Source organism: Phyllobates terribilis, unplaced genomic scaffold (assembly GCF_046119375.1).
Source record: "Phyllobates terribilis strain yellow unplaced genomic scaffold, ASM4611937v1 Scaffold_4607__1_contigs__length_58978, whole genome shotgun sequence".
Taxonomy (NCBI): domain Eukaryota; kingdom Metazoa; phylum Chordata; class Amphibia; order Anura; family Dendrobatidae; genus Phyllobates; species Phyllobates terribilis.
The window spans coordinates 1-58,979 of NW_027367357.1; the positions used below are offsets into that span (position 1 = coordinate 1).

At 43.4% G+C, this 58,979-nt stretch overlaps 1 protein-coding gene across 1 annotated transcript; it reads left to right on the plus strand.

Annotated features, from left to right (window-relative positions):
* The first annotated feature begins 7,330 nt into the window (after positions 1 to 7,330).
* LOC141249481 (uncharacterized) lies at positions 7,331 to 42,912 on the plus strand. The gene is made up of 5 exons (XM_073669630.1): positions 7,331 to 7,462; positions 9,760 to 10,053; positions 39,586 to 39,828; positions 40,151 to 40,170; positions 40,805 to 42,912. The coding sequence occupies exons 2-5, from the start codon at positions 9,762 to 9,764 to the stop codon at positions 40,886 to 40,888; spliced, it is 639 nt and encodes a 212-aa protein (XP_073525731.1). The 5' UTR covers positions 7,331 to 7,462; positions 9,760 to 9,761; the 3' UTR covers positions 40,889 to 42,912.
* The last annotated feature ends 16,067 nt before the right edge of the window (positions 42,913 to 58,979 follow it).

Here is a 58,979-nt window from a genome sequence, read left to right on the forward strand (position 1 = left end):
ATATAACCCTCAGTCTGAGCTCCATGAGGTCAGCGCTCCTCTCCTGACATCCTCTGTGCTGCTGGAGACTCTGCTCCTTACACTATATAACCCTCAGTCTGATCTCCATGTGGTCAGCGCTCCTCTCCTGACATCCTCTTGTGCTGCTGAGACTCTGCTCCTTACACTATATAATCCTCAGTCTGATCTCCATGTGGTCAGCGCTCCTCTCCTGACATCCTCTGTGCTGCTGGAGACTCTGCTCCTTACACTATATAATCCTCAGTCTGATCTCCATGTGGTCAGCTCCCTCTCCTGACATCCTCTGTGCTGCTGGAGACTCTGCTCCTTACACTATATAACCCTCAGTCTGATCTCCATGTGGTCAGCGCTCCTCTCCTGACATCCTCTGTGCTGCTGGAGACTCCGGCTCCTTACACTATATAACCCTCAGTCTGATCTCCATGTGGTCAGCTCTCCTCTCCTGACATCCTCTGTGCTGCTGGACACTCTGCTCCTTACACTATATAACCCTCAGTCTGATCTCCATGTGGTCAGCGCTCCTCTCCTGACATCCTCTGTGCTGCTGGAGACTCTGCTCCTTACACTATATAACCCTCAGTCTGATCTCCATGTGGTCAGCTCTCCTCTCCTGACATCCTCTGTGCTGCTGGAGACTCTGCTCCTTACACTATATAACCCTCAGTCTGATCTCCATGTGGTCAGCTCTCCTCTCCTGACATCCTCTGTGCTGCTGGAGACTCTGCTCCTTACACTATATAACCCTCAGTCTGATCTCCATGTGGTCAGCTCTCCTCTCCTGACATCCTCTGTGCTGCTGGAGACTCTGCTCCTTACACTATATAACCCTCAGTCTGATCTCCATGTGGCCAGTGCTCCTCTCCTGACATCCTCTGTGCTGCTGGAGACTCTGCTCCTTACACTATATAACCCTCAGTCTGATCTCCATGTGGTCAGCGCTCCTCTCCTGACATCCTCTGTGCTGCTGGAGACTCTGCTCCTTACACTATATAACCCTCAGTCTGATCTCCATGTGGTCAGCGCTCCTCTCCTGACATCCTCTGTGCTGCTGGAGACTCTGCTCCTTACACTATATAACCCTCAGTCTGATCTCCATGTGGTCAGTGCTCCTCTCCTGACATCCTCTGTGCTGCTGGACACTCTGCTCCTTACACTATATAACCCTCAGTCTGATCTCCATGTGGTCAGCGCTCCTCTCCTGACATCCTCTGTGCTGCTGGAGCACTCTGCTCCTTACACTATATAACCCTCAGTCTGATCTCCATGTGGTCAGCGCTCCTCTCCTGACATCCTCTGTGCTGCTGGAGACTCCTGCTCCTTACACTATATAACCCTCAGTCTGATCTCCATGTGGTCAGCGCTCCTCTCCTGACATCCTCTGTGCTGCTGGAGACTCTGCTCCTTACACTATATAACCCTCAGTCTGATCTCCATGTGGTCCAGCGCTCCTCTCCTGACATCCTCTGTGCTGCTGGACACTCTGCTCCTTACACTATATAACCCTCAGTCTGATCTCCATGTGGTCAGTGCTCCTCTCCTGACATCCTCTGTGCTGCTGGAGACTCTGCTCCTTACACTATATAACCCTCAGTCTGATCTCCATGTGGTCAGCGCTCCTCTCCTGACATCCTCTGTGCTGCTGGAGACTCTGCTCCTTACACTATATAACCCTCAGTCTGATCTCCATGTGGTCAGCGCTCCTCTCCTGACATCCTCTGTGCTGCTGGAGACTCTGCTCCTTACACTATATAACCCTCAGTCTGATCTCCATGTGGTCAGTGCTCCTCTCCTGACATCCTCTGTGCTGCTGGAGACTCTGCTCCTTACACTATATAACCCTCAGTCTGATCTCCATGTGGTCAGTGCTCCTCTCCTGACATCCTCTGTGCTGCTGGAGACTCTGCTCCTTACACTATATAACCCTCAGTCTGATCTCCATGTGGTCAGCGCTCCTCTCCTGACATCCTCTGTGCTGCTGGAGACTCTGCTCCTTACACTATATAACCCTCAGTCTGATCTCCATGTGGTCAGCGCTCCTCTCCTGACATCCTCTGTGCTGCTGGAGACTCTGCTCCTTACACTATAACCCTCAGTCTGATCTCCATGTGGTCAGCGCTCCTCTCCTGACATCCTCTGTGCTGCTGGAGACTCTGTTCCTTACACTATATAACCCTCAGTCTGATCTCCATGTGGTCAGCGCTCCTCTCCTGACATCCTCTGTGCTGCTGGAGACTCTGCTCCTTACACTATATAACCCTCAGTCTGATCTCCATGTGGTCAGCGCTCCTCTCCTGACATCCTCTGTGCTGCTGGAGACTCTGCTCCTTACACTATATAACCCTCAGTCTGATCTCCATGTGGTCAGCTCTCCTCTCCTGACATCCTCTGTGCTGCTGGAGACTCTGCTCCTTACACTATATAACCCTCAGTCTGATCTCCATGTGGTCAGCGCTCCTCTCCTGACATCCTCTGTGCTGCTGGAGACTCTGCTCCTTACACTATATACCCTCAGTCTGATCTCCATGTGGTCAGCTCTCCTCTCCTGACATCCTCTGTGCTGCTGGAGACTCTGCTCCTTACACTATATAACCCTCAGTCTGATCTCCATGTGGTCAGCTCTCCTCTCCTGACATCCTCTGTGCTGCTGGAGACTCTGCTCCTTACACTATATACCCTCAGTCTGATCTCCATGTGGCCAGTGCTCTCTCCTGACATCCTCTGTGCTGCTGGAGACTCTGCTCCTTACACTATATAACCCTCAGTCTGATCTCCATGTGGTCAGCGCTCCTCTCCTGACATCCTCTGTGGCTGCTGGAGACTCTGCTCCTTACACTATATAACCCTCAGTCTGATCTCCATGTGGTCAGCGCTCCTCTCCTGACATCCTCTGTGCTGCTGGAGACTGCTCCTTACACTATATAACCTCAGTCTGATCTCCATGTGGTCAGCTCTCCTCTCCTGACATCCTCTGTGCTGCTGGAGACTCTGCTCCTTACACTATATAACCCTCAGTCTGATCTCCATGTGGCCAGTGCTCCTCTCCTGACATCCTCTGTGCTGCTGGAGACTCTGCTCCTTACACTATATAACCCTCAGTCTGATCTCCATGTGGTCAGTGCTCCTCTCCTGACATCCTCTGTGCTGCTGGAGACTCTGCTCCTTACACTATATAACCCTCAGTCTGATCTCCATGTGGTCAGCGCTCCTCTCCTGACATCCTCTGTGCTGCTGGAGACTCTGCTCCTTACACTATATAACCCTCAGTCTGATCTCCATGTGGTCAGCTCTCCTCTCCTGACATCCTCTGTGCTGCTGGAGACTCTGCTCCTTACACTATATAACCCTCAGTCTGATCTCCATGTGGTCAGCTCTCCTCTCCTGACATCCTCTGTGCTGCTGGAGACTCTGCTCCTTACACTATATAACCCTCAGTATGATCTCCATGTGGTCAGTGCTCCTCTCCTGACATCCTCTGTGCTGCTGGAGACTCTGCTCCTTACACTATATAACGCTCAGTCTGATCTCCATGTGGTCAGCGCTCCTCTCCTGACATCCTCTGTGCTGCTGGAGACTCGGCTCCTTACACTATATAACCCTCAGTCTGATCTCCATGTGGTCAGTGCTCCTCTCCTGACATCCTCTGTGCTGCTGGAGACTCTGCTCCTTACACTATATAACCCTCAGTCTGATCTCCATGTGGTCAGCGCTCCTCTCCTGACATCCTCTGTGCTGCTGGAGACTCTGTTCCTTACACTATATAACCCTCAGTCTGATCTCCATGTGGTCAGCTCTCCTCTCCTGACATCCTCTGTGCTGCTGGAGACTCTGCTCCTTACACTATATAACCCTCAGTCTGATCTCCATGTGGTCAGTGCTCCTCTCCTGACATCCTCTGTGCTGCTGGAGACTCTGCTCCTTACACTATATAACCCTCAGTCTGATCTCCATGTGGTCAGCTCTCCTCTCCTGACATCCTCTGTGCTGCTGGAGACTCTGCTCCTTACACTATATAACCCTCAGTCTGATCTCCATGTGGTCAGCTCTCCTCTCCTGACATCCTCTGTGCTGCTGGAGACTCTGCTCCTTACACTATATAACCCTCAGTCTGATCTCCATGTGGTCAGCGCTCCTCTCCTGACATCCTCTGTGCTGCTGGAGACTCTGTTCCTTACACTATATAACCCTCAGTCTGATCTCCATGTGGTCAGTGCTCCTCTCCTGACATCCTCTGTGCTGCTGGACACTCTGCTCCTTACACTATATAACCCTCAGTCTGATCTCCATGTGGTCAGTGCTCCTCTCCTGACATCCTCTGTGCTGCTGGAGACTCTGCACCTTACACTATATAACCCTCAGTCTGATCTCCATGTGGTCAGCTCTCCTCTCCTGACATCCTCTGTGCTGCTGGACACTCTGCTCCTTACACTATATAACCCTCAGTCTGATCTCCATGTGGTCAGCTCTCCTCTCCTGACATCCTCTGTGCTGCTGGAGACTCTGCTCCTTACACTATATAACCCTCAGTCTGATCTCCATGTGGTCAGCGCTCCTCTCCTGACATCCTCTGTGCTGCTGGAGACTCTGCTCCTTACACTATATAACCCTCAGTCTGATCTCCATGTGGTCAGCGCTCCTCTCCTGACATCCTCTGTGCTGCTGGAGACTCTGTTCCTTACACTATATAACCCTCAGTCTGATCTCCATGTGGTCAGCTCTCCTCTCCTGACATCCTCTGTGCTGCTGGAGACTCTGCTCCTTACACTATATAACCCTCAGTCTGATCTCCATGTGGTCAGCGCTCCTCTCCTGACATCCTCTGTGCTGCTGGAGACTCTGCTCCTTACACTATATAACCCTCAGTCTGATCTCCATGTGGTCAGCTCTCCTCTCCTGACATCCTCTGTGCTGCTGGAGACTCTGCTCCTTACACTATATAACCCTCAGTCTGATCTCCATGTGGTCAGCTCTCCTCTCCTGACATCCTCTGTGCTGCTGGAGACTCTGCTCCTTACACTATATAACCCTCAGTCTGATCTCCATGTGGTCAGCGCTCCTCTCCTGACATCCTCTGTGCTGCTGGACACTCTGCTCCTTACACTATATAACCCTCAGTCTGATCTCCATGTGGTCAGTGCTCCTCTCCTGACATCCTCTGTGCTGCTGTAGACTCTGCTCCTTACACTATATAACCCTCAGTCTGATCTCCATGTGGTCAGCGCTCCTCTCCTGACATCCTCTGTGCTGCTGGAGACTCTGCTCCTTACACTATATAACCCTCAGTCTGATCTCCATGTGGTCAGCGCTCCTCTCCTGACATCCTCTGTGCTGCTGGAGACTCTGCTCCTTACACTATATAACCCTCAGTCTGATCTCCATGTGGTCAGCTCTCCTCTCCTGACATCCTCTGTGCTGCTGGAGACTCTGCTCCTTACACTATATAACCCTCAGTCTGATCTCCATGTGGTCAGCTCTCCTCTCCTGACATCCTCTGTGCTGCTGGAGACTCTGCTCCTTACACTATATAACCCTCAGTCTGATCTCCATGTGGTCAGTGCTCCTCTCCTGACATCCTCTGTGCTGCTGGAGACGCTGCTCCTTACACTATATAACCCTCAGTCTGATCTCCATGTGGTCAGCTCTCCTCTCCTGACATCCTCTGTGCTGCTGGAGACTCTGCTCCTTACACTATATAACCCTCAGTCTGATCTCCATGTGGTCAGTGCTCCTCTCCTGACATCCTCTGTGCTGCTGGAGACGCTGCTCCTTACACTATATAACCCTCAGTCTGATCTCCATGTGGTCAGCTCTCCTCTCCTGACATCCTCTGTGCTGCTGGAGACTCTGTTCCTTACACTATATAACCCTCAGTCTGATCTCCATGTGGTCAGTGCTCCTCTCCTGACATCCTCTGTGCTGCTGGAGACGCTGCTCCTTACACTATATAACCCTCAGTCTGATCTCCATGTGGTCAGCTCTCCTCTCCTGACATCCTCTGTGCTGCTGGAGACTCTGTTCCTTACACTATATAACCCTCAGTCTGATCTCCATGTGGTCAGCGCTCCTCTCCTGACATCCTCTGTGCTGCTGGAGACTCTGCTCCTTACACTATATAACCCTCAGTCTGATCTCCATGTGGTCAGTGCTCCTCTCCTGACATCCTCTGTGCTGCTGGAGACTCCGCTCCTTACACTATATAACCCTCAGTCTGATCTCCATGTGGTCAGCGCTCCTCTCCTGACATCCTCTGTGCTGCTGGAGACTCTGCTCCTTACACTATATAACCCTCAGTCTGATCTCCATGTGGTCAGCGCTCCTCTCCTGACATCCTCTGTGCTGCTGGAGACTCTGCTCCTTACACTATATAACCCTCAGTCTGATCTCCATGTGGTCAGTGCTCCTCTCCTGACATCCTCTGTGCTGCTGGAGACTCTGCTCCTTACACTATATAACCCTCAGTCTGATCTCCATGTGGTCAGTGCTCCTCTCCTGACATCCTCTGTGCTGCTGGAGACTCTGCGCCTTACACTATATAACCCTCAGTCTGATCTCCATGTGGTCAGCGCTCCTCTCCTGACATCCTCTGTGCTGCTGGAGACTCTGCTCCTTACACTATATAACCCTCAGTCTGATCTCCATGTGGTCAGTGCTCCTCTCCTGACATCCTCTGTGCTGCTGGAGACTCTGCTCCTTACACTATATAACCCTCAGTCTGATCTCCATGTGGTCAGCGCTCCTCTCCTGACATCCTCTGTGCTGCTGGAGACTCTGCACCTTACACTATATAACCCTCAGTCTGATCTCCATGTGGTCAGCGCTCCTCTCCTGACATCCTCTGTGCTGCTGGAGACTCTGCTCCTTACACTATATAACCCTCAGTCTGATCTCCATGTGGTCAGCGCTCCTCTCCTGACATCCTCTGTGCTGCTGGACACTCTGCTCCTTACACTATATAACCCTCAGTCTGATCTCCATGTGGTCAGCGCTCCTCTCCTGACATCCTCTGTGCTGCTGGAGACTCTGCTCCTTACACTATATAACCCTCAGTCTGATCTCCATGTGGTCAGCTCTCCTCTCCTGACATCCTCTGTGCTGCTGGACACTCTGCTCCTTACACTATATAACCCTCAGTCTGATCTCCATGTGGTCAGCGCTCCTCTCCTGACATCCTCTGTGCTGCTGGAGACTCTGCTCCTTACACTATATAACCCTCAGTCTGATCTCCATGTGGTCAGCTCTCCTCTCCTGACATCCTCTGTGCTGCTTTTGTCCCTTGCTCTTGCAGTGTTTGTATCCTCCTGTGTGTGACTTGTGGCCATATGATTGGCTGCAGTGGTTCTAGGGGCGTGATCTAAGCAGCTGAGGAGTCAGGAGTAGAGGTCTCTGCAGTCTCTGAGGATTAGACCCCCTGAGGACCCCGAGGATCAGCCGCAGCTGCGTACAGGTACCAGGAGAGCTGGGTGTGAATAGTCTCCCATGAGCAGCAGAGCTGGGGTCACCCACAGGGCGAGAGGGGGAGGGGGAGAGAGGGGGAGGGGGAGAAGAAAGTGAAACTAACTTGTCTCTTCAGTGCGGGTTAACCCTATACTCTCCACAGACTGCTGAGCCAGTACATGTCCTGGAGAATGTGCCCATCTAGTTTGTCACATGAGTACAATATTCTGATAAAATATCAAGGAGAACGTCCCCCCTTAGACATCAGTCCAGAGCCCCTCACCTAGCTAAATCACTTCTCACACTTTGCACTGACGAGGGCCAACAGCCCGAAACATCGTGACTGCAAATTGAGGTTCTGATTGGGCTTTTATCCTAAGTCATATTGCACGACTCGTTAAAGGGTTGATTGTGACTTGTAGGATCACTGCTTCCAATAGGTGGCGCTATAGAGTTCAAGTCCTCTTTTTCTCCAAAGAGGCAATTTGCATATAATTCTTTGTTACAAATCATCAAAGTAACGATAAAATCACTATAAGGCCCCGGCCCCAGTATCAGTATAAGGCCACTGCCCCACTATCAGTTTAAGGCCACGGCCCCACTATCAGTATAAGGCCACAGCCCCACTATCAGTTTAAGGCCTCGTCCCCACTATCAGTATAAGGCCACGTCCCCACTATCAGTATAAGGCCACGTCCCCACGATCAGTATAAGGCCACGTCCCCACGATCAGTATAAGGCCACGTCCCCACGATCAGTATAAGGCCACGTCCCCACGATCAGTATAAGGCCACGTCCCCACGATCAGTATAAGGCCACGTCCCCACGATCAGTATAAGGCCACGTCCCCACGATCAGTATAAGGCCACGTCCCCACGATCAGTATAAGGCCACGTCCCCACGATCAGTATAAGGCCACGTCCCCACGATCAGTATAAGGCCACATCCCCACGATCAGTATAAGGCCACGGCCCCACTATCAGTATAAGGCCACATCCCCACGATCAGTATAAGGCCACGGCCCCACTATCAGTATCCGGTCAGTATTTTTTCTCAGGAGTTGGAGCCAAAACCAGGTGAGGAACAATCAGAGAAAAGGTAGAATAGAAACAAGTCACCAATTCTGCATTTATCACCCACTGCTGGGAAAGAATACTGACCGAATACTGACCGAATACTGATAGTGGGGCCGTGGCCTAAGGAAAGATATCCACAATGAAAATAAAAGCTCAGGTGAAACGCGCTGGGCAGCGACGGTGTCTGCGGGGGCCCGTACTGGCCGGCGGCGGTGTCTGTGGGGACCGGTACCGGCCGGCGGCGGTGTCTGTGGGGACCGGTACCGGCCGGCGGCGGTGTCTGCGGGGACCGGTACCAGCCGGCGACGGTGTCTGCGGGGATCGGTACCGGCCGACGGCGGTGTCTGCGGGGATCAGTACCGGCCGACGGCGGTGTCTGCGGGGATCAGTACCGGCCGACGGCGGTGTCTGCGGGGATCAGTACCGGCCGGCGGCGGTGTCTGTGGGGGCCCATACCGGCCGGCGGCGGTGTCTGTGGGGACCGGTACCGGCCGGCGGCGGTGTCTGTGGGGGCCCATACCGGCCGGCGGCGGTGTCTGCGGGGATCGGTACCGGCCGGCGGCGGTGTCTGCGGGGGCCATATATCATGTATTTATACCTATTTATTCTGCGCCTCTCATATGTATCTCTTTTTGCTGACCGCACAATGTTGTGATACATAATTGTTATTTATAAATATTGACCCTTTCTTCATCTATGCGGCATAGACCGGCAGGGGCTGCTCTTCTACTTTTATTAGCAGTTCTATATAACTTTATACGTCTGTTTGTGCTTATTCCTTGGGTCTTTGCTCTTTATCTTTTATCGGTGTACAAAATAAAACAATTCTCTAATTGTTATTTATATAATACATGTTATTATAATTCCACTTCCTGCTAATTTTGTTAAAATTGTGGATGTTTTTCTCTTACTGATTTTATTGTTACTTTGCTGATTTGTAATAAACAGTTGATATTTAATCATAATAATGTGTCTGTGTCACATATACTGTAGGTTTACTAATTCCAGTGGATACACAATGCTTGCTTTAATGAATTAATAATGTAATTAATGTGTTAATCTCCCGGAGTATTCAAAAAGGTATAGATCCACTGCAGGCACCTTATCGCCGTTACTGACATCCTCTGTGCTGCTGAGGACCTGAGCCTTCTACTATGTAATTTTCTGTCTGTGCCCCTCTATAAGATCAGTGCCCTCCTCTGCTGACATCCTCTGTGCTGCTGTCTTGCAGGCATGGTGCTCTTCAGTAAGTTTGTGGTCGGGATCTTCTCCCGGGAGGACAGCAGCACTTACCAATGGCTGATTGACCTCCTGCTGTCGGCAGAATTCAGCCAGTTGGTGAAAGACGTCCGTCCTGTCGCCATCACCAATACCGCGGGCGGCGGCTCCAGGAAATTCGCGGAGGAAATCGAGAAGGTCACGTTCGCCATCTTGTACCATTCAAAGAAAAGGGGACGACTTAATATCACCAACGTGACCGACTCCCTGTACGACCAGGAGCTCAGAGACCTGTCAGCGATCCTTGGTAATGCAGAAGTGGTACTGTGCAGCCACAGGTCAAGAGGAGCGGTACTGGGCAGGAGGAGCGGTACTGTGCAGACACTGGGCAGGAGGAGCGCTACTGTGCAGACACTGGGCAGGAGAAGCGGTACTGTGCAGGCACTGGGCGGGAGGAGCGGTACTGGGCAGGAGGAGCGGTACTGTGCAGGCACAGGTCTGGAGGAGCGGTACTGGGCAGGAGGAGCGGTACTGTGCAGACACTGGGCAGGAGGAGCGGTACTGTGCAGACACTGGGCGGGAGGAGCGCTACTGTGCAGACACTGGGCGGGAGGAGCGCTACTGTGCAGACACTGGGCGGGAGGAGCGCTACTGTGCAGACACTGGGCGGGAGGAGCGGTACTGTGCAGACACTGGGCGGGAGGAGCGGTACTGTGCAGGCACTGGGCGGGAGGAGCGGTACTGTGCAGGCACTGGGCGGGAGGAGCGGTACTGTGCAGGCACTGGGCGGGAGGAGCTGTACTGTGCAGGCACTGGGCGGGAGGAGCGGTACTGTGCAGACACTGGGCGGGAGGAGCGGTACTGTCAAGACACTGGGCGGGAGGAGCGGTACTGTGCAGACACTGGGCGGGAGGAGCGGTACTGTGCAGACACTGGGCGGGAGGAGCGGTACTGTGCAGACACTGGGCGGGAGGAGCGGTACTGTGCAGACACTGGGCGGGAGGAGCGGTACTGTGCAGGCACTGGGCGGGAGGAGCGGTACTGCGCAGACACTGGGCGGGAGGAGCGGTATTGTGCAGGCACTGGGCGGGAGGAGCGGTACTGGGCAGGAGGAGCGGTACTGTGCAGACACTGGGCAGGAGGAGCGGTACTGTGCAGACACTGGGCGGGAGGAGCGGTACTGTGCAGACACAGGTCTGGAGGAGCGGTACTGGGCAGGAGGAGCGGTACTGTGCAGGCACAGGTCTGGAGGAGCGGTACTGGGCAGGAGGAGCGGTACTGTGCAGACACTGGGCGGGAGGAGCGCTACTGTGCAGACACTGGGCGGGAGGAGCGCTACTGTGCAGACACTGGGCGGGAGGAGCGGTACTGTGCAGACACTGGGCGGGAGGAGCGGTACTGTGCAGGCACTGGGCGGGAGGAGCGGTACTGCGCAGACACTGGGCGGGAGGAGCGGTACTGCGCAGACACTGGGCGGGAGGAGCGGTACTGCGCAGACACTGGGCGGGAGGAGCTTCTCGCAAAATTAGAATATCATGAAAAAGTTAATTTATTTCAGTTCTTCAATACAAAAAGTGACACTCCTATATTATATAGAGTCATTACACGCAGAGGGATCTATTATATAGAGTCATTACACGCAGAGGGATCTATTATATAGAGTCATTACACGCAGAGGGATCTATTATATAGATTCATTACACGCAGAGGGATCTATTATATAGAGTCATTACACGCAGAGGGATCTATTATATAGAGTCATTACACGCAGAGGGATCTATTATATAGAGTCATTACACGCAGAGGGATCTATTATATAGAGTCATTACACGCAGAGGGATCTTTTATATAGAGTCATTACACACAGGGATCTATAATATAGAGTCATTACACACAGAGGGATCTATTATATAGAGTCATTACACACAGAGGGATCTATTATATAGAGTCATTACACACACAGTGATCTATTATATAGAGTCATTACAGACACAGGGATCTATTATATAGAGTCATTACACACAGATGGATCTATTATATAGAGTCATTACACGCAGAGGGATCTATTATATAGAGTCATTCCACACAGAGGGATCTATTATATAGAGTCATTCCACACAGAGGGATCTATTATATAGAGTCATTACACGCAGAGGGATCTATTATATAGAGTCATTACACACAGGGGGATCTATTATATAGAGTCATTACACGCAGATGGATCTATTATATAGAGTCATTACACACAGAGGGATCTATTATATAGAGTCATTACACACAGGGATCTATTATATAGAGTCATTACACGCAGAGGGATCTATTATATAGTCATTACACACAGAGGGATCTATTATATAGAGTCATTACACACAGGGATCTATTATATAGAGTCATTACACGCAGAGGGATCTATTATATAGTCATTACACACAGAGGGATCTATTATATAGAGTCATTACACACAGAGGGATCTATTTCACGTGTTTATTTCTGTTAATGTTGATGATGATGGCTTACAGCCAATGAGAACACAAAAGTCATTATCTCAGTAAATAAGAATAATTAACAAAAAACACCTGCAAAGGCTTCCTAAGCGTTTAAAAAGGTCCCTTAGTCTGTTTCAGTAGGCTCCACAATCATAGGGAAGACTGCTGACTTGACAGATGTCCAGAAGGCAGTCATTGACACACTCCACAAGGAGGGTAAACCACAAAAGGTCATTGCTATAGAAGCTGGCTGGTCACAGAGTGCTGTATCCAAGCATATTAATGGGAAGTTGAGTGGAAGGAGAAAGTGTGGTAGAAAAAGGTGCAGAAGGGGAGGGGAGGGGCGGGGGAGGGTTTGCTGAGGGAGATGATCCCTGTGACATTGTTTCTTCCAGTCCTTATCTTTCTGCCTGACAATACTCTGCACTGCTAGTTCAGGAACTCTACTTGACCTGTGCTTAGCTTCACTCCTGACTTGAATCCTTTTCTCTTGCAGGGGCGCCTCTGTCAGATGCAGAACACACACCACCTTTCTCTTCGGCTCCAGACAGACAGTAAACAACTTCCCCACAATCCCCCTGGGGCTGTGATAAAACACTCCCCTTCTCCTGTGACTGTGTTAACCCCTCTAGTTGCTGGATGCTTCTGGAGCACAACACTTCCTGTCTCATGTACTTGTGTTACTTCTAATAGTTGCTGATTGCTTTTAAAGTAACACCATTACTCCTGCATGTCTCACTCTACAACAGCACTACTTCTGCATGTCACACTCTGCAACAGCACTACTTCTGCATGTCACACTCTACAACAGCACTACTTCTGCATGTCACACTCTACAACAGCACTACTTCTGCATGTCACACTCTACAACAGCACTACTTCTGCAAGTCACACTCTACAACAGCACTGCTTCTGCATGTCACACTCTACAACAGCATTGCTTCTGCATGTCACACTCTACAACAGCACTACTTCTGCATGTCACACTCTGCAACAGCACTACTTCTGCATGTCACACTCTACTACAGCACTACTTCTGCATGTCACACTCTACAACAGCACTATTTCTGCCTGTCACACTCTGCAACAGCACTACTTCTGTATGTCACACTGTACTACAGCACTACTTCTGCATGTCACACTCTACAACGCACTACTTCTGCATGTCACACTCTGCAACAGCACTACTTCTGCATGTCACACTCTACTACAGCACTACTTCTGCATGTCACACTCTACAACAGCACTACTTCTGCATGTCACACTCTACAACAGCACTACTTCTGCATGTCACACTCTACTACAGCACTACTTCTGCATGTCACATTCTGCAACAGCACTACTTCTGCATGTCACACTATACAACAGCACTACTTCTGCATGTCACACTCTACAACAGCACTACTTCTGCATGTCACACTTGGCAACAGCACTACTTCTGCATGTCACACTCTACAACAGCACTACTCCTGCATGTCACACTCTGCAACAGCACTACTTCTGCATGTCACACTCTGCAACAGCACTACTTCTGCATGTCACACTCTGCAACAGCACTACTTCTGCATGTCACACTCTACAACAGCACTACTTCTGCATGTCACACTTGGCAACAGCACTACTTCTGCATGTCACACTCTACAACAGCACTACTCCTGCATGTCACACTCTGCAACAGCACTACTTCTGCATGTCACACTCTGCAACAGCACTACTTCTGCATGTCACACTCTGCAACAGCACTACTTCTGCATGTCACACTCTACAACAGCACTACTCCTGCATGTCACACTCTGCAACAGCACTACTTCTGCATGTCACACTCTGCAACAGCACTACTTCTGCATGTCACACTCTACAACAGCACTACTTCTGCATGTCACACTCTGCAACAGCACTACTTCTGCATGTCACACTCTACAACAGCACTACTTCTGCATGTCACACTCTACAACAGCACTACTTCTGCATGTCACACTCTACAACAGCACTACTTCTGCAAGTCACACTCTACAACAGCACTGCTTCTGCATGTCACACTCTACAACAGCATTGCTTCTGCATGTCACACTCTACAACAGCACTACTTCTGCATGTCACACTCTGCAACAGCACTACTTCTGCATGTCACACTCTACTACAGCACTACTTCTGCATGTCACACTCTACAACAGCACTATTTCTGCCTGTCACACTCTGCAACAGCACTACTTCTGTATGTCACACTGTACTACAGCACTACTTCTGCATGTCACACTCTACAACGCACTACTTCTGCATGTCACACTCTGCAACAGCACTACTTCTGCATGTCACACTCTACTACAGCACTACTTCTGCATGTCACACTCTACAACAGCACTACTTCTGCATGTCACACTCTACAACAGCACTACTTCTGCATGTCACACTCTACTACAGCACTACTTCTGCATGTCACATTCTGCAACAGCACTACTTCTGCATGTCACACTATACAACAGCACTACTTCTGCATGTCACACTCTACAACAGCACTACTTCTGCATGTCACACTTGGCAACAGCACTACTTCTGCATGTCACACTCTACAACAGCACTACTCCTGCATGTCACACTCTACAACAGCACTACTCCTGCATGTCACACTCTGCAACAGCACTACTTCTGCATGTCACACTCTGCAACAGCACTACTTCTGCATGTCACACTCTGCAACAGCACTACTTCTGCATGTCACACTCTACAACAGCACTACTTCTGCATGTCACACTCTACAACAGCACTACTCCTGCATGTCACACTCTACAACAGCACTACTTCTGCATGTCACACTTGGCAACAGCACTACTTCTGCATGTCACACTCTACAACAGCACTACTCCTGCATGTCACACTCTGCAACAGCACTACTTCTGCATGTCACACTCTGCAACAGCACTACTTCTGCATGTCACACTCTGCAACAGCACTACTTCTGCATGTCACACTCTGCAACAGCACTACTCCTGCATGTCACACTCTACAACAGCACTACTCCTGCATGTCACACTCTGCAACAGCACTACTTCTGCATGTCACACTCTGCAACAGCACTACTTCTGCAAGTCACACTCTGCAACAGCACTACTTCTGCATGTCACACTCTGCAACAGCACTACTTCTGCATGTCACACTCTACAACAGCACTACTTCTGCATGTCACACTCTACAACAGCACTACTTCTGCATGTCACACTCTGCAACAGCACTACTTCTGCATGTCACACTCTACAACAGCACTACTTCTGCATGTCACACTCTACAACAGCACTACTTCTGCATGTCACACTCTACAACAGCACTACTTCTGCATGTCACACTCTGCAACAGCACTACTTCTGCATGTCACACATAATGTTGATGTTTAACAGAAATAAACACATGAAATAGATCCCTCTGTCTCTAATGACTCTATATAATAGATCCCTCTGTCTCTAATGACTCTATATAATAGATCGCTCTGTCTCTAATGACTCTATATAATAGATCCCTCTGTCTGTAATGACTCTATATAATAGATCCCTCCGTGTGTAATGACTCTATATAATAGATCCCTCCGTGTGTAATGACTCTATATAATAGATCCTTCTGCGTGTAATGAGTCTATATAATAGATCCCTCTGCGTGTAATGACTCTATATAATAGATCCCTCTGCGTGTAATGACTCTGTATAATAGATCCCTCTGCCTGTAATAACCCTATATAATAGATCCCTCTGTGTGTAATGACTCTATATAATAGATCCCTCTGTGTGTAATAACCCTATATAATAGATCCCTCTGCGTGTAATGACTCTATATAATAGATCCCTCTGTGTGTAATGGCTCTATATAATAGATCCCTCTGCGTGTAATGACTCTATATAATAGATCCCTCTGCGTGTAATGGCTCTATATAATAGATCCCTCTGCGTGTAATGACTCTATATAATAGATCCCTCTGCGTGTAATGGCTCTATATAATAGATCCCTCTGCATGTAATGACTCTATATAATAGATTCCTCTGTGTGTAATGGCTCTATATAATAGATCTCTCTGCGTGTAATGACTCTATATAATAGATCCCTCTGTGTGTAATGACTCTATATAATAGATCCCTCTGTGTGTAATGGCTCTATATAATAGATCCCTCTGTGTGTAATGACTATATAATAGATCCCTCTGTGTGTAATGACTCTATATAATAGATCCCTCTGTGTGTAATGACTCTATATAATAGATCCCTCTGCGTGTAATGACTCTATATAATAGATCCCTCTGCGTGTAATGACTCTATATAATAGACCCCTCTGCGTGTAATGACTCTATATAATAGACCCCTCTGCGTGTAACGACTCTATATAATAGATCCCTCTGTGTGTAATGACTCTATATAATAGATCCCTCTGTGTGTAGTGGCTCTATATAATAGATCCCTCTGTGTGTAATGACTCTATATAATAGATCCCTCTGTGTGTAATGACTCTATATAATAGATCCCTCTGTGTGTAATGACTCTATATAATAGATCCCTCTGTGTGTAATGGCTCTATATAATAGATCCCTCTGCGTGTAATGGCTCTATATAATAGATCCCTCTGCGTGTAATGGCTCTATATAATAGATCCCTCTGTGTGTAATGGCTCTATATAATAGATCCCTCTGTGTGTAATGACTATATAATAGATCCCTCTGCGTGTAATGGCTCTATATAATAGATCCCTCTGTGTGTAATGACTATATAATAGATCCCTCTGTGTGTAATGACTATATAATAGATCCCTCTGTGTGTAATGACTCTATATAATAGATCCCTCTGTGTGTAATGACTTTATGTAATAGATCAGTCTGTGTGTAATGACTCTATATAATAGATCCCTCTGTGAGTAATGACTCTATATAATAGATCCCTCTGTGAGTAATGACTCTATATAATAGATCCCTCTGTGTGTAATGACTCTATATAATAGATCCCTCTGTGTGTAATGACTCTATATAATAGATCGCTCTGCGTGTAGTGACTCTATATAATAGATCCCTCTGCGGGTAATGACTCTATATAATAGATCCCTCTGTGAGTAATGACTCTATATAATAGATCGCTCTGTGTGTAATGACTCTATATAATAGATCGCTCTGCGTGTAGTGACTCTATATAATAGATCCCTCTGCGGGTAATGACTCTATATAATAGATCCCTCTGCGAGTAATGACTATATATAATAGATCGCTCTGTGTGTAATGACTCTATATAATAGATCGCTCTGCGTGTAGTGACTCTATATAATAGATCCCTCTGCGGGTAATGACTCTATATAATAGATCCCTCTGTGAGTAATGACTCTATATAATAGATCGCTCTGCGTGTAATGACTCTATATAATAGATCCCTCTGTGTGTAATGACTCTATATAATAGATCCCTCTGTGAGTAATGACTCTATATAATAGATCGCTCTGTGTGTAATGACTCTATATAATAGATCGCTCTGTGTGTAATGACTCTATATAATAGATCGCTCTGCGTGTAATGACTCTATATAATAGATCGCTCTGTGTGTAATGACTCTATATAATAGATCCCTCTGTGTGTAATGACTCTATATAATAGATCCCTCTGTGTGTAATGACTCTATATAATAGATCGCTCTGCGTGTAATGACTCTATATAATAGATCCCTCTGCGTGTAGTGACTCTATATAATAGATCGCTCTGCGTGTAATGACTCTATATAATAGATCCCTCTGTGTGTAATGACTCTATATAATAGATCCCTCTGCGTGTAATGACTCTATATAATAGATCGCTCTGTGTGTAATGACTCTATATAATAGATCGCTCTGCGTGTAATGACTATATAATAGATCCCTCTGCGTGTAGTGACTCTATATAATAGATCGCTCTGCGTGTAATGACTCTATATAATAGATCCCTCTGTGTGTAATGACTCTATATAATAGATCCCTCTGCGTGTAATGACTATATTATAGATCCCTCTGTGTGTAATGACTCTATATAATAGATCCCTCTGTGTGTAATGACTCTATATAATAGATCACTCTGCGTGTAATGACTCTATAATAGATCCTACTGTGTGTAATGACTCTATATAATAGATCCCTCTGTGTGTAATGACTCTATATAATAGATCCCTTTGTGTGTAATGACTATATAATAGATCCCTCTGTGTGTAATGACTCTATATAATAGATCGCTCTGTGTGTAATGACTCTATATAATAGATCCCTCTGCGTGTAATGACTCTATATAATAGATCCCTCTGTGTGTAATGACTCTATATAATAGATCCCTCTGTGTGTAATGACTCTATATAATAGATCGCTCTGTGTGTAATGACTCTATATAATAGATCCTTCTGTGTGTAATGACTCTATATAATAGATCGCTCTGTGTGTAATGACTCTATACAATAGATCACTCTGCGTGTAATGACTCTATAATAGATCCTTCTGTGTGTAATGACTCTATATAATAGATCGCTCTGTGTGTAATGACTCTATATAATAGATCCCTCTGTGTGTAATGACTCTATATAATAGATCCCTCTGTGTGTAATGACTATATTATAGATCCCTCTGTGTGTAATGACTCTATATAATAGATCCCTCTGCGTGTAATGACTATATTATAGATCCCTCTGTGTGTAATGACTCTATATAATAGATCCCTCTGTGTGTAATGACTCTATATAATAGATCGCTCTGTGTGTAATGACTCTATATAATAGATCCTTCTGTGTGTAATGACTCTATATTATAGATCCCTCTGTGTGTAATGACTCTATATAATAGATCCCTCTGCGTGTAATGACTATATTATAGATCCCTCTGTGTGTAATGACTATATAATAGATCCCTCTGCGTGTAATGACTATATTATAGATCACTCTGTGTGTAATGACTCTGTATAATAGATCCCTCTGCGTGTAATGACTCTATATAATAGATCCCTCTGTGTGTAATGACTCTATAATAGATCACTCTGTGTGTAATGACTCTATATAATAGATCCCTCTGCGTGTAATGACTCTATATAATAGATCCCTCTGTGAGTAATGACTCTATATAATAGATCCCTCTGTGAGTAATGACTCTATATAATAGATCGCTCTGTGTGTAATGACTCTATATAATAGATCGCTCTGCGTGTAGTGACTCTATATAATAGATCCCTCTGCGGGTAATGACTCTATATAATAGATCCCTCTGTGAGTAATGACTATATATAATAGATCGCTCTGTGTGTAATGACTCTATATAATAGATCGCTCTGCGTGTAGTGACTGTATATAATAGATCCCTCTGCGGGTAATGACTCTATATAATAGATCCCTCTGTGAGTAATGACTCTATATAATAGATCGCTCTGTGTGTAGTGACTCTATATAATAGATCGCTCTGTGTGTAATGACTCTATATAATAGATCCCTCTGTGTGTAATGACTCTATGTAATAGATCCCTCTGCATGTAATGACTATATTATAGATCCTTCTGTGTGTAATGACTCTATATAATAGATCCCTCTGTGTGTAATGACTCTATATAATAGATCACTCTGCGTGTAATGACTCTATATAATAGATCCCTCTGTGTGTAATGACTCTATATAATAGATCCCTCTGCATGTAATGACTATATTATAGATCCTTCTGTGTGTAATGACTCTATATAATAGATCCCTCTGTGTGTAATGACTCTATATAATAGATCCCTTTGTGTGTAATGACTATATAATAGATCCCTCTGTGTGTAATGACTCTATATAATAGATCCCTCTGTGTGTAATGACTCTATATAATAGATCGCTCTGTGTGTAATGACTCTATATAATAGATCCTTCTGTGTGTAATGACTCTATATAATAGATCGCTCTGTGTGTAATGACTCTATATAATAGATCCCTCTGTGTGTAATGACTCTATATAATAGATCCCTCTGCGTGTAATGACTATATTATAGATCCCTCTGTGTGTAATGACTCTATATAATAGATCCCTCTGTGTGTAATGACTCTATATAATAGATCACTCTGCGTGTAATGACTCTATAATAGATCCTTCTGTGTGTAATGACTCTATATAATAGATCGCTCTGTGTGTAATGACTCTATATAATAGATCCCTCTGTGTGTAATGACTCTATATAATAGATCCCTCTGCGTGTAATGACTATATTATAGATCCCTCTGTGTGTAATGACTCTATATAATAGATCAGTCTGTGTGTAATGACTCTGTATAATAGATCCCTCTGTGTGTAATGACTCTATATAATAGATCCCTCTGTGTGTAATGACTCTATAATAGATCACTCTGTGTGTAATGACTCTATATAATAGATCCCTCTGCGTGTAATGACTATATAATAGATCGCTTTGTGTGTAATGACTCTATATAATAGATCCCTCTGCATGTAATGACTCTATATAATAGATCGCTCTGTGTGTAATGACTCTATATTATAGATCCCTCTGTGTGTAATGACTCTATATTATAGATCGCTCTGTGTGTAATGACTCTATATAAAAGATCCCTCTGCGTATAGTGACTCTATATAATAGATCCCTCTGCGGGTAATGACTCTATATAATAGATCCCTCTGTGGGTAATGACTCTATATAATAGATCTCTCTGTGTGTAATGACTCTATATAATAGATCCCTCTGTGTGTAATGACTCTATATAATAGATCACTCTGTGTGTAATGACTCTATATAATAGATCCCTCTGTGTGTAATGACTCTATATAATAGATCCCTCTGTGAGTAATGACTCTATATAATAGATCCCTCTGTGTGTAATGACTCTATATAATAGATTCTTCTGTGTGTAATGACTCTATATAATAGATCCCTCTGCGTGTAATGACTCTATATAATAGATCCCTCTGTGTAATGACTCTATATAATAGATCCCTCTGTGTGTAATGACTCTATATAATAGATCGCTCTGCGTGTAATGACTCTATATAATAGATCGCTCTGCGTGTAATTACTCTATATAATAGATCCCTCTGTGTGTAATGACTCTATATAATAGATCACTCTGCGTGTAATGACTCTATAATAGATCCTTCTGTGTGTAATGACTCTATATAATAGATCCCTCTGTGTGTAATGACTCTATATAATAGATCCCTCTGCGTGTAATGACTCTATATAATAGATCGCTCTGCGTGTAATGACTCTATATAATAGATCCCTCTGTGTGTAATGACTCTATATAATAGATCACTCTGCGTGTAATGACTCTATAATAGATCCTTCTGTGTGTAATTACTCTATATAATAGATCCCTCTGTGTGTAATGACTCTATATAATAGATCCCTCTGTGTGTAATGACTCTATATAATAGATCTCTCTGTGTATAATGACTCTATATAATAGATCCCTCTGTGGGTAATGACTCTATATAATAGATCCCTCTGTGTGTAATGACTCTATATAATAGATCAGTCTGTGTGTAATGACTCTGTATAATAGATCAGTCTGTGTGTAATGACTCTTTATAATAGATCCCTCTGTGTGTAATGACTCTATATAATAGATCAGTCTGTGTGTAATGACTCTGTATAATAGATCCCTCTGTGTGTAATGACTCTGTATAATAGATCCCTCTGTGTGTAATGACTCTGTATAATAGATCCCTCTGCGTGTAATGACTGTATATAATAGATCCCTCTGTGTGTAATGACTCTATATAATAGATCCCTCTGCGTGTAATGACTGTATATAATAGATCCCTCTGTGTGTAATGACTCTATATAATAGATCCCTCTGTGTGTAATGACTCTATATAATAGATCCCTCTGCGTGTAATGACTCTATATAATAGATCCCTCTGTGTGTAATGACTCTATATAATAGATCCCTCTGTGTGTAATGACTCTATATAATAGATCCCTTTGTGTGTAATGACTCTATATAATAGATCCCTCTGTGTGTAATGACTCTATATAATAGATCCCTCTGTGTGTAATGACTCTATATAATAGATCCCTCTGTGTGTAATGACTCTATATAATAGATCCCTCTGTGTGTAATGACTCTATATAATAGATCGCTCTGTGTGTAATGACTCTATATAATAGATCCCTCTGTGTGTAATGACTCTATATAATAGATCCCTCTGTGTGTAATGACTCTATATAATAGATCCCTCTGTGTGTAATGACTCTATATAATAGATCCCTCTGTGTGTAATGGCTCTATATAATAGATCCCTCTGCGTGTAATGGCTCTATATAATAGATCCCTCTGTGTGTAATGGCTCTATATAATAGATCCCTCTGTGTGTAATGACTATATAATAGATCCCTCTGTGTGTAATGACTCTATAATAGATCCCTCTGTGTGTAATGACTCTATATAATAGATCCCTCTGTGTGTAATGACTTTATATAATAGATCCCTCTGTGTGTAATGACTCTATATAATAGATGCCTCTGTGAGTAATGACTCTATATAATAGATCCCTCTGTGAGTAATGACTCTATATAATAGATCGCTCTGTGTGTAATGACTCTATATAATAGATCGCTCTGCGTGTAGTGACTCTATATAATAGATCCCTCTGCGGGTAATGACTCTATATAATAGATCCCTCTGTGAGTAATGACTCTATATAATAGATCGCTCTGCGTGTAGTGACTCTATATAATAGATCCCTCTGCGGGTAATGACTCTATATAATAGATCCCTCTGTGAGTAATGACTCTATATAATAGATCGCTCTGTGTGTAGTGACTCTATATAATAGATCGCTCTGTGTGTAATGACTCTATATAATAGATCGCTCTGTGTGTAATGACTCTATATAATAGATCGCTCTGTGTGTAATGACTCTATTTAATAGATCGCTCTGCGTGTAATGACTATATAATAGATCCCTCTGCGTGTAGTGACTCTATATAATAGATCGCTCTGCGTGTAATGACTCTATATAATAGATCCCTCTGTGTGTAATGACTCTATATAATAGATCACTCTGCGTGTAATGACTCTATATAATAGATCCCTCTGTGTGTAATGACTCTATATAATAGATCCCTCTGCGTGTAATGACTATATTATAGATCCCTCTGTGTGTAATGACTCTATATAATAGATCCCTCTGTGTGTAATGACTCTATATAATAGATCACTCTGCGTGTAATGACTCTATATAATAGATCCCTCTGTGTGTAATGACTCTATATAATAGATCACTCTGTGTGTAATGACTCTATATAATAGATCCTTCTGTGTGTAATGACTCTATATAATAGATCCCTTTGTGTGTAATGACTCTATATAATAGATCCCTCTGTGTGTAATGACTCTATATAATAGATCCCTCTGTGTATAATGACTCTATATAATAGATCGCTCTGTGTATAATGACTCTATATAATAGATCACTCTGTGTGTAATGACTCTATATAATAGATCCTTCTGTGTGTAATGACTCTATATAATAGATCCCTTTGTGTGTAATGACTCTATATAATAGATCCCTCTGTGTGTAATGACTCTATATAATAGATCCCTCTGTGTGTAATGACTCTATATAATAGATCCCTCTGTGTGTAATGACTCTATATAATAGATCGCTCTGTGTGTAATGACTCTATATAATAGATCCTTCTGTGTGTAATGACTCTATATAATAGATCGCTCTGTGTGTAATGACTCTATATAATAGATCCCTCTGTGTGTAATGACTCTATATAATAGATCCCTCTGCGTGTAATGACTATATTATAGATCCCTCTGTGTGTAATGACTCTATATAATAGATCCCTCTGTGTGTAATGACTCTATATAATAGATCCCTCTGCGTGTAATGACTATATTATAGATCCCTCTGTGTGTAATGACTCTATATAATAGATCCCTCTGCCTGTAATAACCCTATATAATAGATCAGTCTGTGTGTAATGACTCTGTATAATAGATCCCTCTGCGTGTAATGACTCTATATAATAGATCCCTCTGTGTGTAATGACTCTATAATAGATCACTCTGTGTGTAATGACTCTATATAATAGATCCCTCTACGTGTAATGACTCTATATAATAGATCCCTCTGTGAGTATTGACTCTATATAATAGATCCCTCTGTGTGTAGTGACTATATACAATAGATCGCTCTGTGTGTAATGACTCTATATAATAGATCGCTCTGCGTGTAGTGACTCTATATAATAGATCCCTCTGCGGGTAATGACTCTATATAATAGATCCCTCTGTGAGTAATGACTCTATATAATAGATCGCTCTGTGTGTAGTGACTCTATATAATAGATCGCTCTGTGTGTAATGACTCTATATAATAGATCGCTCTGTGTGTAATGACTCTATATAATAGATCGCTCTGTGTGTAATGACTCTATATAATAGATCGCTCTGTGTGTAATGACTCTATATAATAGATCGCTCTGCGTGTAATGACTATATAATAGATCCCTCTGCGTGTAGTGACTCTATATAATAGATCGCTCTGCGTGTAATGACTCTATATAATAGATCCCTCTGTGTGTAATGACTCTATATAATAGATCCCTCTGTGTGTAATGACTCTATATAATAGATCACTCTGCGTGTAATGACTCTATATAATAGATCACTCTGTGTGTAATGACTCTATATAATAGATCCCTCTGCGTGTAATGACTATTATAGATCCCTCTGTGTAATGACTCTATATAATAGATCCCTCTGTGTGTAATGACTCTATATAATAGATCACTCTGCGTGTAATGACTCTATAATAGATCCTTCTGTGTGTAATGACTCTATATAATAGATCCCTCTGTGTGTAATGACTCTATATAATAGATCCCTTTGTGTGTAATGACTATATAATAGATCCCTCTGTGTGTAATGACTCTATATAATAGATCCCTCTGTGTGTAATGACTCTATATAATAGATCCCTCTGTGTGTAATGACTCTATATAATAGATCCCTCTGTGTTTAATGACTCTATATAATAGATCCCTCTGCGTGTAATGACTATATTATAGATCCCTCTGTGTGTAATGACTCTATATAATAGATCCCTCTGTGTGTAATGACTCTATGTAATAGATCACTCTGCATGTAATGACTCTATAATAGATCCTTCTGTGTGTAATGACTCTATATAATAGATCGCTCTGTGTGTAATGACTCTATATAATAGATCCCTCTGTGTGTAATGACTCTATATAATAGATCCCTCTGCGTGTAATGACTATATTATAGATCCCTCTGTGTGTAATGACTCTATATAATAGATCCCTCTGCCTGTAATAACCCTATATAATAGATCAGTCTGTGTGTAATGACTCTGTATAATAGATCCCTCTGCGTGTAATGACTCTATATAATAGATCCCTCTGTGTGTAATGACTCTATAATAGATCACTCTGTGTGTAATGACTCTATATAATAGATCCCTCTGCGTGTAATGACTCTATATAATAGATCGCTTTGTGTGTAATGACTCTATATAATAGATCCCTCTGCGTGTAATGACTCTATATAATAGATCGCTCTGTGTGTAATGACTCTATATTATAGATCCCTCTGTGTGTAATGACTCTATATTATAGATCGCTCTGTGTGTAATGACTCTATATAATAGATCGCTCTGCGTGTAGTGACTCTATATAATAGATCCCTCTGCGGGTAATGACTCTATATAATAGATCCCTCTGTGAGTAATGACTCTATATAATAGATCGCTCTGTGTGTAGTGACTCTATATAATAGATCGCTCTGTGTGTAATGACTCTATATAATAGATCGCTCTGTGTGTAATGACTCTATATAATAGATCGCTCTGTGTGTAATGACTCTATATAATAGATCGCTCTGCGTGTAATGACTATATAATAGATCCCTCTGCGTGTAGTGACTCTATATAATAGATCGCTCTGCGTGTAATGACTCTATATAATAGATCCCTCTGTGTGTAATGACTCTATATAATAGATCACTCTGCGTGTAATGACTCTATATAATAGATCCCTCTGTGTGTAATGACTCTATATAATAGATCCCTCTGCGTGTAATGACTCTATATAATAGATCCCTCTGTGTAATGACTCTATATAATAGATCCCTCTGTGTGTAATGACTCTATATAATAGATCGCTCTGCGTGTAATGACTCTATATAATAGATCGCTCTGCGTGTAATTACTCTATATAATAGATCCCTCTGTGTGTAATGACTCTATATAATAGATCACTCTGCGTGTAATGACTCTATAATAGATCCTTCTGTGTGTAATGACTCTATATAATAGATCCCTCTGTGTGTAATGACTCTATATAATAGATCCCTCTGCGTGTAATGACTCTATATAATAGATCGCTCTGCGTGTAATGACTCTATATAATAGATCCCTCTGTGTGTAATGACTCTATATAATAGATCACTCTGCGTGTAATGACTCTATAATAGATCCTTCTGTGTGTAATTACTCTATATAATAGATCCCTCTGTGTGTAATGACTCTATATAATAGATCCCTCTGTGTGTAATGACTCTATATAATAGATCTCTCTGTGTATAATGACTCTATATAATAGATCCCTCTGTGGGTAATGACTCTATATAATAGATCCCTCTGTGTGTAATGACTCTATATAATAGATCAGTCTGTGTGTAATGACTCTGTATAATAGATCAGTCTGTGTGTAATGACTCTTTATAATAGATCCCTCTGTGTGTAATGACTCTATATAATAGATCAGTCTGTGTGTAATGACTCTGTAAAATAGATCCCTCTGTGTGTAATGACTCTGTATAATAGATCCCTCTGTGTGTAATGACTCTGTATAATAGATCCCTCTGCGTGTAATGACTGTATATAATAGATCCCTCTGTGTGTAATGACTCTATATAATAGATCCCTCTGCGTGTAATGACTGTATATAATAGATCCCTCTGTGTGTAATGACTCTATATAATAGATCCCTCTGTGTGTAATGACTCTATATAATAGATCCCTCTGCGTGTAATGACTCTATATAATAGATCCCTCTGTGTGTAATGACTCTATATAATAGATCCCTCTGTGTGTAATGACTCTATATAATAGATCCCTTTGTGTGTAATGACTCTATATAATAGATCCCTCTGTGTGTAATGACTCTATATAATAGATCCCTCTGTGTGTAATGACTCTATATAATAGATCCCTCTGTGTGTAATGACTCTATATAATAGATCCCTCTGTGTGTAATGACTCTATATAATAGATCGCTCTGTGTGTAATGACTCTATATAATAGATCCCTCTGTGTGTAATGACTCTATATAATAGATCCCTCTGTGTGTAATGACTCTATATAATAGATCCCTCTGTGTGTAATGACTCTATATAATAGATCCCTCTGTGTGTAATGGCTCTATATAATAGATCCCTCTGCGTGTAATGGCTCTATATAATAGATCCCTCTGTGTGTAATGGCTCTATATAATAGATCCCTCTGTGTGTAATGACTATATAATAGATCCCTCTGTGTGTAATGACTCTATAATAGATCCCTCTGTGTGTAATGACTCTATATAATAGATCCCTCTGTGTGTAATGACTTTATATAATAGATCCCTCTGTGTGTAATGACTCTATATAATAGATCCCTCTGTGAGTAATGACTCTATATAATAGATCCCTCTGTGAGTAATGACTCTATATAATAGATCGCTCTGTGTGTAATGACTCTATATAATAGATCGCTCTGCGTGTAGTGACTCTATATAATAGATCCCTCTGCGGGTAATGACTCTATATAATAGATCCCTCTGTGAGTAATGACTCTATATAATAGATCGCTCTGCGTGTAGTGACTCTATATAATAGATCCCTCTGCGGGTAATGACTCTATATAATAGATCCCTCTGTGAGTAATGACTCTATATAATAGATCGCTCTGTGTGTAGTGACTCTATATAATAGATCGCTCTGTGTGTAATGACTCTATATAATAGATCGCTCTGTGTGTAATGACTCTATATAATAGATCGCTCTGTGTGTAATGACTCTATTTAATAGATCGCTCTGCGTGTAATGACTATATAATAGATCCCTCTGCGTGTAGTGACTCTATATAATAGATCGCTCTGCGTGTAATGACTCTATATAATAGATCCCTCTGTGTGTAATGACTCTATATAATAGATCACTCTGCGTGTAATGACTCTATATAATAGATCCCTCTGTGTGTAATGACTCTATATAATAGATCCCTCTGCGTGTAATGACTATATTATAGATCCCTCTGTGTGTAATGACTCTATATAATAGATCCCTCTGTGTGTAATGACTCTATATAATAGATCACTCTGCGTGTAATGACTCTATATAATAGATCCCTCTGTGTGTAATGACTCTATATAATAGATCACTCTGTGTGTAATGACTCTATATAATAGATCCTTCTGTGTGTAATGACTCTATATAATAGATCCCTTTGTGTGTAATGACTCTATATAATAGATCCCTCTGTGTGTAATGACTCTATATAATAGATCCCTCTGTGTATAATGACTCTATATAATAGATCGCTCTGTGTATAATGACTCTATATAATAGATCACTCTGTGTGTAATGACTCTATATAATAGATCCTTCTGTGTGTAATGACTCTATATAATAGATCCCTTTGTGTGTAATGACTCTATATAATAGATCCCTCTGTGTGTAATGACTCTATATAATAGATCCCTCTGTGTGTAATGACTCTATATAATAGATCCCTCTGTGTGTAATGACTCTATATAATAGATCGCTCTGTGTGTAATGACTCTATATAATAGATCCTTCTGTGTGTAATGACTCTATATAATAGATCGCTCTGTGTGTAATGACTCTATATAATAGATCCCTCTGTGTGTAATGACTCTATATAATAGATCCCTCTGCGTGTAATGACTATATTATAGATCCCTCTGTGTGTAATGACTCTATATAATAGATCCCTCTGCCTGTAATAACCCTATATAATAGATCAGTCTGTGTGTAATGACTCTGTATAATAGATCCCTCTGCGTGTAATGACTCTATATAATAGATCCCTCTGTGTGTAATGACTCTATAATAGATCACTCTGTGTGTAATGACTCTATATAATAGATCCCTCTACGTGTAATGACTCTATATAATAGATCCCTCTGTGAGTATTGACTCTATATAATAGATCCCTCTGTGTGTAGTGACTATATACAATAGATCGCTCTGTGTGTAATGACTCTATATAATAGATCGCTCTGCGTGTAGTGACTCTATATAATAGATCCCTCTGCGGGTAATGACTCTATATAATAGATCCCTCTGTGAGTAATGACTCTATATAATAGATCGCTCTGTGTGTAGTGACTCTATATAATAGATCGCTCTGTGTGTAATGACTCTATATAATAGATCGCTCTGTGTGTAATGACTCTATATAATAGATCGCTCTGTGTGTAATGACTCTATATAATAGATCGCTCTGTGTGTAATGACTCTATATAATAGATCGCTCTGCGTGTAATGACTATATAATAGATCCCTCTGCGTGTAGTGACTCTATATAATAGATCGCTCTGCGTGTAATGACTCTATATAATAGATCCCTCTGTGTGTAATGACTCTATATAATAGATCCCTCTGTGTGTAATGACTCTATATAATAGATCACTCTGCGTGTAATGACTCTATATAATAGATCACTCTGTGTGTAATGACTCTATATAATAGATCCCTCTGCGTGTAATGACTATTATAGATCCCTCTGTGTAATGACTCTATATAATAGATCCCTCTGTGTGTAATGACTCTATATAATAGATCACTCTGCGTGTAATGACTCTATAATAGATCCTTCTGTGTGTAATGACTCTATATAATAGATCCCTCTGTGTGTAATGACTCTATATAATAGATCCCTTTGTGTGTAATGACTATATAATAGATCCCTCTGTGTGTAATGACTCTATATAATAGATCCCTCTGTGTGTAATGACTCTATATAATAGATCCCTCTGTGTGTAATGACTCTATATAATAGATCCCTCTGTGTTTAATGACTCTATATAATAGATCCCTCTGCGTGTAATGACTATATTATAGATCCCTCTGTGTGTAATGACTCTATATAATAGATCCCTCTGTGTGTAATGACTCTATGTAATAGATCACTCTGCATGTAATGACTCTATAATAGATCCTTCTGTGTGTAATGACTCTATATAATAGATCGCTCTGTGTGTAATGACTCTATATAATAGATCCCTCTGTGTGTAATGACTCTATATAATAGATCCCTCTGCGTGTAATGACTATATTATAGATCCCTCTGTGTGTAATGACTCTATATAATAGATCCCTCTGCCTGTAATAACCCTATATAATAGATCAGTCTGTGTGTAATGACTCTGTATAATAGATCCCTCTGCGTGTAATGACTCTATATAATAGATCCCTCTGTGTGTAATGACTCTATAATAGATCACTCTGTGTGTAATGACTCTATATAATAGATCCCTCTGCGTGTAATGACTCTATATAATAGATCGCTTTGTGTGTAATGACTCTATATAATAGATCCCTCTGCGTGTAATGACTCTATATAATAGATCGCTCTGTGTGTAATGACTCTATATTATAGATCCCTCTGTGTGTAATGACTCTATATTATAGATCGCTCTGTGTGTAATGACTCTATATAATAGATCGCTCTGCGTGTAGTGACTCTATATAATAGATCCCTCTGCGGGTAATGACTCTATATAATAGATCCCTCTGTGAGTAATGACTCTATATAATAGATCGCTCTGTGTGTAGTGACTCTATATAATAGATCGCTCTGTGTGTAATGACTCTATATAATAGATCGCTCTGTGTGTAATGACTCTATATAATAGATCGCTCTGTGTGTAATGACTCTATATAATAGATCGCTCTGCGTGTAATGACTATATAATAGATCCCTCTGCGTGTAGTGACTCTATATAATAGATCGCTCTGCGTGTAATGACTCTATATAATAGATCCCTCTGTGTGTAATGACTCTATATAATAGATCACTCTGCGTGTAATGACTCTATATAATAGATCCCTCTGTGTGTAATGACTCTATATAATAGATCCCTCTGCGTGTAATGACTATTATAGATCCCTCTGTGTGTAATGACTCTATATATTAGATCCCTCTGTGTGTAATGACTCTATATAATAGATCACTCTGCGTGTAATGACTCTATAATAGATCCTTCTGTGTGTAATGACTCTATATAATAGATCCCTCTGTGTGTAATGACTCTATATAATAGATCCCTTTGTGTGTAATGACTATATAATAGATCCCTCTGTGTGTAATGACTATATAATAGATCCCTCTGTGTGTAATGACTCTATATAATAGATCGCTCTGTGTGTAATGACTCTATATAATAGATCGCTCTGTGTGTAATGACTCTATATAATAGATCCTTCTGTGTGTAATGACTCTATATAATAGATCCCTCTGTGTGTAATGACTCTATATAATAGATCCCTCTGCGTGTAATGACTATATTATAGATCCCTCTGTGTGTAATGACTCTATATAATAGATCCCTCTGTGTGTAATGACTATATTATAGATCCCTCTGTGTGTAATGACTCTATATAATAGATCCCTCTGTGTGTAATGACTATATTATAGATCCCTCTGTGTGTAATGACTCTATATAATAGATCACTCTGTGTGTAATGACTCTATATAATAGATCCCTCTGTGTGTAATGACTCTATATAATAGATCCCTCTGCGTGTAATGACTATATTATAGATCCCTCTGTGTGTAATGACTCTATATAATAGATCCCTCTGTGTGTAATGACTCTATGTAATAGATCACTCTGCGTGCAATGACTATATTATAGATCCCTCTGTGTGTAATGACTCTATATAATAGATCCCTCTGAGTGTAATGACTCTATATAATAGATCCCTCTGTGTGTAATGACTCTATATAATAGATCCCTCTGCGTGTAATGACTATATTATAGATCCCTCTGTGTGTAATGACTCTATATAATAGATCCCTCTGTGTGTAATGACTCTATAATAGATCCTTCTGTGTGTAATGACTCTATATAATAGATCGCTCTGTGTGTAATGACTCTATATAATAGATCCCTCTGTGTGTAATGACTCTATATAATAGATCCCTCTGCGTGTAATGACTATATTATAGATCCCTCTGTGTGTAATGACTCTATATAATAGATCCCTCTGCCTGTAATAACCCTATATAATAGATCAGTCTGTGTGTAATGACTCTGTATAATAGATCCCTCTGCGTGTAATGACTCTATATAATAGATCCCTCTGTGTGTAATGACTCTATAATAGATCACTCTGTGTGTAATGACTCTATATAATAGATCCCTCTGCGTGTAATGACTCTATATAATAGATCGCTTTGTGTGTAATGACTCTATATAATAGATCCCTCTGCGTGTAATGACTCTATATAATAGATCGCTCTGTGTGTAATGACTCTATATTATAGATCCCTCTATGTGTAATGACTCTATATTATAGATCGTTCTGTGTGTAATGACTCTATATAATAGATTGCTCTGCGTGTAGTGACTCTATATAATAGATCCCTCTGCGGGTAATGACTCTATATAATAGATCCCTCTGTGAGTAATGACTCTATATAATAGATCGCTCTGTGTGTAGTGACTCTATATAATAGATCGCTCTGTGTGTAATGACTCTATATAATAGATCGCTCTGTGTGTAATGACTCTATATAATAGATCGCTCTGCGTGTAATGACTATATAATAGATCCCTCTGCGTGTAGTGACTCTATATAATAGATCGCTCTGCGTGTAATGACTCTATATAATAGATCCCTCTGTGTGTAATGACTCTATATAATAGATCCCTCTGTGTGTAATGACTCTATATAATAGATCCCTCTGCGTGTAATAACTCTATATAATAGATCCCTCTGTGTGTAATGACTCTATATAATAGATCCCTCTGCGTGTAATGACTATTATAGATCCCTCTGTGTGTAATGACTCTATATATTAGATCCCTCTGTGTGTAATGACTCTATATAATAGATCACTCTGCGTGTAATGACTCTATAATAGATCCTTCTGTGTGTAATGACTCTATATAATAGATCCCTCTGTGTGTAATGACTCTATATAATAGATCCCTTTGTGTGTAATGACTATATAATAGATCCCTCTGTGTGTAATGACTCTATATAATAGATCCCTCTGTGTGTAATGACTCTATATAATAGATCGCTCTGTGTGTAATGACTCTATATAATAGATCCTTCTGTGTGTAATGACTCTATATAATAGATCGCTCTGTGTGTAATGACTCTATATAATAGATCCCTCTGTGTGTAATGACTCTATATAATAGATCCCTCTGTGTATAATGACTCTATATAATAGATCGCTCTGTGTGTAATGACTCTATATAATAGATCCTTCTGTGTGTAATGACTCTATATAATAGATCCCTCTGTGTGTAATGACTCTATATAATAGATCCCTCTGCGTGTAATGACTATATTATAGATCCCTCTGTGTGTAATGACTCTATATAATAGATCCCTCTGTGTGTAATGACTATATTATAGATCCCTCTGTGTGTAATGACTCTATATAATAGATCCCTCTGTGTGTAATGACTATATTATAGATCCCTCTGTGTGTAATGACTCTATATAATAGATCCCTCTGTGTGTAATGACTCTATATAATAGATCACTCTGCGTGTAATGACTCTATAATAGATCCTTCTGTGTGTAATGACTCTATATAATAGATCCCTCTGTGTGTAATGACTCTATATAATAGATCCCTTTGTGTGTAATGACTATATAATAGATCCCTCTGTGTGTAATGACTATATAATAGATCCCTCTGTGTGTAATGACTCTATATAATAGATCGCTCTGTGTGTAATGACTCTATATAATAGATCGCTCTGTGTGTAATGACTCTATATAATAGATCCTTCTGTGTGTAATGACTCTATATAATAGATCCCTCTGTGTGTAATGACTCTATATAATAGATCCCTCTGCGTGTTATGACTATATTATAGATCCCTCTGTGTGTAATGACTCTATATAATAGATCCCTCTGTGTGTAATGACTATATTATAGATCCCTCTGTGTGTAATGACTCTATATAATAGATCCCTCTGTGTGTAATGACTATATTATAGATCCCTCTGTGTGTAATGACTCTATATAATAGATCACTCTGTGTGTAATGACTCTATATAATAGATCCCTCTGTGTGTAATGACTCTATATAATAGATCCCTCTGCGTGTAATGACTATATTATAGATCCCTCTGTGTGTAATGACTCTATATAATAGATCCCTCTGTGTGTAATGACTCTATGTAATAGATCACTCTGCGTGCAATGACTATATTATAGATCCCTCTGTGTGTAATGACTCTATATAATAGATCCCTCTGTGTGTAATGACTCTATATAATAGATCCCTCTGTGTGTAATGACTCTATATAATAGATCCCTCTGCGTGTAATGACTATATTATAGATCCCTCTGTGTGTAATGACTCTATATAATAGATCCCTCTGTGTGTAATGACTCTATAATAGATCCTTCTGTGTGTAATGACTCTATATAATAGATCGCTCTGTGTGTAATGACTCTATATAATAGATCCCTCTGTGTGTAATGACTCTATATAATAGATCCCTCTGCGTGTAATGACTATATTATAGATCCCTCTGTGTGTAATGACTCTATATAATAGATCCCTCTGCCTGTAATAACCCTATATAATAGATCAGTCTGTGTGTAATGACTCTGTATAATAGATCCCTCTGCGTGTAATGACTCTATATAATAGATCCCTCTGTGTGTAATGACTCTATAATAGATCACTCTGTGTGTAATGACTCTATATAATAGATCCCTCTGCGTGTAATGACTCTATATAATAGATCGCTTTGTGTGTAATGACTCTATATAATAGATCCCTCTGCTTGTAATGACTCTATATAATAGATCGCTCTGTGTGTAATGACTCTATATTATAGATCCCTCTATGTGTAATGACTCTATATTATAGATCGCTCTGTGTGTAATGACTCTATATAATAGATCGCTCTGCGTGTAGTGACTCTATATAATAGATCCCTCTGCGGGTAATGACTCTATATAATAGATCCCTCTGTGAGTAATGACTCTATATAATAGATCGCTCTGTGTGTAGTGACTCTATATAATAGATCGCTCTGTGTGTAATGACTCTATATAATAGATCGCTCTGTGTGTAATGACTCTATATAATAGATCGCTCTGTGTGTAATGACTCTATATAATAGATCGCTCTGCGTGTAATGACTATATAATAGATCCCTCTGCGTGTAGTGACTCTATATAATAGATCGCTCTGCGTGTAATGACTCTATATAATAGATCCCTCTGTGTGTAATGACTCTATATAATAGATCCCTCTGTGTGTAATGACTCTATATAATAGATCCCTCTGCGTGTAATAACTCTATATAATAGATCCCTCTGTGTGTAATGACTCTATATAATAGATCCCTCTGCGTGTAATGACTATTATAGATCCCTCTGTGTGTAATGACTCTATATATTAGATCCCTCTGTGTGTAATGACTCTATATAATAGATCACTCTGCGTGTAATGACTCTATAATAGATCCTTCTGTGTGTAATGACTCTATATAATAGATCCCTCTGTGTGTAATGACTCTATATAATAGATCCCTTTGTGTGTAATGACTATATAATAGATCCCTCTGTGTGTAATGACTCTATATAATAGATCCCTCTGTGTGTAATGACTCTATATAATAGATCGCTCTGTGTGTAATGACTCTATATAATAGATCCTTCTGTGTGTAATGACTCTATATAATAGATCGCTCTGTGTGTAATGACTCTATATAATAGATCCCTCTGTGTGTAATGACTCTATATAATAGATCCCTCTGTGTATAATGACTCTATATAATAGATCGCTCTGTGTGTAATGACTCTATATAATAGATCCTTCTGTGTGTAATGACTCTATATAATAGATCCCTCTGTGTGTAATGACTCTATATAATAGATCCCTCTGCGTGTAATGACTATATTATAGATCCCTCTGTGTGTAATGACTCTATATAATAGATCCCTCTGTGTGTAATGACTATATTATAGATCCCTCTGTGTGTAATGACTCTATATAATAGATCCCTCTGTGTGTAATGACTATATTATAGATCCCTCTGTGTGTAATGACTCTATATAATAGATCACTCTGTGTGTAATGACTCTATATAATAGATCCCTCTGTGTGTAATGACTGTATATAATAGATCCCTCTGCGTGTAATGACTATATTATAGATCCCTCTGTGTGTAATGACTCTATATAATAGATCCCTCTGTGTGTAATGACTCTATGTAATAGATCACTCTGCGTGTAATGACTATATTATAGATCCCTCTGTGTGTAATGACTCTATATAATAGATCCCTCTGTGTGTAATGACTCTATATAATAGATCCCTCTGTGTGTAATGACTCTATATAATAGATCCCTCTGCGTGTAATGACTATATTATAGATCCCTCTGTGTGTAATGACTCTATATAATAGATCCCTCTGTGTGTAATGACTCTATAATAGATCCTTCTGTGTGTAATGACTCTATATAATAGATCGCTCTGTGTGTAATGACTCTATATAATAGATCCCTCTGTGTGTAATGACTCTATATAATAGATCCCTCTGCGTGTAATGACTATATTATAGATCCCTCTGTGTGTAATGACTCTATATAATAGATCCCTCTGCCTGTAATAACCCTATATAATAGATCAGTCTGTGTGTAATGACTCTGTATAATAGATCCCTCTGCGTGTAATGACTCTATATAATAGATCCCTCTGTGTGTAATGACTCTATAATAGATCACTCTGTGTGTAATGACTCTATATAATAGATCCCTCTGCGTGTAATGACTCTATATAATAGATCGCTTTGTGTGTAATGACTCTATATAATAGATCCCTCTGCGTGTAATGACTCTATATAATAGATCGCTCTGTGTGTAATTACTCTATATTATAGATCCCTCTGTGTGTAATGACTCTATATTATAGATCGCTCTGTGTGTAATGACTCTATATAATAGATCCCTCTGCGTATAGTGACTCTATATAATAGATCCCTCTGCGGGTAATGACTCTATATAATAGATCCCTCTGCGGGTAATGACTCTATATAATAGATCTCTCTGTGTGTAATGACTCTATATAATAGATCCCTCTGTGTGTAGTGACTCTATATAATAGATCCCTCTGTGAGTAATGACTCTATATAATAGATCCCTCTGTGTGTAATGACTCTATATAATAGATTCTTCTGTGTGTAATGACTCTATATAATAGATCCCTCTGCGTGTAATGACTCTATATAATAGATCCCTCTGTGTAATGACTCTATATAATAGATCCCTCTGTGTGTAATGACTCTATATAATAGATCGCTCTGCGTGTAATGACTCTATATAATAGATCGCTCTGCGTGTAATGACTCTATATAATAGATCCCTCTGTGTGTAATGACTCTATATAATAGATCACTCTGCGTGTAATGACTCTATAATAGATCCTTCTGTGTGTAATGACTCTATATAATAGATCCCTCTGTGTGTAATGACTCTATATAATAGATCCCTCTGCGTGTAATGACTCTATATAATAGATCGCTCTGCGTGTAATGACTCTATATAATAGATCCCTCTGTGTGTAATGACTCTATATAATAGATCACTCTGCGTGTAATGACTCTATAATAGATCCTTCTGTGTGTAATGACTCTATATAATAGATCCCTCTGTGTGTAATGGCTCTATATAATAGATCTCTCTGTGTATAATGACTCTATATAATAGATCCCTCTGTGTGTAATGACTCTATATAATAGATCCCTCTGTGTGTAATGACTCTATATAATAGATCAGTCTGTGTGTAATGACTCTGTATAATAGATCAGTCTGTGTGTAATGACTCTTTATAATAGATCCCTCTGTGTGTAATGACTCTATATAATAGATCCCTCTGTGTGTAATGACTCTGTATAATAGATCCCTCTGTGTGTAATGACTCTATATAATAGATCCCTCTGCGTGTAATGACTGTATATAATAGATCCCTCTGTGTGTAATGACTCTATATAATAGATCCCTCTGTGTGTAATGACTCTATATAATAGATCCCTCTGTGTGTAATGACTCTATATAATAGATCCCTCTGTGTGTAATGACTCTATATAATAGATCCCTCTGTGTGTAATGACTCTATATAATAGATCGCTCTGTGTGTAATGACTCTATATAATAGATCCCTCTGTGTGTAATGACTCTATATAATAGATCCCTCTGTGTGTAATGACTCTATATAATAGATCCCTCTGTGTGTAATGACTCTATATAATAGATCCCTCTGCGTGTAATGACTGTATATAATAGATCCCTCTGTGTGTAATGACTCTATATAATAGATCCCTGTGTGTAATGACTCTATATAATAGATCCCTCTGTGTGTAATGACTCTATATAATAGATCCCTCTGTGTGTAATGACTCTATATAATAGATCCCTCTGCGTGTAATGACTGTATATAATAGATCCCTCTGTGTGTAATGACTCTATATAATAGATCCCTCTGTGTGTAATGACTCTATATAATAGATCCCTCTGTGTGTAATGACTCTATATAATAGATCCCTCTGTGTGTAATGACTCTATATAATAGATCCCTCTTCGTGTAATGTCTCTATATAATAGATCCCTCTGTGTGTAATGACTCTATATAATAGATCCCTCTGTGTGTAATGACTCTATATAATAGATCCCTCTGTGTGTAATGACTCTATATAATAGATCCCTCTGTGTGTAATGACTCTATATAATAGATCCCTCTGTGTGTAATGACTCTATATAATAGATCCCTCTGTGTGTAATGACTCTATATAATAGATCCCTCTGTGTGTAATGACTCTATATAATAGATCCCTCTGTGTATAATGACTCTATATAATAGATCCCTCTGTGTGTAATGACTCTATATAATAGATCGCTCTGTGTGTAATGACTCTATGTAACAGATCCCTCTGTGTGTAATGACTATATAATAGATCCCTCTGTGTGTAATGAATATATAACAGATCCCTCTGTGTGTAATGACTCTATATAATAGATACCTCTGTGTGTAATGAATATATAATAGATCCCTCTGTGTGTAATGACTCTATATAATAGATCCCTCTGCGTCTCCTCAGGACGAGCCAAGCTTCTGGTGCTGGTGGATGACTTGGATGATGGTGATGGTGGAGCTCACAGCAGGATTTCGGCGGAGCAGCCATTGATCTCTCAGCTCGCCGGACTGATGGTCATGTTCTGTCGGAGCGATAAGCCGGCACACGGCACAGTGGGATCCTATCAGGGGGTCGCGGCTCCCAGGGTCCAAGAGAACATCGAAAGAATGAAACTCCAAATGAGCTCAGGATCAGCGATCAGCAGAGGTGGGTGAGATCCCGAGCTCCGGTCTGAAAGTCTCCTCCAGAGCTGCACTCACACTTCAGCTGCAGTATTATCTCTGGCTGGTGTTAAATTGGCACATTTCCCCTAATTGATCCGGCCCCGTCCCTGCGATCACGTCATATCATAGGGGCACAGCCTCCGCCCGAGGCAAAGATTCAGGAGCCCCCCGACACCTGACGCCCAGGACCTGGGACCCCCTGACACCAGGGACCACCCGACAGCCAGGACCTGGCACCCTCTCCCCATATAATGTAACGATGTGATACAGAGAACACAAAGTAACAATCTCCTCTTATGTTACAGGAGGAGAAAGAATAAGCTGGGTGAGTACAAGGACAACTGCAGAGCATTACACCACTGACCTCTCTGCAGAGCGTCGCTCCTCCGCCTCCTGACAGACACATAGTGATATATCCTGCAGATTATTACACCACTGACCTCTCTGCAGAGCATCGCTCCTCCACCTCCTAACAGACAGTGATATATCCTGCAGATTATTACACCAATGACCTCTCTGCAGAGCATCGCTCCTCCGCCTCCTGACTGATACACAGTGATATATCCTGCTGATTATTACACCACTGACTTCTCTGCAGAGCATCGCTCCTCCTGACAGACAGTGATCTATCCTGCAGATTATTACACCACTGACCTGTCTGCAGAGCATCGCTCCTCCGCCTCCTGACAGATAGTGATATATCCTGCAGATTATTACACCACTGACCTGTCTGCAGAGCATCGCTCCTCCGCCTCCTGACAGACACACTGTGATCTATCCTGCAGATTATTACACCACTGACCTCTCTGCAGAGCATCTCTCCTCCGCCTCCTGACAGACACATAGTGATCTATCCTGCAGATTATTACACCACTGACCTCTCTGCAGAGCATCGCTCCTCCTGACAGACACATAGTGATCTATCCTGCAGATTATTGCACCAGTCTCTTCTCTTCCAGGCCCGTTGCTTGCTGTTTGTCGGTGTTCCTGTTCTGATAATCATTATGATCGTGATTCTCTGTGTGCTGTTGATTCCTCGTTAGTCATCTGCCTTGGGACCCCCGGAACATGAAGACCCCCATCTCCTCTGCAGAGTATCGCAGCTCTGTGTCCACACTGCCTGTGCTTCGCCCCTGCCCCTCCTATAACAATGTAGATAATACTGCCCCGCGGCCACTACACGTCTATGCTCCAGTCACATCCAGAGCTGCATCCTAAACTCTGCCCATAATGAATCCTCCCCAGTGGTCGATCACTCCATCATCGCTGTGATGAATGGGGGAGGAGCTTAATGTATGCAGCGCTGCAGCAGCTGTGACCGGCCCGAAGCCACAAGGACCACGGGCTTCTCTGTCCTCATTAATGGCATCTGTAGCCCCGAGCGTCTCCAGGAGACCCCCGCACCTTGTGAGTGAGCCCCTCCAAGGAAGAGAAGCCCCCACACATTGTGAGTGATCCCCTCCGTGGATGAGAAGCCCCCACACATTGTGAGTGATCCCCTCCGTGGATGAGAAGCCCCCCACACATTGTGAGTGATCCCCTCCGTGGATGAGAAGCCCCCCACACATTGTGAGTGATCCCCTCCATGGATGAGAAGCCCCCGCACATTGTGAGTGATCCCCTCCATGGATGAGAAGCCCCTGCACATTGTGAGTGATCCCCTCCATGGATGAGAAGCCCCTGCACATTGTGAGTGATCCCCTCCATGGATGAGAAGCCCCCACACATTGTGAGTGATCCCCTCCATGGATGAGAAGCCCCCGCACATTGTGAGTGATCCCCTCCATGGATGAGAAGCCCCTGCACATTGTGAGTGATCACCTCCATGGATGAGAAGCCCCCGCACATTGTGAGTGATCCCCTCCATGGATGAGAAGCCCCCGCACATTGTGAGTGATCCCCTCCATGGATGAGAAGCCCCCACACATTGTGAGTGATCCCCTCCATGGATGAGAAGCCCCCGCACATTGTGAGTGATCCCCTCCATGGATGAGAAGCCCCCGTACATTGTGAGTGATCCCCTCCATGGATGAGAAGCCCCTGCACATTGTGAGTGATCCCCTCCATGGATGAGAAGCCCCCACACATTGTGAGTGATCCCCTCCATGGATGAGAAGCCCCCGTACATTGTGAGTGATCCCCTCCATGGATAAGAAGCCCCCCGCACATTGTGAGTGACCCCCTCCATGGATGAGAAGCCCCCACACATTGTGATTGATCCCCCACCATGGATGATGAGCCCCCACACGAGTGGTCTCAGGAGGCTTTGCTGCCTGCAGACACTGGATGATGGCAGCGTCACTTTTTCTTCTCAGGACGATCATTCTTCCAAACGTCCTTCATTACAGAAGATAACGTTACCCCCGTCCTCTACAGTCCAATCCTGTCTTTTTGCACAATGTCAGTCTGTCCTTTATGTTTTCCTTGGAGGGAAGTGGCTTCTTTGCTGCGCTTGACACCAGCCTGCCCCGAGAAGCTGTCACCTCACTTAGAGATACAGACATCTGCCTGCTGCCGTTCCTGAGCAAGCTCTGCACTGGTGTGAACCAATACCATAGCTTAATCCCCTTTAGAAGCTCGTCCTGGAACTTGCTGGACTTTTTTTGGGGCAGCCTGAAGCCTTCTTAAACAGGATCTTTGAAGTTATTGATGAGCCAATAAATTGTTGATTTAGGGGCAATCTTACAAGCAGCAATGTCCTTGCCTGTAAAGCCCTTTATGATGCAATGATGACTGCAGAGCTAACTATGGTTAATAGAAGAAGACAATAACCTCAGCCACCAGCTTCCTAAGCAATTCAATCACCATGACCGAGTGATATCAGCTGCCTTGTCCTGGTTAACGCTTTCTCCTGAGCTAATGAGAAGATCTCTGGCTTGATGTAATCAGGCCGTTTTTTTGGCAGAGCTGAAATTCAGTATAAATTTATTGTATTATGATTGTAATTAAGATAATTGAGCCATGTGATGAATTTGTACATATTCTGCATCTCACTTTGTAACATTGTCTGACAAAGGCTCCATAGAGGGGTCAGGAGGACCGAATAAAGGACCCGTCTCACCTTTCACCCTCTCGATGTGCCGTCTGTGGTCAGGATATTTGTGGAGAGTCCTGAGTGGGAGGATCTGACCCCACACGGGCTGCGCTGCTACATCACTGGATTATTACGTAGACTGATAGATATATAATAGCAATATACCACCAATCAAAAAGGTATGAAAGAGTATCAATCAGCCTAAAGCAACGCTTACCAAAAGGACAAACTAAAGAGTGATCTGGGTGGACACGGGTGGGTAAGGGGGTCTTTGAATTCTGCTGTTATGTACGATCCGCCTACATGTATGTACGGATCTCCTATATTCATGAAGGGTATAAATATATGAACACTCTGGGGATCTCCGGGGATCTCTGGAGATTCTTGGGATTACATGCCTGGGTAAATCTTCTTTTCTCACCAGCCATAAACCGAATCCCAAAAACTGAGCAAACGTTTTGTATAATAACCGGAGCGTCAGCGGAAAATATCACAGATACGTTCAGAAAAACCCATGAGGTTTATAGAAGACCGGACTGATAAAGCAGTAAGGGATATGGATTCATGGCCACATTTCCACCGGATTTTCTCGAGTTTTCATTGTTTTGAACCTTCTTCGTTTGCTCCATATTATTTTGCCATTTCCACTTTTCTGAACTCCGTTTTGTGTTTGGCTTTTTTTTTTTTGGGTTCGCTATTGTAGCAGAATCCATTTTACTGAAGGTCATGATCCTACATATAATAAGCTACAACCACTAGAGGGCGTGCGCCTACAGATAATAAAATGACATCTACGACCACTAGAGGGCGTGCGCATACAGATAATAAAATGACATCTACGACCACTAGAGGGCGTGCGCCTACAGATAATAAAATGACATGTACGACCACTAGAGGGCGTGCGCCTACAGATAATAACATGAAATCTACGACCACTAGAGGGCGTGATCCTAGAGATAATAAAATGACATCTATGACCACTAGAGGGCGTGCGCCTAGGGATAATACAATGAAATCTACGACCACTAGAGGGCGTGCTCCTACATATAATAAGCTACTTATAAAATCTACGACCACTAGACGGCGTGCGCCTACAGATAATAAAATGACATCTACGACCACTAGAGGGCATGCTCCTATGGATAATACAATGAAATCTACGACCACTAGAGGGCGTGCGCCTACAGATAATAAAATGACATCTACTATCACTAGAGGGCGTGCTCGTAGAGATAATAAACTACTTATGAAGTCTACAACCCCTAGTGTATTTACAGCCATACTGAACAGCAGTCTGTACTCCGCCGTCACCTTCACCACCATCATAGTCAAGGGGCAGCATTTATGCATAGTTTATCAAAGTGCCTTGGCAGTTAGACATGGCAGGCGACAGGTAAGACAATTAAACAAACTTGCTTCCAGCTCATCTGCTTTGGAAACAGTGTTCACCCTTTGTATTTGTGCCATTTATATTCTGGCTGCTACAATCATCCACATTCACCCTTCTCCCACATACTCGGCTCACTTCATCCATATTAACCCCTCTCTCCTCTCTTCAGCTGTCAAACACCAGTGATCGTATTTCCTCCCTCCACTAATCTACCTGTGGCCGATATTGCCATTTCCGTTTGTGGCTCCACCATTACTCCCCAGCAACAAGCCCGCTGTCTTGGGGTCATTTTTGATTCAGATCTTTCCTTCACTCATCACATCAAATCACTCGCTCGTTCATGTCATCTACACCTCAAAAACATCTCAAGAATCAGGACTTTTCTCACCATTGACTCGGCAAAAACTCTTACTGTCGCTCTTATTCATTCTCGTCTGGACTATTACAACTCTCTACTGATCGGTCTCAGTGGACAGTGGATATCTCCATGTAGCAGCTGGGGCCGTCCATCACCTCACAGGGGACATCTATGATTATACAGATATTGTCTCACATACAGCGCCCCCCCCTGGCCACAGGTTGTGCCTGGTATTACAGCTCAGCTCTATAAAAGTAAATTCTAGAGAGCTCCAATACCAGACCTCACCTGTGGTCAGTGGGGCGCTGTATACGCAATAAAGCGTACTCTGCAAAAGTGCTGAGGAAGTGATTATAAATCCCCCTACATGAAAGCCCAGAAGCCCCCCGTATGTATCTGAGCGTCAGCTGCACATCCCCCATCTTCTCACTTTCCTCTACCCGTTTACTAAGAAAGAAAAGTGAAAATGAATAGCGATGAATAATAATATCTGGGGGGAGCGTCCGTGGCCCCCCCCACATCCTCTATTTCACTTTCTATATGAGTGCACAGGGTGTGATCAGCGAGCGCAGGGCGGACCCTCAATCTACAGGAGAAGACACCGAGGTCAGATGTGTCTGTATATAGTGTGTGATGTCTGTATATATAGTGTGTGATGTCTGTGTATATAGCGTGTGATGTCTGTGTATATAGTGTGTGATGTCTGTGTATATAGCGTGTGATGTCTGTGTATATAGTGTGTGATGTCTGTGTATATAGTGTGTGATGTCTGTGTATATAGCGTGTGATGTCTGTGTATATAGCGTGTGATGTCTGTGTATATAGCGTGTGATGTCTGTGTATATAGCGTGTGATGTCTGTGTATATAGTGTGTGATGTCTCTGTATATAGTGTGTGATGTCTGTGTATATAGTATGTGATGTCTGTGTATATAGTGTGTGATGTCTGTGTATATAGTGTGTGATGTCTGTATATAGTGTGTGATGTCTGTGTATATAGTGTGTGATGTCTGTGTATATAGTGTGTGATGTCTGTGTATATAGCGTGTGATGTCTGTGTATATAGCGTGTGATGTCTGTGTATATAGCGTGTGATGTCTGTGTATATAGCGTGTGATGTCTGTGTATATAGCGTGTGATGTCTGTGTATATAGCGTGTGATGTCTGTGTATATAGCGTGTGATGTCTGTGTATATAGCGTGTGATGTCTGTGTATATAGCGTGTGATGTCTGTGTATATAGCGTGTGATGTCTGTGTATATAGCGTGTGATGTCTGTATATATAGCGTGTGATGTCTGTGTATATAGCGTGTGATGTCTGTGTATATAGTGTGTGATGTCTGTATATATAGCGTGTGATGTCTGTGTATATAGCGTGTGATGTCTGTGTATATAGCGTGTGATGTCTGTGTATATAGTGTGTGATGTCTGTGTATATAGCGTGTGATGTCTGTGTATATAGCGTGTGATGTCTGTGTATATAGTGTGTGATGTCTGTATATATAGCGTGTGATGTCTGTGTATATAGCGTGTGATGTCTGTGTATATAGCGTGTGATGTCTGTGTATATAGCGTGTGATGTCTGTATATAGTGTGTGATGTCTGTGTATATAGCGTGTGATGTCTGTATATAGTGTGTGATGTCTGTGTATATAGTGTGTGATGTCTGTGTATATAGTGTGTGATGTCTGTGTATATAGCGTGTGATGTCTGTGTATATAGCGTGTGATGTCTGTGTATATAGCGTGTGATGTCTGTGTATATAGCGTGTGATGTCTGTGTATATAGCGTGTGATGTCTGTGTATATAGCGTGTGATGTCTGTGTATATAGCGTGTGATGTCTGTGTATATAGCGTGTGATGTCTGTGTATATAGCGTGTGATGTCTGTGTATATAGCGTGTGATGTCTGTGTATATAGCGTGTGATGTCTATATATAGCGTGTGATGTCTGTGTATATAGCGTGTGATGTCTGTGTATATAGCGTGTGATGTCTGTGTATATAGTGTGTGATGTCTGTATATAGTGTGTGATGTCTGTATATAGTGTGTGATGTCTGTGTATATAGCGTGTGATGTCTGTGTATATAGCGTGTGATGTCTGTATATATAGCGTGTGATGTCTGTGTATATAGCGTGTGATGTCTGTGTATATAGCGTGTGATGTCTGTGTATATAGCGTGTGATGTCTGTGTATATAGCGTGTGATGTCTGTGTATATAGTGTGTGATGTCTGTGTATATGACGCGCCCCTGGGCCTGTGTCGCGCTGCGTTGCGCACGCGGGAGCTTACCCGGAGCCGGATCTCTTGAGGGTTGTAGTCTCGTGGCGGTGACCCGGTCCGTGCCCAGGGAGTCAAACTGAGCGGCGATGTAACAGCGGTAGATGCAGGACGACTACGCCACCCGTTGAATGCAGCTATGGAGCTGCCGCTGCAGGACAGTCCGCTGAGGCCGGTGGATGGATGGTGCAGCGTAGATGGTATAACCCCCAACGGGAGGGGTATGGCCTCAGGGCAGCAGATGTGGATGATGGGGGTAGCAGGAACCACTCAGAGACGGTGCGGTGTAATTCAGGGTCTTTACTGGTAACAACGATAGACCCTCCCGGAGTACTTGCTAGTGAACGGGGCCTGGTCAGTCCTTGAGCAGATGGGATCTCCCCTGGCCAGGCGGAGTTGTAGGCCTCCCAAACTGACTGTACTCTTCTGGCTACCTTGCTAGAAGCGGATATAAGTAGCCCACGTCCCTGAGTGTACCGTGTGGTGCTCACCCGTATGGCCGGTGACTCGGGGCCTTCTAATGGCTTCCGCTCCACGATGGCGGTGCTGGTCCCACGCGTGTGACCGTGCCTTCGGGTTTCTGGGCCTGAGGACCTGAAATCCCCTGCCGGTCGGCTTCTGCTGCTGGGTAAGAGTTAGTCCCCACAGCCTCGGACGCCGGGTCCGGTAAGAAAGCTTCTCAGTCAGGGCGAGCTCTGCAGCTGCCAGCCCCTGACTCGTAGTAGTATTGCTTCTGCTGTTTCTTGTCTCTACTCTCCTTGACTGACTAACCCTGCTTCAGCCCCGGGTTTATATAGGGGAAGTTCTTCCCCTCCCAAGACTGGGCAGGAGGTGTGGCATGCACAGGATCCCTGACCAAAGGACCTCCCACCTGCTCTCAGACGTAATATCTCTATCACTGTGGCAACCAGACCCCTGGGGTGTCACATTCCCCCCTAGTGAAATTTAGTACTCCGGGACTAAACATATTTTAGAAAAACATAACAAGATAAAAACAATAATAATACAATAAGAAAAACATATAAAGATGGTTACGGCATGTCCGTAACCGGGTGCAGTCTTTGAAGAAAAGCAAGGTGTCCATTTCACCAAAACAGGGAGACGTAACCAGGTAGGGGTTTGTCCTACCCCGAGTCCTTAACAGTCTTTAGTCCGTCCTGGGTTACGCTCCAACTATGTACAAGGATTCCCGGTAACTCCACCGAGGACTCCTACAAATAACTGGAAACACAAAATTATACACAAGCAACAATACACAGGTAAACATAAATAAAACAATTTATACACTTCAAATCCTCCAGCGTGCGGGTAACTGGCCTCTAGTGGCCCTAGTGGACCTACGGAGCTGACTGTCTGGCCCTGAACTACAGGGTGTAGGAGCTGTCAAGGGTAAACTGGGCAGCTGTCTACCGGCTTTTTGTCTCACTAGGGGTACGGCAGGCTCACTATAAGCAGAGGGTTGATCCTCCTGTTCTGCTTGTGTGGAGTCTTCTGCCTCCTGGACCGGCTGTTCTTCCAGCTCTTCCTGTTGCTCCGTAGGTGCTTGGGATGCTGGTTGGAGGAAGGTGAGTACGGGTACCACGACTGCACCATTGATTTGAGTCCAAGACCGAGGGAAGTCCCCGAGCACAGTACTAACCATATCTTCCCTTTCCTCTACGGGTCGATGGTCTTCTTGTTCCTCTTCAGGGTTCCTCAGTTGTTCGGGACACTTCTTCAGGTGGTCCCGGGATACAATGGCTGTGGTTTCCCCTCCGTCTTTACTGATGGTACAAACCTTCGGGTTTTCGTGGCTTGAGGGCAGTACGGTGTACGGGTCCTTCTCCCACTGGTCGTCCAACTTGTGGAGCCGTCTCTTCCTCTTCAAGACCTGCTCTCCGGGTACCAGGGGAACAGCGGGAGCATACTGGTTGTAAGTTTTCTCTTGTCTTTCCCTAGCCTGACAGAGACTTCGCTCCACGCTCTCCTGTACTCTCCGGTACTGCTGCTGCCTCTCTGTGTCCCAGTCTGTTTCTGGTGAAGTGTCCTCGGGTGTCAGGACTCCCATTTCCAGGTCAACAGGTAACTTACCAGGTCTTGCCCTCATTAGGTAAGCCGGGGTACAGTTGGTGGAACCTACCGGGATGTGGTTGTATAGGTCCACCAGATCGGGCAACTTCTCAGGCCACAGACTGCGTTCTTCCAGGGGCAACGTTTTTAGAAGATCCATTACCACCTGGTTCATTTTCTCACAAAGTCCATTAGTTTGCGGATGGTAGGGTGTCGTCCTTATCTTCCGGCAGCCATACAGATTGCAGAATTCCTGGAAGACCTCCGCTTCAAAGGCAGGTCCCTGGTCCGTCAGCACTTGGTCCGGGTACCCGTGTGGACGGCAAAAGTGCTGCTGGAAGGCTCTAGCTGCTGTTTGAGCCGTTAAGTCCTTGACGGGGACGACAACCAGAAACCGGGAGTAATGATCCACGATGGTTAACGCGTAGACGTAGCCACTTCTGCTTGGGGTCAGTTTTACATGATCCAAGGCTACCAGTTCCAATGGTTGCCGGGTGACGATGGACTGCAGGGGAGTCTTCTGGCTGGCACGGTCCTTCCTTCTCAGGTTGCACGGGCCACAGTCTCTGCACCACTTCTCGATGGTTCCCCTCATGCCTACCCAGTGGAACCGCCCGCGCAGCAGGAACTCCAGCTTCTTCCACCCGAAGTGTCCAGCTCCGTCGTGGTATGCCTCCATCACCATGGCTGCGTCTCTTCGTGGCACCACTACTTGCCAGAGTAATTCATGCGTCCGGGAGTTAACCATTCTGCGGCACAACTTCCCTTTGTAAAGGAACAGTCGACTCTTCTCTGCCCATAGTTGTTTGGCTTCCTCCGGAGCGTCTGGTTCAAGGCGAGCCTCCGGCCGAGTCAGCATCTCCTTCACCAGTCGGACGGCAGGGTCGCTGTCTTGCGTTTCCGCCCAGTTGTAGTGGGGTAAGGGGTTCAACGTAGCAGCCTGCTTACTCCTTACCCGGTGGGAATACTGGATAGTCCCATGACGGTGGAACGCAGGGAGTTCAACTTCTTCCTGTCCCTCCGGATCTTCTCCTCCGTCCGGCAGGTTGGGCATCCTGGACAGGGCGTCCGCGTTGGTATTGGAGCGTCCTGCCCGGTATTTGATTGTGAACTCGTAGTTGGACAGACGGGCCATCCACCTCTGCTCCAGGGCACCGAGTCTTGCCGTGTCCAGGTGTGTCAACGGGTTGTTATCCGTGTACACGGTGAACCGGGAAGAAGCGAGGTAATGCTTAAAGCGCTCGGTGACTGCCCATACTACGGCCAGGAACTCTAACTTAAATGAGCTGTAATTCTCGGGGTTCCTTTCGGTGGGTCGCAGTTTTCGGCTGGCGTAGGCGATTACTCGTTCCTTCCCCTGCTGGATCTGGGACAGTACGGCTCCTAGCCCGATGTTACTGGCGTCGGTGTAGAGGATAAAGGGCTGGCTATAATCCGGGTACGCCAGGATTTCGTCCCCCGTGAGGGCCATCTTCAGCTGGCGGAAGGACTCTTCTTCCAGCTCCTCCCATTTGAAGGGCGGCTTCTGGTTCTTGGCCTTCCTGGACTGGCCTATCAGGAGGTCCTGCATAGGTGCTGCCTTTTTGGTGAAACCGGGAATAAACCTTCGGTAGTAGCCTACCAACCCGAGGAACTGCCGCACTTCTTTTACGCTGGAGGGGCTTGGCCATTCCTTAATTGCGGTGATCTTATCAGGGTCGGGAGCCACTCCGTCAGCGCTCACCACGTGTCCCAGGTACTGCACCTTTGGTTTCAGGAGGTGACACTTGGAGGGTTTCACCTTTAGGCCGTAACTTGCCAGAGCTTCGAACACTTCCGCCAGGTGTTTCAGGTGGTCCTCATACGTCTTGGAATATACGATGACATCGTCCAGGTACAACAGGACCGTCTCGAAGTTTCTGTGGCCCAGACAACACTCCATTAGTCGTTGGAAGGTTCCTGGTGCGTTGCAGAGTCCGAACGGCATGCAGGTGAACTCGCTAAGTCCCATCGGGGTGGTGAATGCGGTCTTCTCCCGGTCCGCCTCTGCTACAGGAACCTGCCAGTGCCCGCTAGTGAGATCCAAGGTAGAGAAGAAGTTAGCAGATCTTAAAGCAGCCAATGACTCCTCTATCCTTGGTAAGGGGTACGCATCCTTGTGTGTGATACGGTTGATTTTCCGGTAATCTACACACATCCTCATGGTGTTGTCTTTTTTTCTGACTAAAACTAGTGGAGCTGCCCAGGGGCTACAGCTATCCCTGATCACCCCAGCCTCCTTCATGTCTCTAAGCATCCCCTTGGCGTGTTGGTAGTGTGCAGGGGGTACGGGTCGATACCTCTCTTTTATGGGAGGATGGTCTCCCGTGGGGATGTGGTGTTCTACCCCCTTGACTCGCCCGAAGTCTAACGGGTGTTTACTAAACACTCTCTCGTACTCTTGAACCACCCGATAGACTCCCTGTTTCTGATGTGAGGGAGTGGAGTCAGTACCCAAATGTAGTTGCTGACACCAGTCCTCCTTTGTTTTCGTAGAGCCGTTACCTTCCTCCGGGTGAGATGGAGGCAAGGGTTCCACAGATTGTATAGCATTTTGGTTAATGGTATATAATTTGGCTAGCGTGGCATACCGGGGCAGGTACACTTCCCTCTTCCCGATATTTATTATGCGAACGGGCACCCTCCCATGGCGTACATTAACTACCCCCCGTGCTGTCAAGATGGTGGGCCTACTGTCTGAGTAAACTGGTTCTACCATTGCCTGGTAATCTCTACCTCTCAGACCAATAGCTGCCCGGCACCAAATCATCATTTCACTTTTTGGGGGCATGGCAATAGGAAAAGGGTCACACATTCTTACGCTACCAATCTCACCGCCGGAGAGTTCCACCTGTTGCCGTCGCATCAGTGCCCGGATCTCTTTCTGGAGCACCCGCTGCTCGCCGGAGCTGGCGTTCTTGGCAACCTGCTGTAGAAGGAAAATCACCTCTGCAAGACAATTTTCAATTACATTAGTTCCTAGAGTTATTTTTGGGTGACTCTCGTGTTTGTCAATATCTACAATGATCAGTCCCTGTGCTGCCAGTTCAACTCTACCAATTTTGATGGTCACTTCTTTAAATCCGATCTGTGGCACGGGCTGGCCATTGCTGGCGATGATACTCAAGTCGTCGTCTGGATAGCGGGTTATATCCGAGTCATTCCAGTACTGCTTGAAGAGCACGTACGGGATGGTGGTGACCTGTGACCCGGTGTCCAGTAGGGCACTCATGGGAATGCCATCCAGTACCACAGGCAAGACTGGACGTCCTCCCACATATCTGTCGCGCCAGTTCGATGGGCCTGGTGATCTTTTTCCTGGGGGTTGGCCCTCTACCCCAGGTTGTGCCCGTTTAAAGAACAGTACCTTGCCATATGTCCTGGTTGATTGCAGCGGCGGCAGATGGGTCGTCCGTCCTCGCTGTATCGGTCACTGGGTCTTCCTCTGGCCGGTGGGGTCCTCCTTGGTCGACGCCACGGGATGTCCTCCGGTCCGGATGCCAGCTGGCTCTTCCCTGGAGTGGAAACCTGTAAAGACTGCACAGTTCGGGTTAGCGCAGCAACGCTCTTAGCTAGCTCTTGGACCTGATGGTGTAGGTCTGGAGCCGGGTCATTGTCCAAAGCCTGCGCATCAGCTCCCACAGGCCCTGCCAACAAGGGCGCCGCCTCCTGGTGGTAAGTGGTAGTGGGGCGCCTGTGGGTCACAACGCCACCTGGTGCCGGTTCTCGGAGCACCCGGATGGCTCTGTCCTTGAACTGTGCAAATCCCAGATGGGGATCCTGCAAGGCCATTGCCCGCAACTGGGTTCGGTGGGTATTACAATATAGTCCCTCTATAAACTGTTCGGTCAACAGCCTGTCCTCGTTTCCCACTCCATCAGGGTCGGTCTGCTTAATGGCCCTCAGGGCCTCTTGTAGGTTTAGTGCATAGTCCCTTATACTCTCATGCGCTCGCTGCTTGCACCCGTAGAATCTAAGCTTAATCTCGGCTGAGGTGCGGGTATCAAAGGTGTCCTTCAGCTGGGTTAGTATCCCTGCGACAGTCTTCCTCCCAGGTGGCCAGGATTTTACTTCCCTTTTGGCTGCCCCGGTTAGTTGGGCCACCAGGATGCTCACTTTTTGCTCTTCTGTGAGGGGGTACACCTGGAAGAGGCTATCCAGCTTTTCTCTAAAGTCATGCAGGGTATGTGACTCCCCTGAGTACTGGGGTAGCCAAGCTGCTCCCGGGATATAGGGCATGGTGAAGGGCATAACTGCAGCAGCGGTAGCGCTGGCGGGGGTTGAGGCAGTGAAGCTCTCCTCCGTATCCGACATCTTCCTCCCCCCTAGTGGACCGTGGCCTACCTTGCGATGATCCTCTTCCGTAGGCCGCGGCTCCGCAGTGGATCGTCAGGGTTGAGGACCTTCCGTCGCGCTCCTGTGACGTCGGCGTCTGCTGGGCTCCTTCCAGGACCTTACGCAACGTCCGGACGTGAGGCGGGGCTTCAGTTCTCGCGCGCTTTCGGAGTCCACGCCCCTCTTCTTCCCGCGCGGCGTCCTCAAGATGGCGTCCAATGGCGGGAAAACTCCACGGATGGCGGGAAGAAGGCAGAAGATGGCGCCGGATGGCGGGAAACTTCACCGATGGCGGGAAGAAGGCTGAAGATGGCGCCGGATGGCGGGAATCTTCACCACAGGTAAGTTTGAAAAGTCTCTTTTTCAGGCACGCAGTACCCGGTGGTTGCGGGCACGAAATCCTGCCGACTACGCCAAAGTTGACGCGCCCCTGGGCCTGTGTCGCGCTGCGTTGCGCACGCGGGAGCTTACCCGGAGCCGGATCTCTTGAGGGTTGTAGTCTAGTGGCGGCGACCCGGTCCGTGCCCAGGGAGTCAAACTGAGCGGCGATGTACTAGCAGTAGATGGTTGGTGACTACGCCACCCGTTGAATGCAGCTATGGAGCTGCCGCTGCAGGACAGTCCGCTGAGGCCGGTGGATGGATGGTGCAGCGTAGATGGTATAACCCCCAACGGGAGGGGTATGGCCTCAGGGCAGCAGATGTGGATGATGGGGGTAGCAGGAACCACTCAGAGACGGTGCGGTGTAATTCAGGGTCTTTACTGGTAACAACGATAGACCCTCCCGGAGTACTTGCTAGTGAACGGGGCCTGGTCAGTCCTTGAGCAGATGGGATCTCCCCTGGCCAGGCGGAGTTGTAGGCCTCCCAAACTGACTGTACTCTTCTGGCTACCTTGCTAGAAGCGGATATAAGTAGCCCACGTCCCTGAGTGTACCGTGTGGTGCTCACCCGTATGGCCGGTGACTCGGGGCCTTCTAATGGCTTCCGCTCCACGATGGCGGTGCTGGTCCCACGCGTGTGACCGTGCCTTCGGGTTTCTGGGCCTGAGGACCTGAAATCCCCTGCCGGTCGGCTTCTGCTGCTGGGTAAGAGTTAGTCCCACAGCCTCGGACGCCGGGTCCGGTAAGAAAGCTTCTCAGTCAGGGCGAGCTCTGCAGCTGCCAGCCCCTGACTCGTAGTAGTATTGCTCCCACTGAGCTTCTGCTGTTTCTTGTCTCTACTCTCCTTGACTGACTAACCCTGCCTCAGCCCAGGGTTTATACAGGGGAAGTTCTTCCCCTCCCAAGACTGGGCAGGAGGTGTGGCATGCACAGGATCCCTGACCAAAGGACCTCCCACCTGCTCTCAGACGTAATATCTCTATCACTGTGGCAACCAGACCCCTGGGGTGTCACATATATAGTGTGTGATGTCTGTGTATATAGTGTGTGATGTCTGTGTATATAGTGTGTGATGTCTGTATATAGTGTGTGATGTCTGTGTATATAGCGTGTGATGTCTGTGTATATAGTGTGTGATGTCTGTGTATATAGTGTGTGATGTCTGTGTATATAGTGTGTGATGTCTGTGTATATAGTGTGTGATGTCTGTGTATATAGTGTGTGATGTCTGTGTATATAGTGTGTGATGTCTGTGTATATAGTGTGTGATGTCTGTGTATATAGTGTGTGATGTCTGTGTATATAGCGTGTGATGTCTGTGTATATAGTGTGTGATGTCTGTATATAGTGTGTGATGTCTGTGTATATAGTGTGTAATGTCTGTATATAGTGTGTGATGTCTGTGTATATAGTGTGTGATGTCTGTGTATATAGTGTGTGATGTCTGTGTATATAGTGTGTGATGTCTGTGTATATAGTGTGTGATGTCTGTGTATATAGTGTGTAATGTCTGTGTATATAGTGTGTGATGTCTGTGTATATAGTGTGTGATGTCTGTGTATATAGTGTGTGATGTCTGTGTATATAGTGTGTGATGTCTGTGTATATAGTGTGTGATGTCTGTGTATATAGTGTGTGATGTCTGTGTATATAGTGTGTGATGTCTGTGTATATAGTGTGTGATGTCTGTGTATATAGTGTGTGATGTCTGTGTATATAGTGTGTGATGTCTGTGTATATAGTGTGTGATGTCTGTGTATATAGTGTGTGATGTCTGTGTATATAGTGTGTGATGTCTGTGTATATAGTGTGTAATGTCTGTATATAGTGTGTGATGTCTGTGTATATAGTGTGTGATGTCTGTGTATATAGTGTGTGATGTCTGTGTATATAGTGTGTGATGTCTGTGTATATAGTGTGTGATGTCTGTGTATATAGTGTGTAATGTCTGTATATAGTGTGTGATGTCTGTGTATATAGCGTGTGATGTCTGTGTATATAGTGTGTGATGTCTGTGTATATAGTGTGTGATGTCTGTGTATATAGTGTGTGATGTCTGTGTATATAGTGTGTGATGTCTGTGTATATAGTGTGTGATGTCTGTGTATATAGTGTGTGATGTCTGTGTATATAGTGTGTGATGTCTGTATATAGTGTGTGATGTCTGTGTATATAGCGTGTGATGTCTGTGTATATAGCGTGTGATGTCTGTGTATATAGCGTGTGATGTCTGTGTATATAGCGTGTGATGTCTGTGTATATAGCGTGTGATGTCTGTGTATATAGTGTGTGATGTCTGTGTATATAGCGTGTGATGTCTGTGTATATAGTGTGTGATGTCTGTGTATATAGTGTGTGATGTCTGTGTATATAGTGTGTGATGTCTGTATATAGTGTGTGATGTCTGTATATAGTGTGTGATGTCTGTGTATATAGCGTGTGATGTCTGTGTATATAGTGTGTGATGTCTGTGTATATAGTGTGTGATGTCTGTGTATATAGCGTGTGATGTCTGTGTATATAGTGTGTGATGTCTGTGTATATAGTGTGTGATGTCTGTGTATATAGTGTGTGATGTCTGTGTATATAGCGTGTGATGTCTGTGTATATAGTGTGTGATGTCTGTGTATATAGTGTGTGATGTCTGTGTATATAGCGTGTGATGTCTGTGTATATAGTGTGTGATGTCTGTGTATATAGTGTGTGATGTCTGTGTATATAGTGTGTGATGTCTGTGTATATAGTGTGTGATGTCTGTGTATATAGTGTGTGATGTCTGTGTATATAGTGTGTGATGTCTGTGTATATAGTGTGTGATGTCTGTGTATATAGTGTGTGATGTCTGTGTATATAGTGTGTGATGTCTGTGTATATAGCGTGTGATGTCTGTGTATATAGTGTGTGATGTCTGTGTATATAGTGTGTGATGTCTGTGTATATAGTGTGTGATGTCTGTGTATATAGTGTGTGATGTCTGTGTATATAGTGTGTGATGTCTGTATATAGTGTGTGATGTCTGTGTATATAGCGTGTGATGTCTGTGTATATAGTGTGTGATGTCTGTGTATATAGTGTGTGATGTCTGTGTATATAGCGTGTGATGTCTGTGTATATAGTGTGTGATGTCTGTGTATATAGTGTGTGATGTCTGTGTATATAGCGTGTGATGTCTGTGTATATAGCGTGTGATGTCTGTGTATATAGTGTGTGATGTCTGTGTATATAGTGTGTGATGTCTGTGTATATAGTGTGTGATGTCTGTGTATATAGTGTGTGATGTCTGTGTATATAGTGTGTGATGTCTGTATATAGCGTGTGATGTCTGTGTATATAGTGTGTGATGTCTGTGTATATAGCGTGTGATGTCTGTGTATATAGTGTGTGATGTCTGTGTATATAGTGTGTGATGTCTGTATATAGTGTGTGATGTCTGTGTATATAGTGTGTGATGTCTGTGTATATAGTGTGTGATGTCTGTGTATATAGTGTTTGATGTCTCTGTATATAGCGTGTGATGTCTGTGTATATAGTGTGTGATGTCTGTGTATATAGCGTGTGATGTCTGTGTATATAGTGTGTGATGTCTGTGTATATAGCGTGTGATGTCTGTGTATATAGTGTGTGATGTCTGTGTATATAGTGTGTGATGTCTGTATATAGTGTGTGATGTCTGTATATAGTGTGTGATGTCTGTGTATATAGTGTGTGATGTCTGTGTATATAGTGTGTGATGTCTGTGTATATAGTGTGTGATGTCTGTATATAGTGTGTGATGTCTGTGTATATAGTGTGTGATGTCTGTGTATATAGCGTGTGATGTCTGTGTATATAGCGTGTGATGTCTGTGTATATAGTGTGTGATGTCTCTGTATATAGTGTGTGATGTCTGTGTATATAGTGTGTGATGTCTCTGTATATAGTGTGTGATGTCTGTATATAGTGTGTGATGTCTGTGTATATAGTGTGTGATGTCTGTGTATATAGCGTGTGATGTCTGTGTATATAGTGTTTGATGTCTCTGTATATAGCGTGTGATGTCTGTGTATATAGCGTGTGATGTCTGTGTATATAGCGTGTGATGTCTGTGTATATAGTGTGTGATGTCTGTGTATATAGCGTGTGATGTCTGTGTATATAGTGTGTGATGTCTGTGTATATAGTGTGTGATGTCTGTATATAGTGTGTGATGTCTGTATATAGTGTGTGATGTCTGTGTATATAGTGTGTGATGTCTGTGTATATAGTGTGTGATGTCTGTGTATATAGTGTGTGATGTCTGTGTATATAGCGTGTGATGTCTGTGTATATAGTGTGTGATGTCTGTGTATATAGTGTGTGATGTCTGTGTATATAGTGTGTGATGTCTGTGTATATAGTGTGTGATGTCTGTGTATATAGTGTGTGATGTCTGTGTATATAGTGTGTGATGCTTTATATACGTGTGTGATGTCTGTGTATATAGTGTGTGATGTCTGTGTATATAGCGTGTGATGTCTGTGTATATAGTGTGTGATGTCTGTGTATATAGTGTGTGATGTCTGTATATAGTGTGTGATGTCTGTGTATATAGTGTGTGATGTCTGTGTATATAGTGTGTGATGTCTGTGTATATAGCGTGTGATGTCTGTGTATAGTGTGTGTGATGTTGTGTATATAGTGTGTGATGTCTGTGTATATAGTGTGTGATGTCTGTGTATATAGTGTGTGATGTCTTGTATATAGTGTGTGATGTCTGTGTATATAGCGTGTGATGTCTGTGTATATAGTGTGTGATGTCTGTGTATATAGTGTGTGATGTCTGTGTATATAGTGTGTGATGTCTGTGTATATAGTGTGTGATGTCTGTGTATATAGTGTGTGATGTCTGTGTATATAGTGTGTGATGTCTGTATATAGTGTGTGATGTCTGTGTATATAGTGTGTGATGTCTGTGTATATAGCGTGTGATGTCTGTGTATATAGCTGTGTGATGTCTGTGTATATAGTGTGTGATGTCTGTGTATATAGTGTGTGATGTCTGTGTATATAGTGTGTGATGTCTGTGTATATAGTGTGTGATGTCTGTGTATATAGTGTGTGATGTCTGTGTATATAGTGTGTGATGTCTGTGTATATAGTGTGTGATGTCTGTGTATATAGTGTGTGATGTCTGTGTATATAGTGTGTGATGTCTGTGTATATAGTGTGTGATGTCTGTGTATATAGTGTGTGATGTCTGTATATAGTGTGTGATGTCTGTGTATATAGTGTGTGATGTCTGTGTATATAGTGTGTGATGTCTGTGTATAT

What these genes read in the sequence shown, in the direction of transcription:
- LOC141249481 (XM_073669630.1), top strand. Translation starts at nt 9,762, where the DNA reads ATGGTGCTCTTCAGTAAGTTTGTGGTCGGGATCTTCTCCCGGGAGGAC. An exon ending in AGACCTGTCAGCGATCCTTG is followed by an intron (nt 10,054 to 39,585) that starts GTAATGCAGAAG and finishes GCGTCTCCTCAG; the next exon opens with GACGAGCCAAGCTTCTGGTG. An exon ending in GAGGAGAAAGAATAAGCTGG is followed by an intron (nt 40,171 to 40,804) that starts GTGAGTACAAGG and finishes CTTCTCTTCCAG; the next exon opens with GCCCGTTGCTTGCTGTTTGT.